General features: G+C 44.9%; 2 long non-coding RNA genes and 1 pseudogene across 2 annotated transcripts; 2 read left to right on the plus strand and 1 right to left on the minus strand.

Moving 5' to 3' along the window:
- Positions 1–21074: 21074 nt before the first annotated feature.
- Positions 21075–27313, minus strand: LOC103655948 (mitochondrial import inner membrane translocase subunit TIM17-1-like; annotated as a pseudogene).
- Positions 27314–30476: 3163 nt separating this feature from the next.
- Positions 30477–31172, plus strand: LOC111591325 (uncharacterized). The gene is made up of 3 exons (XR_002750494.1): positions 30477–30624; positions 30696–30819; positions 30908–31172. It is a non-coding gene; the product is annotated as an uncharacterized lncRNA (long non-coding RNA).
- Positions 31173–31273: 101 nt separating this feature from the next.
- LOC103654705 (uncharacterized) lies at positions 31274–32041 on the plus strand. Its single transcript, XR_002750495.1, has 4 exons — positions 31274–31357; positions 31438–31563; positions 31647–31718; positions 31794–32041. It is a non-coding gene; the product is annotated as an uncharacterized lncRNA (long non-coding RNA).
- Positions 32042–72089: the final 40048 nt, after the last annotated feature.

Here is a 72089-nt window from a genome sequence, read left to right on the forward strand (position 1 = left end):
CTTGTGATCATTTGAGCGTGGAATTTTGACTCCCATTCATTGTAAAGCTAGCAAGAGCCCCTTATCTTTGTGGTTGGCCTTGCGGAGACTTCGGTCTCTTGTTGACAAAGAAGAAGAAGCACTCGCTGGTCTTGGTGATCGGTGGAGAGAGGGAAAGGGTTGAAAAAGACCCGTCCTTAGTGGACTCCTCAATGGGGATTAGGTTCTCGAGAACCGAACCTCGGTAAAACAAATTACCCGTGTCTCTTGTGTTTATTGCTTGTGATTCGTTTGTTTTCTCTCTCTAAGTTCTTTTGCACTATTCTTTGCTAACATTATTTTGTGTTGCTTCAAGTTAAATTCTCATTTAGAGAAGCAACGCCTTTCAAGAAAGAACTTGCGTTATTCCTCTTTTTATCTAAGCCCTCTTTCTCTATACTCCATAAACTTATTAGTTGCATTGATTTGCTAATTCTGCATTCTTTGAAAGCAACACTCTTTACAAGCAAGGGACTTAGTTTTACACTCCGATAATGGGGTCCGGGCATAGTCTTTACAACCAAGGAACTTGAGGTGTAGTTGGCTTCATCGTAGGGTCATCAATGGGGTCCGGGCACAGTACTTGCTCTGCCGAGGCTGGTTGCAGAGGTTCTTTTATTTGGTTTTGTTAGTCACCCTTCCTGTGGGGAGAAGTATTGTGTTTATCAAACTGGAGAAACCTAACGGGCAGCTATGACCTCTGGGGAATCTTTGTAAAGGCTACGTAGTGAGACCCTGCTAGGTCACCTTGGTAGTGATCAATGGGGAGGCTAGAACCTCGGGCAGAATGAGAATCATGACTTGTGAGTAAAGTGTCCAAACCTCTGCAGAGTGTTAGAAACTGGTATATCAGTCGTGCTCATGGTTAAGAGCGGCCTTGGAATCCTCTTTGATTAGAAGAACTTTCATGATGATGGTTATAATTATGATCTCTGGTATTTCCTATTGGAGGGAGTACATTTGGGGTAATAACTGGGTTTATTACTAAAGTTTAGCTCTACTATTAAAAATAAATACTTGACCAACTAAAAGCAACTGCTTAACCTTAACTCCACATATAGCTAGTCCACTTTGGCCAAACAGGACATTTGCTGAGTACGTTGATGTGTACTCACTCTTGCTTTAAAAACCACCCCACCCCAGGTTGTCCCCACTGTATTTAGTGCTCAGGAGGAGATGCAGGCAACATGGAGGACTTTGAGGAGTTACAAGACTACGATGAGTTCTAGTTATGTTAGTGGCAAACCCCCAGTTAGCTGCCTGTGAAGGCCTTATCTACTATGTTTCATATTCCGCACTTAGATGATATTAATGACTAAGTTATAGACTCTATGGATGTCTTGGACATCTTAATGTAATAAAGTACCTTTCCACTATTTACTTTGAGCAATGTGTGATGATGTCTAATTATGTAATCGTTGTTTACATGAGTTTCTGATCCTGGCATGTACATGGTTCGCCTTCGGTTTGCCTTCCAAGACCGGGTGTGACAGAAGGTTAAGTTGGTTCTAGTTGGGTTGGAAAACCTATATCCTTAGCTTTCCATCCATATAAAGTCCAAGCTAATCGGAGTTCGGATGCATCCTAGGCATCCATTTTAGTGCAGACTGATCCTGGACGCCGAGGTGGAGAGAAAGTTGAGTCGGACTTGGCTTTCTCTTGCTGTGAACGTCCTAGCTTCTCCTCCTTGACATATTGGCCTTTCCCAAGTCCTTGCTGGTCCTCTCCAAGGTTCCTAATCATCAAAATATCCATGACACCAAGCATAAGCTCTAAAACACAATTGACTAGGTTAGAACAAACCTGGAGATTTAGTTATCGTGCACGTGCTCATGTTGTCGGTCAATGCATTGTTGTATGGTAGTGATGTCCTCATCACTTATTAAAATATATTTTAACTCAAATCTTTTTGAAGAAGGTTTAAAGATTCCAAAATAGGATTTGGGGGTGCTACACTACATGTTTTGTTCCCATTTATGTTTCTTGTAATATTCAACTCATCATTTGAAGAAAGGGTGGCCAGATCCATGCACGGAGTTGGTTCAAATCATGTGCTCAGTTTTGTATGTGCTGTAGTTTTTTATTTGATTTTGCCTTTACTTCTTCTTGTTCCTTCTCATTGGATTTATGAAAGAACCATTGAGTTCTTGAGTTGAGGTTGCTGTTGGGGATTATTGTGGGGTGAGAAACACTCTTTGGATCATGATCCTAGTTGATCTTGTTTTGAGTTTATTTGAGAAAACCCCAACATAACCCCATTTTTCTTGGGGTTTTTGATATATGCCTGGAGTTATGATTTGTTCACGTTCATACTTCACAAAACAACTCCTTTTAGTTTGTGCTTGTTTCATGTGAAGTTTGAGGAGATTCTGGGCAAATTTGCCTACGCGGCACTGCCACTCCTGGGCACTGCCGCTCTTCTACGCGACATTGTCGCTTGAGTGTTTCTGTGTTTCTGCTTTTGGTTTTCTACATACAGTTGAGCAGTTCCTTCTCTAGTATTTTGGTGCAATCAATCGACACTAGATTGAACTGCACAATGCTTTGCTGTTTTGTGTCCTATGGGGTTCGTGTCGAAGATTGGTATGAAGTCACGGTGCTCACAAGTTGAGGAATTTTTAGTGGTTCCCATTCACCCTCCTTGGATTGCCTCACGAGTCCTTCAGTTTCCTACTCTCCAATAGTGTTCCCATAACTTAGACAAATATTCCTACGACAACCCAAACCAGTCTATATCATGTAACTTCAACTTATTTGAGCTCTCCAGCTTAAATTATGTTTATTTGAATTTAATTCCTATATAATCACACTTAGTAAATGTGTTAGTCCACATTGTCGTGTTGGTCATTAATCACCAAAACTGTCGGAGGTAGTCTCCAGCCGGGTTGCAGATAACACCCGCCCTAATCCTAAGATGAGGAGGGGGCTTGAGGTTAGCCTATAGAGAAGGATGAACACAAGAACACACAAGGATTTAGAATGGTTCGGTCCGCTGGAGCCTAAAACTCTACTCCACTATGAGTGGTACTGCTAATAGCTTGAGAAAGCTTATGTCTTAGGGAGTCTTTGTGTGAATGTCCTATGAGCCGTCTCGGCCTGAACTGCTTCAGGCTGGTCTGCTTTCTACTGAGTGTGCCCTCTCTTTTATATCCCAAGAGAGGAGCGTACATAGAGCATGAGTCCCAACAAGTTGGCCCAGGAAAACAAAGAGATCATGGAGTAAGAGCGTGGCTGGTGGACTAAGATCTTCTCTAGGAAATCTTGTCTTCTGTCTGGTCTTGATGGCATGTGGGCAAAGGCTACGACGTAGGTTGAAGTGTAGGTGAGTGTAGGAGGAATACAGACAGTGTCGTCCTGTCCCATTCGTCTGTTTCCTTTCACCTCGGTAACGCGCGGGGAACAGTAGGAGTCATGATGAAGGGCGCCCATGCACGCATTGAGTCAATGGTATTGCCTTGGTAACGTGTTGGTTTCTGACTCGGCATAGGTCTTGCAGGCTGCACACGCGTCCTGCATTTAATGCGAGGCACGCGCCACCTATCGCTGGTGTGAATAGCGATGCACTCTGTCCGCATTAAATGCAGGTGCCCCCTTGTCATATGATTAATTTAGATTCCAACCGACAACTTACGTCACGCTCCATAGGACACATGGTAGCACCGGGTCTCCACCCTGAGCCGAGGGTCTAGATGGTGCTTAGAGGAGTCTAGGTCCCTCAGGCACAGGCCTGGACACACGACAGCCCTGGACCCCTTTAGGTCGAAGGTTCGGATGCCACATGCGGGTGTCTGGGACCGACACACGAGGGTCCGGCCCTCGGGCGTCGCTACAAAGAGCCCTTATTCTTCGGGACATGCGGCAGCCCTAGACCCCCCCCACCACCACCGGGGATCCAAAGAGCCATTGTGGAGACTAGCCCATCGGACAGGCCTAGACTCTAAGCCAGGGTAGGCCGCCTATGATCATGTGACCAAAGACAACCATAGGGGTCCCACCTTGACCTAGCAGGAGTGGGTACCCCAATCAGGAGGTAACAACAAAAACATATATAAAAATGGCTCAAGGCACATGTACCTTTCAATCTACCATTTTAGTAATTGATGGCAACACAAACAAAACAAATAAAACATAACTAACTTAAAATTGTTTGCTAACAGTATGAGATCAAACAGTGGACGAGTGGTCCCATGAATCAACGGAAGCGGCGTCTAGCGCAGGGGCGTGGCTTGAGGCGCTAACTGTCGGTCCCATAGGCCAGCAAGAAGAGCCTCCTGTTTACTCGAACAGATTCACGAGCCTGGCCCAACAGTCACGTGATGGACGACGGGGCGCGGTGCCCCCGTTGAGCTAGCCAGGTGGAGTCCGACATGGGTTGAGAAAGGACGATTTCAGCCCATCTGTGGTGTTTCTCCTTTCTTTTTTATCTTTCTATTTCTTTTTTCCTTTTCTTTTACCCTTGTTCTCCTATATTTTCCCAATTACGAGTTCAAATTTCAAATATATTTTGAGTATCAAATTTTATATTAAATGCAGCACACAAAATAAGACCCAACATGAGATGCATTTTGTATATTCTTACCTATTAATTAATTTAACATTTTAGATATGGTGGTTTACATATACTAAATATACTAAATGATAAAAATAAATAAGAAGATCCTGATAGTGTACTAGTCTAATACCCGTGCTAACGCTACGGTCCCAGAGAGGAGAGGGTCGGTAGTAGCAGCACGAGTGAGAGGGACGGGGAGTTAGCGGTTGGGTCGCGGTGAGGGGGAAGATAGGGGTCAACATGTATGTAATAGATGAGGGAGGAAGGGTAATCTCGGTTTGAGTTGGAGAGAGGAAGGTTAAGTGATCTGAACTATTAGTTTTAAGAGTGTGTTAATGTGTGGGTGCAGTTCGTTTAGTTGATTTAGGGGAGGTTATGGTGTGGGGGTGATTTGGTTTGGTTGATTTTGCAAAGTTAAAATCGGTGAATTATATAGGAGATAGAAATAACAGTGAGGTGCTCGTGTGTGCTAATGACTTAACAAATATAAAAGGTAATAAAGAGAGTAAACATTAAGTATCGTGGCAAAATCTTGCTAACGCTACGACAAATCGAAATAAAGTTGAGTATCAATGCAAATAACATCACATCTATTATATATCTAAAAACCAGCTAAATCCCGATGTGTTTAATAATTTCTTGTATTTCTGCCGGGATGTTGTCTTTAGCATTGTCCCTATACTTCAATAATTCTATAAAGAATTTGGTCATCATAACATTTCCATTTCAGACAATGAAGTTCCTAGCGGTGCAAATGCATGATTACCTTATACCACTCCAATCGTGAATTGTGCATAATGTTAATAATAAGATAGCTTATTAATTAAATCCCTACAAATTAAAATAACATGTTATATATAGACAAATTTAATTAGTTCATGATAACAAGAATGTAGAGAACAACATGTTAATTAAGATGTATAAGTTTAGTTTGTCGAAGGGGAGCACAAGCAACATTCCAAGTCATATAGTTGACAAATTCTAGCCCTCCCAACCACCTCCATTCATTGATCTATCTCATACACAAGATTTAGGCCACCACAAGCAATACAAGTGCCACAAAAGAGAGATCAAGCAAAAGAGAGCTACTCGTGTGAGTTTAGCAATAGTGCCTTTTGAGATTCATTGAGAGAAAGTGTGTGCTACATCTCGTGATCATTTGAGCGTGGAGTTTTGACTCCCATTCATTGTAAAGCTAGCAAGAGCCCCTTATCTTTGTGGTTGGCCTTGCGGAGACTTCGGTCTCTTGTTGACAAAGAAGAAGAAGCACTCGCCGGTCTTGGTGATCGGTGGAGAGAGGGAAAGGGTTGAAAAAGACCCGTCCTTAGTGGACTCCTCAACGGGGATTAGGTTCTCGAGAACCGAACCTCGGTAAAACAAATTACCCGTGTCTCTTGTGTTTATTGCTTGTGATTCGTTTGTTTTCCCTCTCTAAGTTCTTTTGCACTATTCTTTGCTCATATTGTTTTGTGTTGCTTCAAGTTAAATTCTCATTTAGAGAAGCAACGCCTTGCAAGAAAGAACTTGTGTTATTCCTCTTTTTATCTAAGCCCCCTTGCTCTATACTCCATAAACTTATTAGTTGCATTGATTTGCTAATTCCGCATTCTTTGAAAGCAACACTCTTTACAAGAAAGGGACTTAGTTTTACATTCTGATAATTGAGCATCTTGTTCCAATCACTAATCAAGGGATCTAGTTTGTGTTTAGAGTTATAATTTTCAGGTTTCGCCTATTCACCCCCCTCTAAGCGACTTTCAATAATAGTACAACCATGAGGGTGGAATGGGATGCCCTTAGCTGATTAATTAGAGGAACCTGAGGTGTAGTTGGCTTCGTCGTAGTGTCGTCAATGGGGTCCGGGCACAGTACTTGCTCTGCCGAGGCTGGTTGCAGAGGTTCTTTGATTTGGTTTTGTTAGTCACCCTTCCTGTGGGGAGAAGTATTGTGTTTATCAAACTGGAGAAACCTAACGGGCAGCTATGACCTCTGGGGAATCTTTGTAAAGGCTACGTAGTGAGACCCTGCTAGGTCACCTTGGTAGTGATCAATGGGGAGGCTAGAACCTCGGGCGGAATGAGAATCACGACTTGTGGGTAAAGTGTGAAACCTCTACATAGTGTTAGAAACTGGTATATTAGTCGTGCTCATGGTTAAGAGCGGCCTTGGAATCCTCTTTGATTAGAAGAACTTTCATGATGATGTTTAATGATGATGGTTATAATTATGATCTCTGGTATTTCCTCTTGGAGGGAGTACATTTGGGGTAATAACTGGGTTTATTACTAAACTTTAGCTCTACTATTAGTAATAAATACTTGACCAACTAAAAGCAACTGCTTAACCTTAACTCCACATATAGCTAGTCCACTTTGGCCAAACGGGACATTTGATGAGTACGTTGATGTGTACTCACTCTTGCTTTAAAAACCACCCCACCCCAGGTTGTCCCCACTGTATTTAGTGCTTAGGAGGAGATGCAGGCAACATGGAGGACTTTGAGGAGTTACAGGACTACGACGAGTTCTAGTTATGTTAGTGGCAAACCCCCAGTCAGCTGCCTGTGAAGGACTTATCTACTATGTTTCATATTCCGCACTTGGATGATATTAATGACTAAGTTATAGACTCTATGGATGTCTTGGACATTTTGATGTAATAAAGTACCTTTCCACTATTTACTTTTAGCAATGTGTGATGATGTCTAATTATGTAATCGTTGTGTACGTGAGTTTCTGATCCTAGCACGTACATGGTTCGCCTTCGGTTTGCCTTACACAACCGGGTGTGACAGAAGGTTAAGTTGGTTCTAGTTGGGTTGGAAAATCTATATCCTTAGCTTTTTATCCATATAAAGTCCAAGCTAATCGGAGTTCGGATGCATCCTGGGCATCCATTTTAGTGCAGACTAGTCCTGGACGCCGAGGTGGAGACAAAGTTGAGTCGGACTTGGCTTTCTCTTGTTGTGAACGTCCTAGCTTCTCCTCCTTGACATATTGGCCTTTCCTAAGTCCTTGCTGGTCCTCTCCAAGGTTCCTAATCATCAAAATATCCATGACACCAAGCATAAGCTCTAAAACACAATTGACTAGGTTAGAACAAACCTGGAGATTTAGCTATCGTGCACGTGCTCATGTTGTCGGTCAATGCATTGTTTGTATGGGAGTGATGTCCTCATCACTTATTAAAATATATTTTAACTCAAATCTTTTTGAAGAAGGTTTAAAGATTCCAAAATAGGATTTGGGGGTGCTACACTACATGTTTTGTTCTCATTTATGTTTCTTGTAATCTTCAACTCATCATTTGAAGAAAGGGTGGCCAGATCCATGCACGGAGTTGGTTCAAATCATGTGCTCAGTTTTGTATGTGCTGTAGTTTTTTATTTGAATTTGCCTTTACTCCTTCCCGTTCCTTCTCTTTCAATTTATGAAAGAACCATTGAGTTCTTGAGTTGAGGTTGCTATTGGGGATTATTATGGGGTGAGAAACACTCTTTGGATCACTACATTTACCCAGTTTGAGTAGTTTGTGGTCATGATCCTAGTTGATCTTGTTTTGAGTTTATTTGAGAAAACCCCAACATAACCCCATTTTTCTTGGGGTTTTTGATATATGCATGGAGTTATAATTTGTTCACGTTCATACTTCACAAAACAACTCCTTTTAGTTTGTGCTTGTTTCATGTGAAGTTTGAGGAGATTCTGGGCAAATTTGCCTACGCGGCACTGCCACTCCCTGGCACTGCCGCTCTTCTACGCGACATTGTCCCTTGAGTTTTTCTGTGTTTCTGCTTTTGGTTTTTTCCATACAGTTGAGCAGTTCCTTCTCTAGTATTTTGGTGCAATCAATCGACACTAGATTGAACTGCACAATGCTTTGTTGTTTTGTGTCCTATGGGGTTCGTGTGGAAGATTGGTATGAAGTCACGATGCTCACAAGTTGAGGAATTTTTAGTGGTTCCCATTCACCCCCCTTGGATCGCCTCACAAGTCCTTCAGTTTCGTATTCTCCAATAGTGTTCCCATAACTTAGACAAATATTCCTAGCGACAACCCAAACCAGTCTAAATCATGTAACTTCAACTTATTTGAGCTCTCCAGCTTAAATTATGTTTATTTGAATTTAATTCCTATATAATCACACTTAGTAAACGTGTTAGTCCACATTGCCGTGTTGGTCATTAATCACCAAAACTATCAGAGGTAGTCTCCAGCCGGGTTGCGGATAACACCCGCCCTAATCCTAAGATGAGGAGGGGGCTTGAGGTTAGCCTATAGAGAAGGATGAACACAAGAACACACAAGGATTTAGAATGGTTCAGGCCGCTGGATCCTAAAACTCTACTCCACTATGAGTTGTACTGCTAATAGCTTGAGAAAGCTTATGTCTTAGGGAGTCTTTGTGTGAATGTCCTATGAGCCGTCTCGGCCTAAACTGCTTCAGGCTGGTCTGCTTTCTACTGAGTGTGCCCTCTCTTTTATAGCCCAAGAGAGGAGCGTACATAGAGCATGAGTCCCGACAAGTGGGCCCAGGAAAACAAAGAGATCATGGAGTAAGAGTGTGGCTGGTGGACTAAGATCTTCTCTAGGCAATCTTGTCTTCTGTCTGGTGTTGATGGCATGTGGGCAAAGGCTACGACGTAGGTTGCAGTGTAGGTGAGTGTAGGAGGAATACAGACAGTGTCGTCCTGTCCCATTCGTCTGTTTCCTTTCGCCTCGGCAACGCATGGGGAACAGTAGGAGTCATGATGAAGGGCGCCCATGCACGCATTGAGTCAATGGCATTGCCTTGGTAACACGTGGGTTTCTGACTCGGCATAGACCTTGTAGGCTGCACACGCGTCCTGCATTTAATGTGAGGCGCGCGCCACCTATCGCTGGTGTGAATAGCGATGCACTCTGTCCGCATTAAATGCAGGTGGCCCTTGTCATATGATTAATTTAGATTCCAACCGACAACTTACGTCACGCTCCATAGGACACATGGTAGCACCGGGTCTCCACCCTGAGCCGAGGGTCTAGATGGTGCTTAGAGGAGTCTAGGTCCCTCCCGCACAGGCCTGGACACACGACATCCTTGGACCCCTTTAGGTCGAAGGTTTGGATGCCACATGCGGGTGTCTGGGACTAACACACGAGGGTCCAGCCCTCGGGCGTCGCTACAAAGAGTCCTTATTCTTCGGGACATGCGGCAGCCCCAGACCACCCCCCCCCCCCACACCCACCGGGGATCCAAAGAGCCATTGTGGAGACTAGCCCATCGGATAGGCCTAGACTCTAAGCCAGGGTAGGCCGCCTATGATCATGTGACCAAAGACAACCATAGGGGTCCCACCTTGACCCAGCAGGAGTGGGTACCCCAATCAGGAGGTAACAACAAAAACATTTATAAAAATGGCTCAAGGCACATGTACCTTTCAATCTCCCCTTTTAGTATTTGATGGCAACACAAACAAAACAAATAAAACATAACTAACTTAAAATGGTTTGCTAACAGTATGCGATCAAACAGTGGACGAGTGGTCCCATGAATCAGCGGAAGCGGCGTCTAGCGCAGGGGCGTGTCTTGAGGCGCTAACTGTCGGCCCCATAGGCTAGCAAGAAGAGCCTCCTTTTTACTCGAACAGATTCACGAGCTTGGCCCGACAGTCACGTGATGGACGACGGGGCGCGGTGCCCCCGTTGGGCTGGCCAGGTGGAGTCCGACATGGGTCGAGAAAGAACGATTTCAGCCCAGTTGTGGTGTTTCTCCTTTCTTTTTTATCTTTCTATTTCTTTTCTCCTTTTCTTTTATCCTTGTTCTCCTATATTTTCCCAATTACGAGTTCAAATTTCAAATATATTTTGAGTATCAAATTTTATATTAAATGCACCACACAAAATAAGACCCAACATGAGATGCATTTTGTATATTCTTACCTATTAATTAATTTAACATTTTAGATTTGATGGTTTACATATACTAAATATACTAAATGATAAAAACAAATAAGAAGATCCTGATAGTGTACTAGTCTAATACCCGTGCTAACGCTACGGTCCTAGAGAGGAGAGGGTCAGTAGTAGCAGCACGAGTGAGAGGGACGGGGAGTTAGCGGTTGGGTCGCGGTGAGGGGGAAGGTAGGGGTCAACATGTATGTAATAGATGAGGGAGGAAGGGTAATCTCGGTTTGAGTTGGAGAGAGAAAGGTTAATTGATCTGAACTATTAGTTTTAAGAGTGTGTTAATGTGTGGGTGCAGTTCGTTTAGTTGATTTAGGGGAGGTTATGGTGTGGGGTGATTTGGTTAGGTTGATTTTGCAAAGTTAAAACCGGTGAATTATATAGGAGATAGAAATAACAGTGAGGTGCTCGTGTGTGCTAATGACTTAACAAATATAAAAGGTAATAAAGAGATTAAACATTAAGTATCGTGGCAAAATCTTGCTAACGCTACGACAAATCGAAATAAAGTTGAGTATCAATGCAAATAACATCACATCTATTATATATCTAAAAACTAGCTAAATCCCGATGTGTTTAATAATTTCTTGTATTTCTGATGGGATGTTGTCTTTAGCATTGTCCCTATACTTCAATAATTCTATCAAGAATTTGGTCATCATAACATTTCCATTTCAGACAATGAAGTTACTAACGGTGCAAATGCATGATAACCTTATACCACTCCAATCGTGAATCGTGCATAAAGTTAATAATAATATAGCCTATTAAATCCCTACAAATTAAAATAACATGTTATATATATAGACAAATTTAATTAGTTCATGATAATAAGAATGTAGAGAACAACATGTTAATTAAGATGTATAAGTTTGGTGGGATACTTATAAGTCAAAGTCATTTAGTACTATGCATCGACCACTGGTTTAAATATGGAAGATATGATTGTCAAGAAACAAAATGAATAGGTTCTGTAGCATAAAGAAGATTGAAGAATTGCATGTTGAAGTTGAAGCTCACCCTCTTCCCTTCAAACCCTGAATAGTAAGACAAGGAGACAAGGAACAGACCACAATTCATAGGGATCCAATTTCTTGGGCCTTTAGAATCTATATGTTGACGCCTTTTCGGAGCGCCAAATACTCAAGAAGAACCGGCGGCGGTGCTCTCTGCACAGGGGCGGGCGGTCCGCGCGCGGGGCCGGACGGTCCGCGGCCTGGTGCGAAGGCGCGGTGGTACTCTCTGCGCAGGGGCGGACTGTCCGCGGCCTGGGGCCGGACGGTCCGCGGCCTGGTGCGCGGCTAGGGCTTCTCTGCCTGACGGCCGGACGGTCCGCGCCCTGGGGCCGGATGGTCCGCGCGTACGAAGAGGCGGCGGAAGTCGCCGGCGGCGCCTGGATCTCGCTCCCGGGAGGGACCCCGTCGGGGAGGAGAGATCCTAGGTGGTGTCTAGGCTCGGGCCGGCCGACCTAGACTCCTCTAATCGACGTAGAGCCGAAGAGAGACGAAGAATTTGGGGATTGGGAGGCTAAACCTAAACTAGACTAGAACTACTCCTAGGATAAAATGCGAATAAAAGTTGTATTGATTCGATTGTTGATGATACAAATCGGCCGTAGACCTCTCTATTTATAGAGGAGGGGGGCTGGACCCTTTACACAACTGATTCCGAGCTAATTCCGCGAATATAGCTAACAACCGTAGCACAAAACTCGGAACCCTAATCTGTTCTGCGCACGCGCGGACCGTCCGGCCCACAGGCGCGGACTGTCCGGACCGCGGACCGTCTGGCCTCAGGGCCGGACCGTCCGGCAGCTCTTTTTTTGTTCGAACATATGCCCCCCTGCCTTTTGGTGGAGCTGGGCGAACCAGAAGCAACTAACTCGATGTGATCACATCGATTCTCTTAGGCATCTTGCCACATACTAGGATGGTACTGTTTGAGGAAACGCCCATTCAAAGCCTTTGGTAAATCCTTGCCTTGTAATGTTTGTAGCAAATAGGCGTTACCAGACATTACCTGTTTTACTTTATAAGGACCCTCCCAGCTTGGCGACCATTTCCCAAACTTCCGGTCTTTATTCCTTAGAGGTAAGATGGTCTTCCACACCAGATCCCCTACTTGAAATGACTTTGCTTTGACCTTCTTATTGTAGGCCCTGGCTACCATAATCTTGTCCTTTTCTATTGCTCCCAAAGCTATCACCCTCTTGTCGGTCACCTCATCAATATTATCCATCATTGAATTATAATAATCAGTGACAGTTAGATCATTTTGTCTAGCGAATCTGACAGCATTCAAACTTATTTCCACAGGCAATACTGCTTCCTGCCCATATACAAGCTCAAAAGGAGATACTTTAGTAGCACTATGTTTAGATATTCTATGAGCCCATAAAGCTTCGGACAAAATCTTATACCAATGTTTAGGATTATCAGATATCTTCTTTTTTATTAAATTAATCAATGTCCTATTACTAGACTCGGCCTGTCCATTGGCCTGAGCATAATATGGAGATGAATTAAGTAGTTTAATTCTGTATAATTCAGCAAATTCACGTACCTCTTTTGACATAAAAGAAGTCCCTTGATCTGTAGTCAAGGTCTGGGGAATGCCGAATCTATGAATAATATGCTTAGTTATGAACTCAATTACCTCCTTGTGCGTCATGTTTTTCAGAGCAACGGCTTCAGTCCATTTGGTAAAGTAGTCAGTGGCAACTAACACGAACCGATGCCCCTTTGATGATGAAGGATGAATTTCTCCAATAAAGTCTAATCCCCATCCTCTGAAAGGCCAAGGCTTGATAATAGGATGTAATTCGGCTGCAGGGACCAACTGTAGGTCACCAAATTTTTGACACACTTGGCAACCCTTGTAGTACTTGAAACAATCAGCTATCATGTTAGGCCAATAAAAACCAGACCTTCGCAACAACCACTTCATCTTTGGAGCTGATTGATGAGTACCGCAAATCCCTTCATGTACTTCGGCCATGGCTAATATAACATCATCTAGGCCCAAGCACTTAAGCAGAATGTCATTGACTGTTCGGCGGTAAAGTTCATCACTCATCAAAACATACTTGAAAGTTGTTCGCCGAATGTTCTTATCTGTTTTGATATTAGGATTTCGTAAATAATTAAGTATAGGTGTCCTCCAATCGCTTGCATCGGCTTCATTGTCAGCCGAATTGATTAAGAGAACATTTCTGGTAACCCCGGACGGTCCGGCGCCATCACGCGGACGGTCCGCGACCTGGGAATTTGGCTCTACACTGGTTATCAGATTTTCGGTCTTGTGAAATTTCCCTCTCTTTATCCGATAACCTGATGCATCTTGTGCCAAATCGTTAGCTCTATGATTCTCAACTCTAGAGATATGCCGAATACTGAATTCGTCAAAAGAATGAATTATGCTCCAACATTTCTCAAGGTAACTATTTAGAGTACCATCAAAACATTGATATTCTTCTAACACTTGTTGGACAACTAGCTGAGAATCACCAAATACCTTCACATGTTTTACTCCCATACCATTTAAAAGCTCTAAACCGAATAGGAGGGCCTCATATTCAGCTTGATTATTAGTGCAATAAGTGTTCAATCGGCTAGAGAAGTCAAAGGAGACATTACTTGGTGAAACAAGCACAATGCCAATTCCTTGACCTTCATTGCAAACCGATCCATCAAAATATAAAGTCCAAGGAGTAATAGTGAGGTAAAACATGTCTAGTTCATGAATATCATTAACCCGATGTTCTACAATGAAATCCGCTATGACTTGGCCTTTCATAGATTTCAATGGTTCATAGGCCAAGTCATATTCTATGAGTGCATAAGCCCACTTACCAATTCTACCACTCATAATTGGGTTATGCAACATGTATTTGATCACATCGGCTTGACCAGAAACAGTGCAATGACTAGACAGTAAATAGCATCTACATTTGGTGCATGCATAAAACAAGCATAAGCATAACTTTTCAATAAAAGTGTACCTTGTTTCAGCATCCACCAGCCTTCGGCTTAGATATGTTACCACATGCTCCTTTCCCTCAGTTTCTTGTGTCAGAACAGCCCCAATGACCTTATCCTCAGCTGCAATGTATAATCGGAATGGTACTCCTGCTCGTGGTGCTTTTAATACGGGAGCCGAAGATAAGTATTTTTTGATGAGATCAAATGCTTCCTGCTGCTCTGCCCCCCAAGCGAATTCGGCATCATTCTTAAGCCGAAGAATAGGGGTGAACGCGTCAATCTTCCCGGCTAGGTTAGAAATAAACCTTCGCAAATAATTCACCTTGCCGAGAAACCTATGTACCTCGACCTTGCAGGTCGGAGGTCCTACATTCCAAATAGACTTGATTCGGTCAGGGTCTATCTCTATACCATGTTCATGTATGACAAATCCTAAAAACTTACCAGCCGACACTCCAAAAGCACATTTACGTGGGTTCATTTTCAGACCAAATGTCATGACAACCCACTCAAATAAACCAATGAAGCCTGGACATATAAAGGCCGTTTTAGACGCATCTTCTTCGGCCATGAAAATCTGATTATATCCGGCATTACCATCAAGGAAGCTAATAATTCTATTTCCTGATGCATTATTGATTAATGTGTCGGCTATGGGCATGGGATATTCGTCTTTAGGAGTTGCTCTATTTAAATTGCGAAAATCAATGCATACTCTAAGTTTACCTGACTCCTTCTTCTCCACCGGCACAATATTGGAGACCCATTCTGCGTATCTGCAAGGTATGATAAAATTAGCTTCTAGCAGCCGGTGGATTTCGTCCTTGATGCGTGGGAGAAGATCTGGACGAAATGTTCTAGCTCTTTGCTTGAAAGGTCTGAAACCAGATTTAATAGGCAGCCGATGCTCTACGATCTCTCGGCTCAATCCAGGCATCTCAGTGTAATTCCAAGCAAAGCAATCTGAATATTCCTTCAATAGACCGATCATCTCATCTCTAGGATCGGTCTCCAGGGTCTTGTTCACAAAAGTCGGCCTTGGAGTTTTACCATCCCCTATGTCAATCTCCTCCAAAGGATCGGCCGATGTAAACCCCTGTCCTAGTTTATCAAGATCTCTAAATTCTTCTATCATGTTCCCCACAGAAGAATTAGAAGATCTTTGTGTGACGGCGGAATTTCCGGTCTCGGGGACCGGATCGTCTGTAATACTGTCCTTTTGCTGTGATATATGTTCGGTCTTAAAATCCGAACCCTTTTGTGAAAGACCAGACCATCCGGCCTTGGCGGCCGAACTGTCCGTGACCAAAGACTCATGAACTTTGTGTGTATTCATCATTTAGCTTTATTTAGGATTTAGCCGATTCTCCATCGGCTCTAGCATTACAGGAATGAAACCTTTCTTATCTATACTTATGAATTGATAATCAGAAAAGTCTACTCCTGTGAGACATGTAGCAGTCTCATAAGTCCAGAGTATAGGGGCATCGGCCACAGCGATGCAGGCCAATACATCAGCATGTACTTGTTCTATGTCATCGCCTACCCATTGTATCAGCATTTGATGTAATGTAGAAGGTATACATTGATTGGCGTGAATCCAATCTCTGCCTAGGATTAAACTGTAATTTCCTTCTACATCAGCGACGAAGAATGCAGCAGCAAGGGTCTTAGTCCCGATGGTTAATTCAACGGACGTGACTCCCCTGGCTTTGATCGAACTATCAGTTCCAACACCGCTGAGGGTCATGTTGGTCTTGACAAGTTCGTCATCTTGTTTACCTAATTTTCTGTATAATGAATAAGGCATTAGATTTACAGCCGCCCCTCCATCTACCAACATCTTAGCAATCGGTGTCCCATCAATGTGGCCGCGCACGAAGAGCGGCTTTAAATGATTTACCGATTCTTTTGGTTTAGTAAAGGCGGCTTCTTTAGGACCAAAATCAAACTGGGCAACAACAGGTTCATCGTCGCCGATAATAGTACAATCGGCAGAAAATGTAATAATATTTACATCCATACCTGGGCGTTCTGGAGAAGCCTCGTAGTCGACCAGGTCTTCTCCCAGCAGGTCGTCCTCCTCCATTGATGTTGTCGTGTCGTTGGAGGCCTCCTGGTGAACGGCGGACGGTCCGCGCGCGGAGGCCGGATGGTCCGCGCCTGGTGCAGGTTGTCCAGACACTTCCTGGTGAAAGCCGGACGGTCCGTGCGCAGGGGCCGGACGGTCCGCGCCTGGTGCAGGTTGACTTTCTATTTCCGTGGCCGTTTGTTTTTTCTCGACGGCCTTTGGTCTCCATTTCTTTTGCGGTGGCGGGTATAGTGGATGCGTGTCATTGAATATCTTTTCCGCCTCTTTCTCCTGGCTCTCCTTCACTCTTAGGTGCTGTAATTTTCTCTTTTGGGATCGTGTCAATCCCGCCGGGCACCATCGAGGCATGGAGTATTTTGGATCGGCTGTTTTGACGATAGCCGTATCCTTTTTGGTTGTGTTGGCCGATTCACCAAAAATCATCGGCCCTTTATTATCCCCCTGTATGACAACATCTGCAGTGCCTATTTTGATGATGTCTTTTTTCGTTGTTCTTTGAGTTGCTACAGGCATATGCCCCCCTGCCGGATTGGTCGGCCTAGGAGGCTGAGTAATCCGGCAATCTTGTTGGGCCTGTGCCTGGTGACCAGATCCAGCAGCGCTCAATCGGTCTTGCACTGGCGGCGCCAACCTATCAAAAACGGATGTTTGGGGTGCCCCCCAGGCGGGGTACTGTGGCATCCCAAGTGGATATGGTGGCATGCCCCACATTTGATTTGGGACATATGGTGGAGGTAAGTATGTGTATGGATATGGCATAGATGGATAAGGGGGTGGAGGGGTCCATGTCGGTATGTTAGGTCTCAATTGTACAATAGGACCTTTCATTTCTTCCGATTGGTGAGGTGGTCCAATCGGTTTGACCTGACGTTGCTCATGAATGGTTGAGCGGGGTCGCTTTGGTGGCCGGTTACTGGGACCGGCCTTCTTTTTCACGTATTTAGACAACAATTGATCGAAAGTCGGGCCAGGCTTGATCAGCCGACCAGCTGCTTTAAATGTATTTGTTTTCCACGTACCTATCTCGGGTCGTCGTGGTTTGAAGGTACGTGGTTGCTGCGGGTCCTGAGCACGGCCGGACCGTCCGCTGGAGTTCACTGGACCGTCCGGAGAAGCGTCGGACCGTCCGCGTCTGGATGGCGGACCGTCCGCGATGCGCAAAATGGGTTCTTGCGCCTGTCTCCCTGTCTGTGTTTGCCCCCCAGTGCCAGAGGCTGTGATGGTCACCTTCAAGGTCTCCCCTCCATCAGGAGTCTTCTCTGCCACCACTTTTCTGCAAGAAGTTTTATGATTCCCACCGGCCTCTCTTGCATTGTCGATGACTATTTCTTTGCCTTTGCCTTCATCGGCTGTGTTTGGCCGAGTCGGGACTTTCTTGCCCTCAAAGTCAATCATGTTCATTGGAAAGGGCTCCGTGTCCACCTGCATTTCCTGAAATTTCAATCGTCCTTCGTTAATGGCCGATTGAATCTGTCGACGGAATACATTACAATCATTAGTGGCATGAGAAAATGAGTTATGCCACTTGCAATATGCACGACGTTTTAGCTCGTCGGCGGATGGAACAGTGTGATTTATTTTAATGTTGCCATTTTTGAGTAATTCATCAAATATTCTATCACACTTACCAACATTAAATGTAAACTTAACCTCCTCTTGCCGTTTCTTTTGAACCGGCTGTAAGGAGGCACAAGCCGAAGATTTGGCCTGCTTTGGCCAAACCATTTCAGCAGCATACACCTCTGCTGATTCGTCTTCTGAGCTACTTTGGTCGCATTCTACTACATGTATGTTGTGACGAATTGTTTTAGTAGTTTCTTTGCTTCGGCTTTCACAAGCCAAAGCTCTCTGGTGTAATTGTGCTAGTGTAAAGAATTGGATGCCTTCTAATCTTTCTTTTAAATAATATCGCAGACCATTAAAAGCTAATCCTACTAGCTGTTTCTCTGCTAAATGAATTTGAAAGCATCGGTTTCTTGTATCTCGGAATCTCCGGATGTAATCATTAACCGATTCATCTTTTGTCTGTCGCAACGACGCTAAATCTATCAAATCCAACTCATAGTCACCGGAGAAAAAATGATCATGAAATTTTTGTTCTAAATCCTCCCATGATGAAATGGAATTAGGAGGTAAAGTGGTGTACCATGCAAACGCAGTTCCTGTTAAAGATAATGAAAATAAACGTACGCGAAATGCCTCTGTGTCGGCCAACTCTCCTAATTGTGCTAAAAATTGGCCTATGTGTTCACGTGTGTTCTTTCCTTGATCACCCGAAAATTTTGTGAATTCGGGTATCCTGGTTCCCTGTGGGTATGGGTGGTGATCAAATCGGCTGTCATAAGGTTTCCGATATGATTGCCCCCCAGGGACCATGCTCACTCCGAGCTTATCTCGGAACGCCCCGGCTATTTCTTCCCTTACTATATCAATGGCAGCCGGTGCGAGACCACCAGCTCTCTGGTCAAACATAGGTGGGGTTGGTTGCATGTTGGTATGTTGTCGTTCCCCCCATTGGTTTGAGCTACGTGGTGCATTGCCATTTGCCCTATATGGTTCGTGTGTTTGATCGTTCCTTTCCGACCTTCTAGGTGGGGCCGGAAAGTTTTCCTGGGCTCTAGATCTCGAATTAATAGGTTGATGCATTGTATAGTGCGATGGGAAGTGTTGCTGGGACGGGTGATGATTCAGGTAGCAATCCTCCTCAAAAAGGTCATGCGCGGACTGTCCGGACATTGGCCCGTACCGTCCGTGATTATGTGCAGACCGTCCGTCGTTGTACGCGGATGGTCCGACTGGGTAGTTTAGTTTCTGTGTCGCGTGTGGTGGTTCGGGCGCATATCTAGGTAACTCATTAAAAATAGGCCCGACTGTTGTTGGCCCGGACGGTCCACGCTCACGTGCGGAGGGTCCGGGCATGTGCAGATCGGCTGATTTGCTGCCGATTTGCGGTTGTTCAGGGTATGTGTCCATCGGCATCCCATAAAGGGGTTGTGACTGGTCGTGACAACCTGTAGCCGATGTGTTACGCGTGTTACCTCCTAACTCAACCTCGTGTGAAGGAAAATTTGCGATGTTAGATTTATCGAATGCACGTACTAGTCTCTTAACATCGCTTTGCATACCCCCTATGATGTTCTGCATTTGTTCGCGCTGCTCTTCTACATAATTTCTAAGAGATTGTAGCTCGTTGGTATTACTTACATTGGGGATATCTGGCGTGGGTTGGAGCGAAGCCGGATCCGTCGCCCGATGTCGGACGACCCTGTTGTTCCTGTCCACTTTGAAGTTGGCCAAGAATTTTGCTTTCGCCTCCTGGATCATCCGCTCCTTGTGCTCCTCAAACTGCAGCTGCTCGTCAGCCGGCAAGGTTTCCCAAGTCGGCTCTATGATGTTGCTTGGAGAAATATCAGAGCTCTCCCTTGAACCGGCCATTAAGGGCCGATTTGATGAGCCTAGATGTGTTTTCCCCAGCGGAGTCGCCAAAAAGTATGTTGACGCCTTTTCGGAGCGCCAAATACTCAAGAAGAACCGGCGGCGGTGCTCTCTGCACAGGGGCGGACGGTCCACGCGCGGGGCCAGACGGTCCGCGGCCTGGTGCGAGGCGCGGTGGTACTCTCTGCGCAGGGGCGGACTGTCCGCGGCCTGGGGCCGGACGGTCCGCAGCCTGGTGCGCGGCTAGGGCTTCTCTGCCTGACGGCCGGACGGTCCGCGCGTACGCAGAGACGGCGGAAGTCGCCGGCGACGCCTGGATCTCGCTCCCGGGAGGGACCCCGTCGGGGAGAAGAGATCCTAGGTGGTGTCTAGGCTCGGGCCGGCCGACCTAGACTCCTCTAATCGACGTAGAGCCGAAGAGAGACGAAGAATTTGGGGATTGGGAGGCTAAACCTAAACTAGACTAGAACTACTCCTAGGATAAAATGCGAATAAAAGTTGTATTGATTCGATTGTTGATGATACAAATCGGCCGTAGACCTCTCTATTTATAGAGGAGGGGGGCTGGACCCTTTACACAACTGATTCCGAGCTAATTCCGCGAATATAGCTAACAACCGTAGCACAAAACTCGGAACCCTAATCTGTTCTGCGCACGCGCGGACCGTCCGGCCCACAGGCGCGGACTGTCCGGACCGCGGACCGTCCGGCCTCAGGGCCGGACCGTCCGGCAGCTCTTTTTTGGTTCGAACACTATAATAAACCATGTATTTAACCGAGCTGTTGGATAAGAATCCATACCACTGCCTCACATGAGGTGTTGTGTTATAGCACCCTGTCATGGTATAGGTTCTGAACAAAAATCCTGCATACAAGCAACTTGTAAGCCAATGCATCAAAAGAACTGTGGTACAAGGGCTCCCTTTTCATTAAATTAGTAAAAAATCATCTATTACCTAATGTTACGTACTATTCTGTAAATATTCCAAGTAGCATTACTTTCAAGTGATATGATAACAAAACTGCAATTAACTACACATTGCACATTTTCCTCAATTATACTCGAACGATGGTATCAGACTGCTGGGCGTGTCGAAGCTCTCCAAGATCTCCGACTTGCCCCCGCTTGCACTTGGTTTCTTCTCCTCCTCCTTCCTGCCAAACAGTCCCCGAATAAGCCACCCGCGCCGCTAGAGGTCGTCGCTTCCGGAGGCGCCTGCGGCAGGCCTGGGAAAGGGTTGCCGCATATGGTCGCGGTAAGGTTGGGATCGTTGGCGGGCAGAGGTGGGTTAGCGAGGACGAGGACACGGTTGAGCATGAGGCCGGCGCCCTTAATGAGGGCCAGCAGGATGCCGCCCATGAGCGTGAATCGACCCGCGGCCCCCATGCCCTGGCGCATAGATAGGAACCCGCCCGTGGCTGCGCCCATGACGATGGAGTTCCAAGGGTCTTCCTTCATGCGCGCGTACACCATGGCGCAGTCGCTGGAGTGGATGGTGGCATTTCTCGTGGCCGATTACGTCCGAGGCGAGAGCGTTCGTCGTGATGAAGGACGTGACTCTTGCGGTCTCCTCGACGATCGTTTCAGCGAGGGTGTCGTCGACGGCGGCTGGGCAAGATCCGTGTTCTCGCTGGGAGTTATGACTGGGCGGTTTCTTGTGGCCGATGGATGGGCAGAGAAAGACGCACTGCGGGTGAGCGTGTGCGTGAGAGCAAGTGCGCTGAGGATGGTCCATTGAAGATTGTTCGTCGGATGCGTTTCAGTAAGAGCAAATACGTTGGGAGGCTGATCTGGGACGTTGGTTTATGTAAGTTGGATTTGTCTGGAGATAATCCGTTGGGTGGATTTAGCACTTGTATGAGTGTGTTGGATGTTGGGTGTGGTGTACTTAGCATAGTTTTAACTGGTGGGTTTAAGGGGTAGAGATAATTAATCATCTCCTTATATAGATCTTGAATCAGGTTATCACACAAAGCGAGCATAACTAATTCCGGCGGAGAGCGAGACTACCAGACGAGAGGTCCTGTACTCCTGTTTCCAGCGACAGATACGTACGAATAGTGCAGAGCTGACGAGTTAGTTTTGAAAATAAAATTTAGTAGATTTTTTTACATAAAGATTAAGAACAAAAAAACTTCTTCCATAATGCGTGCCGTGGGCGTGCGCTACGTGGGCCAGGGGTGAAAACGGGCGGATACAGACGGATAGTAGCTCATCCTGTATTCTATCCTAATGTATTTAAAACGGATTCGGGATCGGATACGGATAGCTAGAAACGGGACGGATACGGATACAGGGACCGGATATTTATCCGGACGGATAAGTGACGGATACGGATATTATTTGATCGGATATCGGATACTTGTCGGATAATGCATTAATTGATTATCATAAAATATTCTTGTTCGACCATAAAATTGCAAGTAAATTAATACTAATAAAAATTTAATAGAAGATAATCTCAAGTTCCCACATAAAAATGGTAAAGTGAAGTATTGATTATGTTGAAACTTGGATACTTAGAGTGATTTCACGTGTAACTCACGCAATAAGTGGAAATAAAATAGAAGAAACGTTGTCATCCTGTGGATTTTATGGTCCCATTATTTTTTATGACTATATGTGGCCATATGTTTTACCTTTGTATAATTTCATAGATTCCTGAGGCTATTTGTACATTATTAATTACTTTCTACATAAAATCATCAAAATATAATTAAAATTCATAAAACACTAGTTTTGACCCAAAATCGCAAAAAGCTTACCAAAACAAATAAACATTCTATTCAAATAAAATCTCAAGTCGCCACATGAAAATGATAAGTGAAATATTAATTATGTTGAAACTTCGATACATAAAATGATTTCACATGTAACTCACGCAATAAGTGGGAGTGGAATGGAAGAAACACCAATATCTTGTGGATTTTATAGTCCATATGTTTTGAGAACTATATGTGGATATATGTTGTGTCCCCGTAAAAATTCATGATTTTTTAGGCTATTTGGTGTATTATTAATTTATTGTTGTAGAAAATCATCAAAATACAATTAAATTCATAAAAATATTGTAGCGTCGACCGGAAATTGCAAATAAGTTACCAATATTAATAAATAGTTTATAAAAAGATAATCCTAAGTTCCCACATGGAGATAATCTTAAGTCTCCACATGAAAATGATAAAGTCTATTATTTTGATATAAATTTAGATATTATTTCAATGATTTTGGCCTAAAGATATGTTTAAACAAAAATGTGTTGTACTACAAAGTTATAGATCTTTTCGAGCTCTACAATTTTCATATAAACATTATCTTCATCTGATTTCATATGTAAAAGTTATGATTTTATAACTATATTATTATGCAGAAAAAGAAAAACCCCCGAATTCGACCCGAATATCCGGGTATTTACCGGGTAGTACTCGTTCCGTATCTGATCCGAGTCCGAATTTGTACTATCCGGTTATTAACCGTATCCATTCTGAATATAAAAATACCCGTACCCATATTCGAAAAATGGTTCCAAATCAGCACCCGTATCCGGTACCCGTTTCGGATATCCTGTCTGTTTTCACCCCTATACGCGGCTCAGCTGGGTGGCGGCGGTCGGGGACCCGAGGATGCGTGCCCGCGAATCGTTGCGCACGGCGCAGGCGCACCCGCCATCGCCATCGCCACCGGATCCACCGCGCCGCCGCTGCTGCGCACACCATCGGTGGACGGTGGGTGTGGGTGTGGGTGTGTGGCCGTGTGGGTTGGCACGGAAGAAACATGCGAGAAAATGTTCCGTTCTCCCCGCACCCCGCTGCCGACACGCGACAGTATGCGATTGTGGCCCACCAGTCAGTGATCGCATGACAAGACGGTTCCCACGTGATACACTGATACGCGCCCGAATTTTTTATTTTTTAGCCCCTTTCAAGACAAAAATTTACGTTTGGACCCCCAGAAATTTTATTTGCACGTTTGGACCCGAAGCTCGGCGCCATAGGCTGTGGCGCCGAGGTAACACAGCTCGGCGCCACAGCCTATGGCGCCGAGCTGTGACGTGGCAACAACGGCTACTTGCGCCTAGGGCTGACCTGGCTCTGACGTGGTAGCGGCGCGGCCTCGTAGCTCGGCGCCACAGATCTTGGCGCCGAGCTACGAATTCCTATAAAAACGCCCGCGCGGCTGGCCGAGAGCAGCGCATTTCATCTCATTTCATCATTTCCAAACTTCGTCAAAATTTGCTGGATTCAAAGATTTGAGTTGGTTACTTCGTAGACCAAGGTATGATGTCCAACTGATTCGTTTTGTATATTGGGTTGTTAGTTTAATAATTTGTATACACCTATTATATTATCATTTCGATTATTAGTTTGTGTAAACTTATTATAAAGCATAATAGGTACAAGTGATAATTATAATCGTTTATTAGATGAAAGACATGTACCGAGAGGCGTTGTGGCAGAAGAGAGGTCGTCCTCGGGAGTTATATCCGGACGTATCTAGTAAGGATGCTCCTGTTCCTCCTGAACTCCCCGTGCCTAACTGTGACTGTGACATACTGGCTTGGGTACATCAATCACAACATCCAGACACGGCTGCTCGCTGCTACTACCTTTGTGGCAGTTTGGACGTACGTAGCTTATAACTTGTCACTTAATTTTGTTCGCATTCATTATTTTGTAGATATGTAATAGTGCTTCTTTCCATTATTTTAGGGACATCAGAGGTGTTTCTTTTTCCAGTGGATCGATGGTCCTGATAAATTTGACCCTCAATATCTTCTTTTCGTTAATTGGTTGAGTGGAAAGACCAGTCATGAGCGTTTTAAGCGTTGGGTACCTCCTCCCCTGAATCCTCCACTAATGACGGATGCGGAGAAGGAGGTAGCAACAGAAAGACGGATGGACTCACCGCCTCGATGCGATTGTGGAGACCGTGCTGTCATCGACGAAGACTATGAGAAGCAGTTCTGTTGTCCGAACATTGATTATGTGAGCCCATTGATACGCTAAATGTATGGACTAGTTTTTATTTACAATAAATTACTAATTTTTTCTCCTGCAGCCATACGGGTGGCGTAAGTGTCGTTTCAGAGAGTGGTTGTATGGTCCTTTGTCCCATTGGCCAGAGCCAGAGGTAAAGGAAAAGAGATACAACGGGTGGGCGGAAGAAGAGGTTAAATTTGATCCAGTACTCTGCAAATGTGGTATTGAAGCTAAGTATGGATTAGTTCCTTCGGAGCTTGGTGTTGGATATTTTTGTGGACATATGGTCGATTACGATGAGGTTGGTATTTTTTTGCACCAGCTGTAATGTTATAGCGGTACTTACTATTTTTTTGTAGGAGACGAGGAAATGCAGTTGGGAGAGTTACGACGACAAAGGATAGGTGATGTGCACAATAGAGTCCAAGAGAATAATGGGACAAAAGATGCGTTGTGGATCTCGGCTCGTCGATTCGTACATTAACGATCGCATACGCGACATGCGTAGGGAAGCAAAATCTGCCTTTTATGATAGCCCGAAGCGTGCAGAGTATAGGAGGTTGAAGGCGGCAGATGAGAAGAGAGCACAGGATGCAAGGGAATGGGAAGCGGCTCAAGCCGAGAAACAGATGTTGGATAATCTTGCTGATCGCCTCAAGGGAAGTAAGTGAGATAAATGATATTATAATTTTGTTAGTACAATTTATTTATCTTGACTTTGCTAACTTATTTTTCTCATTATATTTGCAGAAATTGGAAGCGGCGTAAACTATTTGGCCGATGAGGCGCATGCGAGATATGTTCAGGATAAAATGGCAACGGTTGAGCTGATGGAGGAGGAGGAGGACGACACATCTAGATTGAGTGAGCTTATCGCTCTCGCAGAGGCAGGATTACATGAAGAAGAGGAGGACGACACATCAAGGTTGAGTGAGCTCATCGCACTAGCTGAGGCAGGATTACGTGCTCAAGAGGAAGATGATGAGTTTATGTCTCAGGCCGCCGAAGAGGTAGAGGCAGCTTATTACAAGAAGAAGTCTGATGAGGCTGAGGCTGAGGATGAGCTATTCTCCCAAGCTGCTGATGAAGCAGAAGCCAATTATTACAAGAGAACTGGTGACAAGTGTGATGCAGGACAATGCAGCAAGTGGAATGAGGTTGTCGTTGAGGATTGCGCGACGGATGACTCCGAAGATGAGTTACTCATAGATTGTGATTCAGACTGAAGAATTGTAGCCTATTATGTAGTATTTACGTATCAAAAATAATTTAGAACTCTAAAGATGCGTTACTTATTGCTTATTATGTTTTTTACAATTCACAAAAAAAATTTGCAAGAATTCCCCTTGTTTTATTAACAACCACAGTTCAAATAATCACATATTATAAGACATATAAGCATTTCAACATATAATACATCACAAAATAACATCGAATATAAAAACATCCACAGAACATAGTTCTTCATACAATGTCCACAAACAAAGTCCAAAATACAATGTCCACAACACATAGTCCAAAACACATAACATAGTTCATATTACAACGTCTCCAGCATGAGTCCAAATCACACAGTTTTCAGGATAAGACCAACATCACAAAAGTATTCATTTCCTCCTAGTCTTACCCTTGCCCTTGGCCCCAAGAGCGTCGGTGCCTGGAGTGTAAGGGTCTCGTGGACGCCTTCTACGTGGTGTCAGCTGTGATGGCTGAGTTGTAGGAGCATCCTGCAACTGAGATGGTCCAATCTCCACCTGACCTGCTAACAATATACTAAGCAAGAAACTAGCTAACTATTTTAATAAACACTAACAACAAAATATCTAACTATTTACTAAACAATAAATAAGTGGATAGCTAACTAATTACTAAACACTAACAATAGCTAACAGTTTACAAACTAAGAAATTAAAAAAAATACCGGACGGCAGTGGGGGCGGGAGCTGCCGGGGCCGGAGCGGGCGGTGGCCGACCGTAGCGCGGTGGCGAGCGCCGGTCCCTAGCGCGCGGTGGCCGAGTGTTGGCCGGAGCCAAGCGGGTGGCGGCGAGCTCGGCGGCACTCCGGGCGGCAGGGAGCTCGGCGGCACTCCGGCCGGAGCGGGGCGGGCGGGCGGCGGCGAGCCGGGCCGGAGCTGGGCGGGCGGCGGCGATTTGGGAACGACGGCGGCGGGTTTTGCGGTAGAATGACTCGAACAGAGAAGAAACGCGCAGAGAGAAAGGTAGTTTGCGGGTATTTCCTAGCTCGGCGCCAAGATCTATGGCGCCGAGCTAGGTGCCATGCGGACTGCCACGTCACACAGCTCGGCGCCATAGGCTGTGGCGCCTATGACGCCGAGCTTCGAGTCCAAACGTGCAAATAAAATTTCTGGGGGTCTAAACGTAAATTTTTGTCTCGAAAGGGGCTAAAAAACAAAAAATTCGAGATACGCGCTCTGTACGTGGTGCCGGGTGGTTATTATTCGGTATGAAAATTTTCCCATTTCTGGTGGCATGTCTTTTTCGCACGGTCTACCCTATTGGACTGTTGTATCGTGCTATAAATGTTGTTGATTGATGAGGAGAGCACTGCACGTTTGGTCCTCGTGAGAAGGGTCTCGACTTGTCTGGTGGGGCCATGCGAGGAACGTACAATTCACACACCTCTTCAACTTTGCGTCCGTGCGTCTTTTATTGTTGGCGCACTCTACCGAATCTCTTTAAACTCTGTCTATCAATTTCCTCTAAATTTCATTCCCTAAATAAATATTATATGTTCTTTACAGTATCCTTTTAAAGATTAAATCATCTATATCTTCTTCGTCTCTAGTAACATCATCTAAAATTAGCCCTCTATACTTACTGCTGTTCATTTAGGGTTTTCATATATATATATATATATATATATATATATATATATATATATATATATATATATATATATATATATATATATATATATATATACTCCTATTAAGAACGTAAGGAGGGCGTCCACAGCCTCTCGTGCCCCCGTCCGTGATGCCCGCCGCCGCCTCCCCCGCGCGCCCCCGCCCGTGATGCCCGCCGCCGCCTACCCCGCGCGACCACGCCCGTGATGGCCGCCACCGCCTACCCCGCGCGACACCACCAATGGTGCCCTTCCTTCCCCGGCACACGCAACCCGCCAGCTCCGCGCGAGCCGCCGGCGGGATACCCGCCTCCCCCGCGCCCCCGCCAGCTCCGCGCGTCCGCCGCAGTGATGCCGCGCGATGAAGGCCGTGCGGGGGAGACGCTGGGAAAGCCGCACCTCCGCGCCCCCATTAATCCCGCCCACCAAACCCGCCAGCTCCGCGCGAGATCCGCCGCAGTTATGCCGCGCGAGGGAGACGACGGGATAGCCGCCAGGCAGATCCGCTTGCTCGCGAGGGAGAGGAAGGAAGGCCGCGCGGGGCAGACGCCGGGAGAGTCGCTACCTCCGCGCCCCCGCCAATCCCGCCGCCCACCAACCCCGTCCTCGAGCCCGCCCCCCTCCAAGCTCACCCCATTCCATACTCGGCGACAGGATTCACCGCGCTCCCTTCCGCGCCTCAATCGACTGCTATTAAAAGGATGGACACAGGTGATCCCTCCAACCCATCCCCACTCTCCTCAGATCCACCGATTCACAGCCGTTCTTTTCATCTCAGAGGTAGGCCGTTCTTGCATTTCTCAGTTAGACATTCTACACTTTTATTAATAATGATGATATGCTTAGGCTCCTGTCTCTTTAGTTCCATCTTGATTATTTGTTACTCCCAAATGTGGATTAGAATGGGGGTGTCATCGAGTTTTGATAGGCTCTGAACCACCCACATGCATGCTCCTTTTAGTTTTCCATCATGTTCCTGTCTGTTGGAGAGGTGAATCAAAGCTTGTTTTCCATCATGTTTTTGACAAATGTGATTCGTAATGTTAATGAGGAAACAGGAAACTGAACAGATCCTTATTTTGCCAATCTCAGACTCATTTTCCTGTTTGATAATTGTCGTACTGGTACAAATATAGAGCCAACAAATTCTATAGATTTGTTGCATGTCTTTGTTAGTCTGTCTACCTCCATTGTACATTTGTACAAACAACACAGTTTGTCCTGAAGTGTAAGGTATAGTTCATAGTGTTTGTGTTCAACTATGTTTAGTCTCTAGCCATCAGGCAAGCAACACTAAACAATTATGTAAACACTAAACAAAAGTACCTCACTGACACAGTATTAAACCCACATGATTTTTTCTAAGTAAAACCAAAAAACATTTTAGTAAAACTATGTACAATAGAAATACACTTATTTCCATTCTTCAAAGTGAATTCTGTTTTAAGAAAACTGCTATTACCTTTTTTTGTTTTGGTTAAATGGCAAATGATTGTAAATTCTGATTCATATATTTCTTTACTGTGCGTAGGCCATTTGAGTACGGGTATTTGATTTGAGAGCTGGAGGAGACAAGATCATGCATGCTCTATATGCTGGAGGAGCAAGGCCATCCAAGTAGAGGTACTTTTGCTGTGACATTCTTTTATTTTTTTCAGATGTTAATTTAGACTGTATGCCTTGTAGTTATGGTCCAAATCATTACTTGAAGATGACATTGTTAGTTCCTAAGTTCGTATAATGTCGTAGATCTTGGTAGCCAGTTTCATGTTTGTGTTAGTGCTCTATATTTGGACCTGTCATTTACATTTACAGGGTGTGTGTTATTATTGCAAGTGCTCTAGGGTATGCCTTTTGATCTATGTCAGGTTGCTCAACTTTTTTTTCTGGTTTGGTGAAGGATTGTTCCTTCAACTTAATGCATCAGTAATGGTTGCGTTTTCTGTTAGATAGAACAATACCATTCTGTTCTCCATTCCATTTTTTCATAGAAGGCACTGTATATGATAGCTCATAGCAGTACAGTTTAGAAATCAAATGTTGCCGCCATAATAGGTACCACATGTTGTCACTGGTTGTATGATAATTACTTGATCTTACTGACACTGCTACTCGTGCTATGGATTTGGAAAATAGGTTTGGTAATTAGTATGGCTACCTACTAAGTCAATGATGTATTCGGTTATAAAGAATTGCAAGATGTGGAAGCTCTTTTTTACTGCTCTCCTGCTGCTTAAGTTCAGTGTTTTTGTGAAGTTTGAATGTTCGAAATCTGCTTAAATTCAGCTGGTATATGCCCGAGGAGATTCCGAAGGTCTTGGAAATCAGCGGCGAGCGCAGCCTCATCTACAACTTCTTCTCCTACCCCGTGTATTAATCACGGTACACAAGTTTTCCTCAAATTTTTATTCTATGCTTTGTTTTTTGGTTTATTTTTATTTTTGTTTCATACTTCCTGCAAAAGAAAGCTATATATACTTGGTAGGAGAAACATTCACTATACATGGTTTTGATTTATTTCATGATTAAGAAAGCATATTTCATGTTATAAACCTCAAATCTATGTTTTTTTGGTTTATTTTCCTACTTTGTTTCATTCTTCCTTCAAATGTGGAGATTTACATGGCTTTTTTTATGTTTTGATTTATTTCAAACATATTTGTAACTATGATCAATACTATAAGATCAATGGCACCATCTACACTTAACCAACATAGGTCGGTTGCAGCCCTACATCACGTCCCTACAAAGTTTCCGTAAGTACACATTTCACTTGTCGCATATATATATGTGTGGACAAAAGAATCTAAACTCACTTTTAATGTAGTTTCGTGTTATTTGATGACGTTGAGAGCGATGACTTACCAAAATTTAAGAGTATCGTAGCCAGAATCGTTGTTAAGTTCCCTAGACGTCATGACAGCCAACATTTTATTCTACAAGACATCACTGTAAGTCACCGGGTCAAACATTAAAACAAAAATAAATGACGTCAACGTATTTATCTTACTCATACGACGTGCATTCTGAAATTACTAGGGGTCAAAAATAGAAGCAATTTCATACCGCGATAATGTCCAAAGATTTGTCACCTTACTCCAACAAGGATCTACATATACATTATATGGAGTGGCGTTCTATGTAAGCTGGGGGCCGTATCTATTTCGGAATTTTGGACATAGGCTAGAATTGACCTTGGCAACTCGGACTGTTGTGGAACCATTCCACTTGCCAATTCAGTTCCCGCCGTATCCAAAACATCTTATGCCATTTCATGAGGTCCTCCAACAACCTCATAAGAGGTTTATAGGTATGTGCCCGTCTTTCTATATGGAGTATACTTATACCGCACTAAACCATAAAAATATACTCAAAATTTAATCCCTCATATATGAATGTCTCAGATGTAATAGGAATTGTCATTCATTTGGCGTCGTTAGAGCACATCGGTGGAAGGCCGTACAGAGAGGCCATACTAATGGATTCCAGGTCATTAATTTATAACTACAGTCTTTTTTAAACTGCAGACGTGTTATATTTTATTCAAACAATACAAGCTTTATTTATAGGTGGGATATAATCGTCGTGGGTATATGGCCTGAACTGTTGCAAAGAAATGCTTTTACGGTGGGTGTTAGCTAGAGAAAACAAGAGCATAATTATCGGAACTATGCTGCGCCGTAACAAGCTACACAGTAAATTCTATTATACTTAAACTTCTTTGTTGGAGTAATCTCAATGAACTTCTTTAGTAACTAAGTCTACTACATAACAATAGGATGCTTGCAAACCTCGGACCATAGCACTGTTGAATTCGATCCAGATCATCACACCACACAACGGTTGCAGAGTGAGTGTTTCTTGCAATAATTTAGAAATTATAATTAAGTAATCATGTTATTACATATCATTTACTAAATTGCAGCAATTCGGCGCTCCATGATCCAAAATCCGAGGAGTGCTTTAATCAACAATTATCTAGAGAGGAGACGGGCTTATCTGGCAACAGTGGTACCGGATGTGTAGTGTGATAGCTTGTTACATTATAGGATTTGAAGTTATGTGTCAACTAAAGATGGTCACAATTATTTGTATTTCGCCATTTATGTTATCAAACCCTCGCAGTCAGAAATAATGTATGTTATTATTCCTTGTAAGATATCAAAAACAGCAATAAAGAATGAGCATGACCAAGCAACTTTCACTATACAGTCATATTTTGACAGATTAAGAACACATGTGACATGTAGGTGTGAAGGGAAGTGGTTTAGAGTTATGTCCTTGCTTCAGTTTTATGAGAAGTTCTAATTGTATGCATGAGTTGGCTTCGAAATTGTGAGTTATTATTTGTACAATCTATCTGTACATAAGAAATTATTAGCGAGGAAGGAGATGTTGTATTTGCAGTCTTCTTGGTAGCCACAGCTTCATCCTGAGCCATGACAGTATCTGCTGGTTTGTCATGTAAAAGTTCAGATTATCACAACATACAATTTACTCATTTTTTCAATAGTATAGTAAAAATACAACAGAAATATACAATTCAGCCAGCCAAAATAATACTAAATGAACTTAAAAATAAATACATTTTTCACTCGTACAAACCTTTTACCTATGCAGCGAAATCTTATATTCCAGTTGAACACTACAGACCAGATTGTATCCCATAAATCAAAACCAATATCTGAACTTTTTGTTTGAATGTTTGACCCAGTGACTTACTCTAAACATATAAAGATCTAAACTTTCACTATACAGACAAAGAGGATTGATGAAAGTTCTCTGCATTTCCCCTTTTGATTTGTGATAGCAAGTTGCGAAAGTGTTTAAGGGGAAAATATTTGGCCTATTTTGCAATGCACTGTTCACAGAGTTGGAGCTTGAAATGGAAGATGAGTAAGGCTGCTAGAGATAGACTGCGCTAATCCAATTACATGAATAAATCACCATGAATATGATAACCCCAATAATGCCTTTTTTTGTTTTTACTGGCAAGAATCTTCTAACAATGAAAGTCTTTTAAGTCATTGTCTGCTAATTTAAGCTAGGCACAGATTGTGCCAGTAAGCACAAAAGCAACCACCTTCAGTTTATATTAGCTCTAAGACACCAATCATCAATGTGGGGTGACTATTGTAGTTATTCAGTCACCATGAATATGGTGCAACACTTTCTTTTCTTGTCAAATGAATAGGGAAAGATTAGATACTCAATCTGTGTCATTTTGCCAATTTTTTTAGCAAGGGTCATTCTACCAATAAGATCACTGTCCTAGAGTTAATAGGTTGTTTTGGATCCTTGTACTTCATGTACTCTGATTCTGCCATCAAAACAAAACATAGCAGTAGAATGAATATCTGAAAATTTCTTTGGAATAGTTTGGCCTGACGGTCTTGATACCCGAACCGTGAACAGAATTCAAGAGGACCTAAATGAATCATTAGAGATTAGATAAATCAAAAGAAAACAGTTTCCACGTCCAATAAGTAGAGGGATATAAAAATCTTTCCAAGGTTATTTCTACATACATGATTGCATGACCAAATTATCCAAATCCCAATTATCCAAGCAGTATGCCAAAATGACAGAATATCCAGTTTTGAGTCTTGATGGCAATTAGTAAAAATAACATAGAAATATACAATTCAGCCAGCCAAAATAATACTAAATGATTTTTCACTCGTACAAACCTTTTACCTATGCAGCGAAATCTTATATTCCATTTGAACACTACAGACCAGATTGGTCCTGTGCTATCTAAAATAATATCTGAACTTTTTGTTTGAATGTTTGACCCAGTGACTTACTCTAAACATATAAAGATCTGAACTTTCACTATACAGACAAAGAGGATTTATGACAGTTCTCTGCATTTCCCCTTTTGATTTGTGATAGCAAGTTGCGAAAGTGTTTAAGGGGAAAATATTTGGCCTATTTTGCAATGCACTGTTCACAGAGTTGGAGCTTGAAATGGAAGATGAGTAAGGCTGCTAGAGATAGACTGCACTAATCCAATTACATGAATAAATCACCATGAATATGATACCCGAACCGTGAACAGAATTCAAGAGGACCTAAATGAATCATTAGAGATTAGATAAATCAAAAGAAAACAGTTTCCACATCCAATAAGTAGAGGGATATAAAAATCTTTCCAAGGTTATTTCTACATACATGATTGCATGACCAAATTATCCAAATCCCAATTATCCAAGCAGTATGCCAAAATGAATCTGTGTGCAACTGTGCATGTTTGTTTGAATAGTCTGTGAACCTTGACGGGCTTGAAAATTATTAAAAAAGTCCATTGCCCCTATCAGGTTTTCTTTATGGAGAACAGAGAACAAACACAAACAAATCAGATGGGACATAATGTTGCTCGCACACCATGTGCAGACATCTCAAACACCATTAATACAGGTAAAACTTAGTACATGCGTGTATATTAATGAATGCAACGTAGTATATGTAATAGAACAGTAATATACAAAGTTACATTGTAGGTGATCAAAATGGATCAAACTCGTTACGACCAATTGTTGATGCTAAGGAACGTAAGAGGCAAAGAGATAAGGAAAGATATGCCACGATGTCCGATGAACAGAAAAATGAGAAAAACAAAAAGCGTCGAGAAGCACGTCTACGGAATAAAGAGTTGAATAAGAAGCGTCCTGAAGCGCGTCAACTAAACAATTGCCAAAATATGATGCCCAACGCGCCAAGAGGTGATGAAATGCGTCAACTTTAGAGTAATGTTTCTGTGCATAAACCTACTACTGAAAAGTAACGTGTTCATATTTTGTAGGTGGAGACGAAAAAGTAAATGTTGATCAAAATGATGATTCCGACTGTTTGCATATCAATTATACATTACAGTCGAACGACATTGACGCAACGACAGAAGTTCTAACACCAGGTACATGACTGTTCATTAGACTAAACATGCAAAAAAATCAAGTTTCATACGGTTTAACGTAGTATGCCTTATTACAGGCAGTGTGCACGAAACTGTTGGCCACACACCTAAGCATACTACGCAGAGGACCGCCTACTTTAGCGAGCGGTACAAAAACTTAACTCCCGTCGAGAAGGAGTTTAGGCGTGAACGCCTTAGGTTGTATAATAGAACACCAAGGCGAAAAAAGGCAAAGGTAGACCACAACAGGAGATGTAGAGTTATGCAAGCCGACACTTTGAATCCCACATCCATCGCCATGGAGGACCCAACATATACCCCTGAGTTTGTACACCCTACAGCGGATGCAAAGGGATCTGATGGATCCATATTATCTGTCTGCGACTGGGTTATCCCTGAATTCGTCAACGCACCTTTCTTGCCATCTCCAACCCAGACCGAGGATGTCGCTTCGCCCGATATGTCTACCAATACACTAAAGCATAAACATCATGTTCCTCGTGGGGAAAGACAAGCTATATTAGCTCGTCGAAACCAGCTATTTGAATCAGCCATATCAAGGAAGGTGGGAACTTCGATTGAGGATACTAGCGGTGACGTTGTTGAAGGGGACGATTGGACACAGCGCCATACGCCTATGAAGATCACCAACAATGGTAATTACTATCCAAGTTTATATGGATCTTGCAAGACATCGATAGTATGTAGTCTGACTAAACATGTGCTTACATCATCTTGGAACCATTTAGGTGATGACGATGAGGGTGTCATATTCGAAGACGATGATGATGAGAACGAGGGATACCTATTCGCTGCGCAATGTACTCTTTTCACTTTTTATTATCCTAGCAAGGCTTATGTAAATATTCATGTCTTACTCATTGTTTTCAAAAAAATATCAGATGAGGATACCGATGAGGATATCGAGATCGATGGTACTCAAGATGAATCTACTGCCACTTATGTTTCTGACCTGTACGACAAGGTGTACAGCAACATCCCTGAAGAGACACATATGCTAAAGCTTGTTCCCAACTGCAGTTATTGCACCACGAAGAAGTTTGAGTATGAGCCACCTGGGTTTTGTTGTCGTGGTGGGAAGGTTGAGCTAGCTCTAGTGGAGACCCCTCCCCAACTGAAGAGGTTGTGGGATAGTGCAGACTCTGATGCTAGGCACTTTCGTGATAACATTAGGTTTTTCAATGGCCATTTCTCTTTCACTTCCCTATATTGTTGCCTCGATAGTATGACAACTAATGTAAGGGATTCTGGTATATACACGTTTCGAGCACAAGGCATGATGTACCACAATATTAAGTCATTTGGTAGGGAAGATGGGGCAGAGCATAAACACCTTGAGCTTTACTTTTATGATGACGATCCTAGCCTCAAGCATCGGTACCGTAAGTGCCGTGAAGAGCATCAACAGAAAGACAAGGAGGTTATCAAACAGATAGTCGACATACTACGTGGAAACCCGTACTCCGAGCACCTTAGGACCATGGGCCACGTTGACAACCTTGATGACTATCGTATCGCGTTAAACCTTGACCAGACGTTGAACCAGAAGACATATAATGCACCTCTCACTTCGGAGGTGGCCGCTGTCTGGATCGAAGGGAGCGAAGGGCAAGGCCAATTCAACAAGAGTGTTATGCTCCATGGGAAGGACAGTTCAAGACACTGCATCCGCTCATACCATGGATGCTACGATGCACTATCATATCCATTGTTCTTCCCTAGAGGCGAACTTGGATGGCATGCAAATATCCCAAAGGTTGGAGTATCCATGGACGAAGTGGATGCATACCGCGCGACACATAGGGCAAGTAATGCAAATGATGAAGATGCGGGTTAGTTGTTAATTTGATATTTGAGATATTTGCACATTATTAACTATGCTTTCGACATCACTCACTTTTCAATCCTTCCATATGCAGAATCTCCTAGCCATTTATGTGTCTCTGTACGTGACTACTACTGCTACAAATTCCATATTCGTCCCGGGGTATTCAATCCAATACTTCATGGAAAGCGACTTTTCCAGCAGTTCGCGGTTGACACGTACATAAAGATTGAGAGCTCTCATTTAGATTTCATACGTAAGAATCAAGATCGGTTAAGGGCAGACCTATACCAGGGCTTGGTGGATAGCATGCTAGATGGAGATATTAGGGCAGAGAAGATTGGCAAGCGAACTGTGCTGTCAACATCGTTTATTGGCGGTCCTCGTGACATGAGACGTCGGTATATGGATGCTATGGCTCTGGTGCGCAAGTTTGGTAAACCAGACATCTTTCTTACCATGCATGTAACCCTAACTGGGATGAGATAAGGAGGGAGCTTCTCCCTGGGCAGACATCGCAAGATCGTCCGGATCTTGTAGTGCGTGTCTTTCATGCAAAGCTACAGGAGTTAAAGCATAGGCTGACTAAATAGGATATTCTTGGTAAGGTCCGAGCCTACGTCTATGTCGTGGAGTTTCAGAAGCGGGGTTTGCCGCATGCCCATTTTCTACTCATAATGCAGAGGAAGTACAAGCTCACATGCCCTGAGTAGTATGACCTTTTGATCTCAGCTGAGATCCCAAGCAACAAGTACCCTGAACTACGAAAGATGGTTATCAAGCATATGATGCATGGCCCGTGTGGGTCGCTAAACCCTAACTGCCCATGCACTAAGGGTCGTAAATCGTGCAAGAATCATTACCCTCGGGCTTTCAGTGACACAACCTTGCAAGGGAAGGATTCGTACCCTGTTTACAGACGTCGTGACGATGGTCGTACCGAAAAGGTTCGAGGGTGCGAATTGGACAATAGATGGGTTGTCCCTTACAACCCATACCTCCTTCGTCTCTTCAACTGTCACATCAATGTTGAGGCATGTGGGAGCATCAAGGCTGTTAAATACCTGTTCAAGTACATATACAAAGGCCATGATCGTGCTTCTGTTGTTATGAGAGATGCGAGCAAGGCAGATGATGATGTAGATGAGATCAAGCAGTACAGAGATGCAAGGTGGGTGACTCCTCTAGAAGCCTTATGGAGGATATACGGCTTTGAGCTTAGTCAGATATCTCCACCTGTGATGCAGCTGCAACTCCATCTTCCAAACATGCACATGGTGGCGTTTCACGAGCGGCAAATGGTCGAGCGAGTCGTCAACCGTCCAGGTGTTGATAGGTCAATGCTCACAGCATATTTTGAGGCGAATAGTCTACACAAGGAGGCTCGTGGCATCCTGTATCATGACTTCCCTGAATGGTACACTTGGAAGAGTGGTAAGGGAAAAATATGGCAAAAGAGGAAACGAGATATGGGTGGACAAGTCGGTAGAATAGTCTCTGCTCATCCGGCCGAGGGGGAGCGCTACTATCTTCGTGTTCTCCTAAACCATGTGACTGGCGCCACTTCCTATGTGGATCTAAGGACAGTAGATGGTGTCACGCTACCGACTTTTCGTGAGGCAGCAGAGAGAAGGGGACTGCTTGAGTCGGACAACACACTGGATGAGTGTCTCACTGAATGTGCTCTTTTCCAGATGCCATCGGCGCTGCGACGACTTTTTGCCATAATACTTGTGTACTGTGAGCCAAGCGATGTGGTTGTACTCTAGCAGAAACACCTAGATTCTATGTCCGAGGACTATCAACACAGGAATCCGTGCAAAACTCATGTTGAGCAGATGGTATTGATTGACATTAGGAACATGTTGCAGTCAATGGGAAAGGACATAAAGACATTCCCTCTTCCTCCTATCATGGACACGTATGACGATGCTATTGGTACTGCTAGGGAGGTTTACGAGGAGGAAATTATCGAACCAGTAGTAGAAGATGTGGCTCTCAAAGACTGTCTTAACAAGGAACAGAGGGCCACCTATGATAAGATTTTATCTGCCGTTGACACTGATCAGGGCGGATTATTCTTTGTGGATGGACCTGGTGGCACCGGAAAGACTTACCTATATAGAGTGCTTCTCGCGACGCTACGCAGCCAGGGCAAGATTGCAGTGGCAACAGCTACATCTGGCGTTGCGGCTTCCATAATGCCTGGAGGAAGAACCGCCCATTCACGCTTCAAGATACCTCTCACTATTGACGATGGCGCTGTATGTAGCTTCACGAAGCAGAGTGGAACCGCAGAGTTGCTACGGAAAGCATCTCTCATTATCTGGGACGAGGCTTCTATGACTAAGAGACAAGCTGTGGAGGCACTGGACAATAGCATGCGCGATATAATGGGTCGGCCCGGACTGCCATTCAGTGGTAAAACCATTGTCTTCGGTGGGGATTTCAGACAGGTCTTGCCTGTTGTTCGTAAAGGGACAAGGGCTCAAGTGGTCGCTTCTTCGCTACGGATGTCTTACCTATGGGAGTCCATGTCCCACTTAAAGCTTGTTACCAATATGAGGGCAAAAAACGACCCTTGGTTTGCGGAGTATTTGATGCGCGTAGGCGGTGGAACTGAGGACACAAATAGTGACGGCGACATCCTTCTTCCTGACGAGGGTATGTGTGCCTTATAGTGGGAGTGACACCGATCTTGACAACCTAATAGACTTCGTTTTCCCAAATCTCAACAAAAATATGTGCGATTCGACCTACATCACTTCAAGGGCGATACTGTCAACGCGGAATGAATGGGTGGATATGATAAATGTTAAGATGATTGATCGTTTTCAAGGGGAACATATGGTGTACCATAGTTTCGATAGCGCCATGGATGATCCCCATAACTACTACCCACCCGAGTTCCTAAACACACTGACGCCTAATGGGCTGCCACCACATGTTTTGAAGCTCAAGATTGGATGCCTTGTTATATTGCTTCGGAATATAGACCCTGCGAATGGACTTTGCAATGGCACCAGGCTGGTCGTTCGTGGTTTCCAAAGAAATAGCATTGACGCAGAAATTGTACTGGGTCAACACGCTGGAAAACAGATTTTCCTGCCGCGTATACCTCTGTGTCCCTCCGATGAAGAGATGTTCCCTTTCCAGTTCAAAAGAAAAGCAGTTTCCTGTACGACTTAGCTTTGCAATGACGGTTAACAAAGCACAGGGTCAGACCATTCCCAACATTGGTGTATACTTGCCCGAACCAGTGTTCTCTCATGGCCAACTATACGTTGCTCTATCTAGAGCGACAGCCCGATCAAACATAAAGATTCTTGCAATCCCACCCGTCGATGGGAAGAAAACTTTGAGGAAGGGTGTAAGAAAGAACCCCACAGTTGATTGTGGAACATATACTAAGAACATCGTCTACAAGGAGGTCCTAACAAACTAGACCTATAGTAAGTCTGTTAAAACTCAATTGTTTGTTTCAATAAAAATACACCGACACAAAACTAACACTCAATTGATTTTGATTTTTTTTGGGCAGGACTGAGAAGTGGAATGCTGACATCTTTGAGACAGTTTGAAAGCAAACCGAGAGGCATGGGTGTTCATCAACTCCTACTTCGCGCATTGCCAGAGTGAGCTGCAGGACACATGGTTCGCACCAAATTCTCCATCCATAGATAACAAGGTGGTCCATAGATAACAAGGTGGTGCAAACGATGAGGTACTCCCCTTGATCGCTGTTTTTGGCTCTAGCAAGCAGCTCGCCCTCTAAGGTCCTCAGTCAAACACTTGGCAGAGTGGACACGTCTGTGCACAGGCTGGTGGTCGGGCGCTACTGTCCGTGCATAGGCTGTTCCGGCGCGTCGCTTGGCAGAGTGGACACGATGGGGCTTGTGATTTATACATTGTGAACTGATTATTCAATCCTGCTAGCTTTTAGTTGCAGAAATTTACGGTTTACAGATCAACTGATACAAAAAAAATCCTCTACAGCCTTGTACATTTGGTTTTCTATGCATATTTCTTCTTAAGGTTTGTAGCATACAAATTCAAATACTACGAAACCTTTGGAGCAGTCAAGGATAGTTTTAGATTTTCTGTCACCAAAGGATTCAGTATGGGATAAAAAATGAAGAATGTTTACTGAATTTGGTTTGCCTATCTCAACACGTGCTTTCAATTGTATATATAGCATATTTATAAACCTATATATATTACCCATAGTTAGGTTGAGTTTATAAACAAACTATATGTACTTCCTATGATCATAATCTTGTAGTCATAAAACAATGCAATATCATGTATCTCCAAACTCTGCACAACACTGACAACATCAACTACATGTTGCAGGTACCTTGAAAAGGAGTAGCGCTTCTTATCTGTTGCAGAGCTAGCATGGTCGTGTCTTCTAAGTGATATACACAAGTTGTCCAGGTATGTACAATTTAACAGTGCTGCAGAGTCCCCAGCACACCCCCAATGTCTCAGTGTACATTAGATATGTGATATGGCGTGTAGTAAATAACGCTAAAACTTGATTAGTTTTTCTTCCTTAAGCCACAGGAGCATCTTCGTTAAACCTTCAGTCAAGTTTCTCGGGGTATAGCCCAGCTCCGTCTTTGTACACATATATTTTTGCTCTCTGTTAGTTGGTTTTATACCTTGAGAAAGTACTATAATGTTTAGTGAAATACTGAAAGCTTAGTCCTTTGCATATTTTTGCTCTTTGTTAGTTGGTCTTGGAATGTAGGTAGTGAGTGGTTTCTAATTTATTGTTGGTAATTCAGAATTGTTCGAATTTTCATGGGTGCACATATTTACATTTTATAATTGTTGTTTTGGTATACCAACTTAAACTTTAGTTCTTTGCATTTTTTTGCTCTATCGGTTGGTCCTAGATGTAGGTAGTGGGTGGTTTCTAATTGGTTGGTAATTCAAAATTGTTTTAATTTCATGGTGTACATATTTACATTTTAAAATTTTTGTTGTGTTTTAGTATATCAAGGGAAATATTGTGGCCCTATTTGGATCCCTCCATATAATCATTATCTGTTAAACTTTTGTTGCTAGGATCCAAACATACCCAACTAATAGGCTAACTAAAATCAATGACCTTCGTTTATATATTTGTACTTAACTATGAATCCTTTTTCATATTTGTCTACTTAGAATGATGAGATCGAGGAGTAAGACGATATAGAGCTCTTTATCTTCAGTTCATGTTTTGTTCTGCTCGGTGGATGAATCCATGTCTTGCCATGCTATTGTTACAGAAATCGAGAAAATGATTCTTTTTTGGGGGTTTGGATTTAGATTTGTACTGTTTTTCATCTTATTTCAAGCCTGATTAGAACTCTTTATCTGGTTGGTTGGAGATATGGGGTGATTGGGGTAGTGTATTGTAGCATGTCTCCATATTCACAATTCTTCATCAATTCTCGGTGATGGACTCTTACCTATCTGCTCCAGCTCCTTACTTGCGCTAAAACTGAACATGGACCCTGAATTTGGGAATTGAGGCAGCACCAGCTAATACAAATTGTTGCTTAATTATGGAGATGATCACTGATTGATCGCAATAAACCAAACAGATCTGGGTCCGAATGTCCGCCGCTTCATTTTGAAAACACAACATCAAGAAATTTCCAAACGATGAGCATGCAAGGCTGGGCTTACAGATTTTAAAGTGTAGCCACTCACTTACAGGAACAACAATGCTACTTCTTCATCTAGCCTCCCTACAAATTGATTGATTGTGCTGGCCAACACTCAACAGTCAACACTGGCAAATGTTGGATGCATGATTTCAGGAACAACAATGTTGGCTGCAAAGTGGGCACGTCCGTTTAGAAGAAACCATTGATGAAGTGGTACCTCAGAGTAGATAGAGTAGACCAATCATTATACTCCTTCCTTCCTCAGACTTGGAGATAGCTTCAGCTTGGTTTCCTACTTCTAAAGAAACAAGAGAAACATGTTTCAGTTGCTGGTCCTACTTTCTTGTCCTGCCAGAACACCCCAATTCACGCTTCGTCGACACTATCTCCGCCTGCCTCAAGGCTGGCATGTTCACTAATTGTTCATTCCCTGTATCTACGACACGATAATCGCTCATGTTTCCTTCCACTTCAAAAGTTGTTGGCAGGTCGATGCAAGTCGAGGATCCTCGGTCCTGTTACTTGCTTATGTCATTGATTTTTATGAGTTGTGTTGGTTGTAGTGATTTATGCCTGCCATACTTATCTAGGGTCGAATGTCCTTCGTTTATATGTATGTACTGATCTATGGATCATTTCTCATGTTTATTTCTTATGAACAAATTAGAATGAAACATGTGGATTGGATCGCTTGTGTTATTGTGGCCACTAGATATTTGTCACTTCAAGGTTTTGAAGCAGCTCACGTTGTAGCTTGTGGATTACAATAGTATGTTTTTTAAAGGAGGTCAGATGAGCATATGATTGCTTAAAACATTCAAGTTTTTTTATCATTATGTGCTTGCTTAAGATGTTACTTCTGTGTCTAGGTGAATATTTGCTGAAACTGATTTTGGTCCAGTAACATGTTTGCTACGGTTATGTTTTTGCAACTTGTGAATTTGATTAAAATGCTATTGAGCTATGCTTTTTGGCAACTGACTGCTACAAATTGCTTGCAGGTTGGTGATTGACAAAGAGACTGGCAAGCCAAAATGTTATGGCTTTTGCGAGTACAAGGACAAGGAAACTGGTCTAAGTGCATGGCGGAACCTTCAGGGTTACGAGATCAATGGTCGTCAGTTACGGGTTGATTTTGCTGAAAATGGGAGGAACACTTATAGAAATAGAGAAAAGGTGCTGAGAAGTTGTATTGTCTCTCGTTCTGTGAATGATAATAGTTACGATCCTCAAATTTTTACTGTAGAAGAGCCTTTCCTACCACCTTTGGAGTTCTCTGTTAATCTGAGAAGTTGTATTGTCTTCGTTCTGTGAATGATAATGAGTTGCGCCTTCTCCAACCACCCTGTGTCTCCTGTTTCGATATCTTACAAGCGTGTTTGTGTATGTACAGCTGCTTGGTTGTATGTGTCGCAAGACTTTGTTTGGGCCTGTTTGATTCGAAGCAAACTGCTGTGTTGCGCCTTTCATGCTTAATTACCTCACCGATGATGTGCTGGTGATGTGACATGCAACATGTGCATGCTAAGTAGTAATAGATGTTCCTGTACGCCATTATCTTGTTTTTTTCACAGTTGGATTGTGGCAACATGATCCAGAGCTCCTCATGAGCTAACGTGTTTCTAATTCGCAGGTTGGCTGACGCCACTGTTGCTTGCTTGGTGTTGCAATGTGGTGTTGGTGGTCTGGAATTGGTGAATTGCATGTTAGCGATACAATAACACAGACAGGACAGGAGATGGATTGTTTGATAAATTTATTCCTGCGTCGCTCTGCCTCGACGGCTCATATCTATACGCGTGCTTGTGTATGTATAAGCCCTTTTTCAAAACATGGCAGATTGGCTACTTTTTGATGAGATGTAGTAGTATCTGTAGGAGCAACAGCTGTAGTATTATATGCATTCGTGTTTGTGCAATGCAATGCAATGCACATCAAAACCCTTGTGCGGTTGTCCCTGGCCATCTGAAGGGACGACTTATTTGTTCATGTCGCTGGTCTTGAATCTGAACTAATATTTTTTACATATTTTTCCTTTATCATATCATATTTTTTCGGTGTTCATGGATCTGCCCCGGCGGCGGAAATAATTGTGCATACACAATTGACAAAGTATTTGGCTTTGTTCAATTAAACAAATGTCAGATACAGATTATTCTCCGAACTGTTGATATTTCAAAGCAAAACAAACAAGTCTTGGTCCCAATTGTACAGGAAACAAAAGAGCAGTACTTCTGTGCTTTTGAACGAGGTTCGTCAACATCCAGAAAAGTTCGAGGTTGATCAATACCCTGCAGAATTGTGCATCATAATTTCAGTCAGTGATCTTACATTACATTATTGACAATGCTAACAAACAACTACAGTGAACAGTAAGCAACATCCCAAAACTGGTTACAAAGGTAAATAAAATAGAGGAGCTTCACAGGACATCACAAGATTTTACCAACAGAAAACAAATACAATAAATCATAAATTCAAAAATCTTTTGGTGTGGGCTTCATGCAATTCAGCTTACTCAAATACTCAATTGAAACCAACTACAAAAAATGATCCGTCTTCTCTACCAATCCACCCCATTTTGATTACAAACACATCAACATATGGAGAAAATAGTAAACAACTGCAATTTGCAAATCTCAACAGTGATTACGAATTAAAAGTTCTCTGACCAAACTATAGAGTAACGGCCAATGATACTACAAAATGAAAATGAAAATGTACGTACATGGACGTCTTGTGTTGGACGGTAGGCCTAATTTCTGACAGGTAGGCTCGCACACTTCTAAAAATGCTGCTCCCACCATGCGCTTAAGGCCGAAGAGCCGCCCACTGGCCTCCTGAGGCCTGAGCACTGCTCGACTGAGGCTTGACCACCGCCCATCGCGCCGCCGAGCACCAGCTTCTGAAAATGCTGCTCCCACCGTGCGCTTAAGGCCGAAGAGCCGCCCACTGGCCTCCTGAGGCCTGAGCACTGCTCGACTGAGGCTTGACCACCGCCCATCGCGCCGCCGAGCACCAGCTTGACCAAACAAACTCAATTCACTAAGTAAACAAGGGGACAGGCACGGGTGGAGCCTTACCTTAGAGTCATGAATCCTAGCAGGCAATTTAGTGGTGGTGGTTGCCGGAGGGGCGCTTAAGGCGGTTGTAGGCGGCCTCGACGATGAGGTAGATTCCAAAGCCGACAATGGCAATGTCGAGCCCGGGTGTGGTGTGGCGCAGTGGGTTTCCCACCATCGGGTGCCTCCTCCACTCGTCCCTCCACGGACTACTGGTGTATGCGCGGAGGTGGTTGAGCGACAGTCGCGGAGGATCCCTGGGATGCGCGGTCGATGGAAGGCGCATCCTAGCAGTGACCATGACTGATGACTTGGTAAGCTTATTCTCTCTGCTTAGTAAAATGAAGGATGGCCATGGAATTGGTCTTAACCCAGGGATATTGCCTCTGTAGCTTCTTAGTTTTTGTGACTGTGTGCGCCCAATCCAATCAGGAAGTTTAGTAGCAAGAGCATATACCTTAAGCAGGTAACACACACAATGGGCACCAATGCTAGAACACCCACCAAGCAGAGCATCAATCAATGAAGAAGGGCAACAACTCTGGCACCATGTATCTGGTTGTCGTTGGATCCATGTTCGAAACCCTTGCTGCATTTCATCGAACACCACTTGAGCAGCAATCGAATCTGATGTAGGCTTGAGAGCACCTAGAGGGGGGTGAATAGGTGATCCTGTGAAACTTGAAAACTTAAGCCACAAAAACTTGGTTAATCGTTAGCACAATAATTGCCAAGTGGCTAGAGAGGAGTCAAAACACAATAACCACAATAAATCAATCACAGAGATGGCACGGTGGTTATCCCGTGGTTCAGCCAAGACCAGCGCTTGCCTACTCCACGTTGTGGCGTCCCAACGGACGAGGGTTGCAATCAACCCCTCTCAAGCGGTCCAAAGACCCACTTGAATACCACGGTGTTTTGCTTGCTTTTTCTCAATCCCGTTTGCGAGGAATCTCCACAACTTGGAGCCTCTCGCCCTTACACTTGAAATTCACAAAGAAACACGGAGCAAGGGAGGGATTAGCAACACACTCAAGACAAGAAATCACAGCAACACCACGCACACAAGTCGCAATAATAAGAGCTCGCAACACAACTCAATGAGTTCACAACTCCACTAGAGCTCTATATGCTATCATAATGAAACAAATGCGCGAAATCGATGTCTTGGTGCTTAGAGATGTTGTAGGAATGCTTGGTGTTCTCCTCCATGCGCCTAGGGGTCCCTTTTATAGCCCCAAGGCAGCTAGGAGCCGTTGAGAGCAATCTGGGAAGGCAATTCTTGCCTTCTGCCGTCTGGCGCACCGGACAGTCCGGTGCACACCGGACACTGTCCGGTGCCAGATTTCTTTCCTTAACAGACGCAGCCGACCGTTGGCAGACTTGGAGCCGTTGGCGCACCGGACATGTCCGGTGCACACCGGACAGTCCAGTGCCCCTTTCTAGCCATTGGCTCGGCCACGTGTCCCGCGCAGATCGCGCGGCCGACCGTTGGCCCGGCCGACCGTTGGCTCACCGGACAGTCCGGTGAATTATAGCAGTACGTCGCCGGTGAATTCCTGAGAGCAGCCACTTCGCTCGAACCAGCCTGGCGCACCGGACACTGTCCGGTGCACCACCGGACAGTCCGGTGCTCCCAGACTGAGCAGAGTCTTGGCTGCTCGAGCCAAGACAATTCTAATTCGATTTTTCCTGTTTCCAGCACTTAGACACAATACATTAGTCCATAAAACAATGTACTAAGTCTGAGAAACATACCTTTATCCTTGGTTTGTACTTTGTCCACCATTTTACATTTAAGCACTTGTGTTAGACACTAAATCACCAAAATACTTAGAAATGGCCCAAGGGCACATTTCCCTTTCAATCTCCCCCTTTTTGGTGATTTATGCCAACACAACATAAAACAAGTAGAACAAATACAAACTTACTTCAAATAAGAACTCAAATTGTTTTGATTCAAATTTGACATATATGGATCACTCTTTGCCACCACTTGGTTTGTTTGTTTTTTTTTGAAAATCAAACTCAATTTTCTATCTCTAAGTCAAACACACATGTTAAGAAATAAAGAGAGTGATTCCAAGAGAAATTGATTCAAGATTTCAAAAACTCCCCTTTTTCCCATAATCAACACTTCTCCCCACAAGAAGCCAACTTTTGACAAGAGAGACAATAAAAGAGTTTTGACAAACCAAAAACCAAAAACTCTATTCTACTATTTTCAAAATATCTCAAGTGGTAGACTATTTTCAAAATCCCTCAAGTGGTAGCTGATCCATTTATCGCTTTGGCCTTTATTTTCTCCCCCTTTGGCATCAAGCACCAAAACGGGATAAATCTTGGCCCCTGAACCCCATTGCCTCACCAAAATCTTCAATAAGAATACAAAGGCAATAAGAGTACATGAGATGAACTTGGAATAAGTTACCCTCTTATCGGAGTGCAGTGGAAGACTTTCATGGTCCAAGTCCACCTTTTCCCTTTCAAACCTCCTTTGAGACAAAAACAAGCAAACTCAAGCTCATGGTTAGTCTCAAAGGGTCAAGTTGTAACACATCTCCCCCTAAACATGTGCACCACTTTGCAACGGACTTGTGAGGTCCAGGGAGTGTTTGTACAACTTGAGCACCATTATTATGCAACAAAATGCAGAAGGAACATGATCAAAAGGCATAAATACATGTATGCTGCAAATCAATCCAAGTTCCGCGAATCTAGGACATTTAGCTCACTACGCAACCTGCAAAAGGTCTTCTCATCTAGAGGCTTGGTAAAGATATCGGCTAGCTGGTTCTCGGTGCTAACATGAAACACTTCGATATCTCCCTTTTGCTGGTGGTCTCTCAAAAAGTGATGCCGGATGTCTATGTGCTTTGTGCGGCTGTGTTCAACAGGATTTTCCGCCATGCGGATAGCACTCTCATTATCACATAGGAGTGGGACTTTGCTCAGATTGTAGCCAAAGTCCCTGAGGGTTTGCCTCATCCAAAGTAGTTGTGCGCAACACTGTCCTGCGGCAACATACTCGGCCTCAGCGGTGGATAGGGCAACGGAAGTTTGTTTCTTAGAGTTCCATGACACCAGGGACCTTCCTAAGAATTGGCACGTCCCCGATGTACTCTTCCTATCGACCTTACATCCAGCATAGTCGGAATCTGAATATCCAATTAAGTCAAAGGTAGACCCCTTTGGATACCAGAGCCCGAAGCAAGGCGTAGCAACTAAATATCTAAGGATTCGCTTCAATGCTACTAAGTGACACTCCTTAGGATTGGATTGAAATCTAGCACACATGCATACGCTAAGCATAATATTCGGTCTACTAGCACATAAGTAAAGTAACGACCCTATCATTGACCGGTATGCCTTTTGATCAACGGACTTACCTCCTTTGTTGAGGTCAGTGTGTCCGTCGGTCCCCATCGAAGTCTTTGCGGGCTTGGCGTCCTTCATCCCAAACCGCTTTAGCAAGTCTTGCGTATACTTCGTTTGGGAGATGAAGGTGCCATCCTTGAGTTGCTTTACTTGGAACCCAAGGAAGTAGTTCAACTTGCCCATCATTGACATCTCGAATTTCTGCGTCATCACCCTGCTAAACTCTTCACAAGACTTTTTATTAGTAGAACCAAATATTATGTCATCGACATAAATTTGGCACACAAAAAGATTACCGTCACAAGTCTTAGTGAAAAGAGTTGGATCGGCTTTCCCAACCTTGAAAGCATTAGCCATTAAAAAGTTTCTAAGGCATTCATACCATGCTCTTGGGGCTTGCTTAAGTCCATAGAGCGCCTTAGAGAGCTTACACACGTGGTCGGGGTACCGTTCATCCTCGAAGCCAGGGGGTTGCTCCACGTACACCTCCTCCTTGATCGGCCCATTGAGGAAAGCGCTCTTCACATCCATTTGGTACAACCTGAAAGAATGGTGAGCGACATATGCTAGCAAGATACGAATTGATTCTAGCCTAGCCACAGGAGCAAACGTCTCCTCAAAGTCCAAACCTGCGACTTGGGCATAACCTTTTGCCACAAGTCGAGCCTTGTTCCTCGTCACCACCCCGTGCTCGTCCTGTTTGTTGCGGAACACCCACTTGGTTCCCACAACATTTTGCTTGGGACGAGGCACCAGTGTCCAAACTTCATTGCGCTTGAAGTTGTTGAGTTCCTCCTGCATGGCCAACACCCAGTCCGGATCTAGCAAGGCCTCTTCTACCCTGAAAGGCTCAATAGAAGAGACAAAGGAGTAATGCTCACAAAAATCAACTAATCGAGATCGAGTAGTTACTCCCTTGCTAATATCACCCAGAATTTGATCGACGGGATGATCCCTTTGAATTATCGCTCGAACTTGGGTTGGAGGTGCCGGTTGCGCTTCTTCCTCCATCACATGATCATCTTGTGCTCCCCCTTGATCATGCTCCTCCACTTGAGGTACCTGTTCGTCATCTTGGGTTGGGGGATGCACCATAGTTGAGGAAGACAGTTGATCTTGCTCCAATTGTTCCCGAGGCCGTACATCTCCAATCGTCATGGTGCGTATTGCGGCTGTCGGAACATCTTCTTCATCTACATCATCAAGATTAACAACTTGATCTCTTGGAGAGCCATTAGTCTCATCAAATACAACGTCGCTAGAGACTTCAACCAAACCTGATGATTTGTTGAAGACCCTATACGCCTTTGTATTTGAATCATAACCTAACAAAAACCCTTCTACCGCTTTGGGAGCAAACTTAGAATTTCTACCTTTCTTTACTAGAATGTAGCATTTGCTCCCAAATACACGAAAGTAAGATACATTGGGTTTGTTACCGGTTAGAAGCTCATACGACGTCTTCTTGAGGAGGCGATGAAGGTAGACCCTGTTGATGGCGTGGCAAGCCGTATTCACGGCTTCCGACCAAAAGCACTCGGGGGTCTTGAACTCTCCTAGCATCATCCTCGCCATATCGATGAGCGTCCTGTTCTTCCTCTCTACCACACCATTTTGTTGTGGTGTGTAGGGAGCGGAGAACTCGTGCTTGATCCCTTCCTCCTCAAGGTACTCCTCCACTTGAAGGTTCTTGAACTCGGACCCGTTGTCGCTCCTTATCTTCTTCACCTTGAGCTCAAACTCATTTTGAGCTCTCCTGAGGAAGCGCTTGAGGGTCCCTTGGGTTTCAGACTTATCCTGCAAAAAGAACACCCAAGTGAAGCGGGAAAAGTCATCAACAATAACTAGACCATACTTACTTCCTCCTATGCTCAGATAGGCGACAGGTCCGAAGAGGTCCATATGCAACAGCTCCAGAGGTCTTGAAGTGGTCATCACATTCTTGCTGTGATGTGCTCCTCCCACTTGTTTACCTGCTTGACAAGCTACACAAGGTCTATCTTTCTCGAATTGCACGTTAGTCAAACCTATCACGTGTACTCCCTTTAGAAGCTTGTGAAGGTTCTTCATCCCCACATGTGCTAAGCGGCGATGCCACAACCAGCCCATGCTAGTCTTAGAGATTAAGCATGCATCTAGACCGGCCTCCTCTTTTGCAAAATCAACTAAATAAAGTTTGCCGTCTAGTACACCCTTAAATGCTAGTGAACCATCACTTCTTCTAAAGATAGACACATCTACATTTGTAAATAGACAATTATATCCCATATTACATAATTGACTGACAGATAGTAAATTATATCCAAGAGACTCAACTAAAAACACATTAGAGATAGAGTGCTCATTGGATATTGCAATCTTGCCTAAACCTTTCACCTTGCCTTGGTTCCCATCACCGAATATGATTGAATCTTGGGAATCCTTATTCTTGACGTAGGAGGTGAACATCTTCTTCTCCCCCGTCATATGGTTTGTGCATCCGCTGTCGATAATCCAACTTGAGCCCCCGGATGCATAAACCTGCAAGACAAATTTAGGCTTGGGACTTAGGTACCCAACTCTTGTTGGGTCCTACAAGGTTAGTCACAATTGTCTTAGGGACCCAAATGCAAGTTTTATCGCCCTTGCATTTTGCCCCTAATTTCCTAGCAACTATCTTCCTATCCTTTCTACAAATAGCAAAGGAAGCATTTAAAGCATGATAAATTGTAGAGGGACCATTCATAACTTTTCTAGGAACATGAACAATATTCTTCCTAGGCACATGATGAATATTTTTCATAGGCATATCTCTACCATGCATATAGGAAGAATTGGAAGCATACATAGCATAAGATTCATAGGCATGTGAATCAAAAGTATTACAACTCCTGTGAGACTGTCTTCTATCATTGTACATAAAAGCATGGTTCTTTTTAGTACTACTTGCCATAGGGGCCTTCCCTTTCTCCTTGGCGGAGATGGGAGCCTTATGGCTTGTTAAGTTCTTGGCTTCCCTCTTGAAGCCAAGCCCATCCTTAATTGAGGGGTGTCTACCAATCGTGTAGGCATCCCTAGCAAATTTTAGTTTATCAAAATCACTTTTGCTAGCCTTAAGTTGGGCATTAAGACTAGCCATTTCATCATTTAACTTTGCAATAGAAGCTATGTGTTCACTACAAGCATCAATATCAAAATCTTTACATCTATTGCAAATAACAACATTTTCTACACAATTTGTTGATTTACTAGCTATTTCTAACTTAGCACTCAAATCATCATTAATGCTCCTTAAGCTAGAAATTGTCTCATGGCAAGAAGATAATTCACAAGAAAGCACTTCATTTCTCTTAACTTCTAAGGCATGAGATTTTTGTGCTTCTACAAATTTGTCATGTTCTTCATACAACAAGTCCTCTTGTTTTTCTAAAAGCCTATTCTTATCATTCAAAGCATCAATTAATTCATTAATTTTATCTACCTTGGTTCTATCTAGGCCCTTAAATAAACATGAATAATCTATTTCATCCTCATCACTAGATTCGTCCTCACTTGAAGAAGCATAAGTAGAGTTTCGAGTACATACCTTCTTCTCTCTTGCCATAAGGCATGTGTGACGCTCGTTGGGGAAGAGGGATGACTTGTTGAAGGCGGTGGCGGCGAGTCCTTCATTGTCGGAGTCGGAAGAGGAGCAATCCGAATCCCACTCCTTGCCTAGATGCGCCTCGCCCTTTGCCTTCTTATAGTTCTTCTTCTTTTCCCTCTTGTTCCCTTGATCCTGATCACTATCATTGTCGGGACAGTTAGCAATAAAATGACCAATCTTACCGCATTTGAAGCATGAGCGCTTCCCCTTGGCTTTGGTCTTGCTTGGCTGTCCCTTGCGACCCTTAAGCGTCATCTTGAATCTCTTGATGATCAGGGCCATCTCTTCATCATTAAGTCCGGCGGCCTCAATTTGTGCTACCTTGCTGGGTAACACCTCCTTGCTCCTTGTTGCCTTGAGAGCAACGGGTTGAGGCTCATTGATTGGACCGTTTAGAGCGTCGTCCACGTACCTCGCTTCCTTGATCATCATTCGCCCGCTTACAAATTTTCCAAGGATTTCTTCGGGCGACATTTTGGTGTACCTGGGATTCTCACGAATGTTATTCACCAAATGAGGATCAAGAACGGTAAAGGACCTTAGCATCAATCGGACGACGTCGTGATCCGTCCATCGCGTGCTTCCGTAGCTCCTTATTTTGTTGATAAGGGTCTTGAGCCGGTTGTACGTTTGAGTTGGCTCCTCGCCCCTTATCATCGCGAATCGTCCAAGCTCGCCTTCCACCAACTCCATCTTGGTGAGCAAGGTGACGTCGTTCCCCTCATGTGAAATCTTGAGGGTGTCCCAGATCTGCTTGGCGTTATCCAAGCCACTCACTTTGTGATATTCATCCCTGCACAATGAAGCTAGAAGAACAGTAGTAGCTTGTGCATTCTTATGAATTTGCTCATTAATGAACATGGGACTATCCGAACTATCAAAGTGCATTCCACTCTCTACAATCTCCCATATACTAGGATGGAGAGAGAACAAGTGACTACGCATTTTGTGACTCCAAAATCCGTAGTCCTCTCCATCAAAATGAGGAGGTTTACCAAGTGGAATAGATAATAAATGAGCATTTGTACTTTGAGGAATACGAGAGTAATCAAAAGAAAAGTTCGAATTGACCGTTTTCTTTTTCTCGTAGTCGTCGTCATCCTTTTGGGAAGAGGAAGATTCGTCGCTGTCGTAGTAGACGATCTCCTTGATGCGCCTTGTCTTCTTCTTCTTCCCGTCCTTGCGCTTGTGGCTCGAGCCCGAGTCGTTAGGCTTGTCATCCTTCGGCTCATTGAAGATAGACTCCTTCTCGTTGTTGTTGATCACCATCCCCTTTCCCTTAGGATCCATCTCTTCGGGCGATTAGTCCCTTCTTGAAGAGAACGACTCCGATACCAATTGAGAGCACCTAGAGGGGGGGGGGTGAATAGGTGATCCTGTGAAACTTGAAAACTTAAGCCACAAAAACTTGGTTAATCGTTAGCACAATAATTGCCAAGTGGCTAGAGAGGAGTCAAAACACAATAACCACAATAAATCAATCACAGAGATGGCACGGTGGTTATCCCGTGGTTCGGCCAAGACCAACGCTTGCCTACTCCACGTTGTGGCGTCCCAACGGACGAGGGTTGCAATCAACCCCTCTCAAGCGGTCCAAAGACACACTTGAATACCACGGTGTTTTGCTTGCTTTTTCTCAATCCCGTTTGCGAGGAATCTCCACAACTTGGAGCCTCTCGCCCTTACACTTGAAATTCACAAAGAAACACGGAGCAAGGGAGGGATTAGCAACACACTCAAGACAAGAAATCACAGCAACACCACGCACACAAGTCGCAATAATAAGAGCTCGCAACACAACTCAATGAGTTCACAACTCCACTAGAGCTCTATATGCTATCACAATGAAACAAATGCGCGGAATCGATGTCTTGGTGCTTAGAGATGTTGTAGGAATGCTTGGTGTTCTCCTCCATGTGCCTAGGGTCCTTTTTATAGCCCCAAGGCAGCTAGGAGCCGTTGAGAGCAATCTGGGAAGGCAATTCTTGCCTTCTGCCGTCTGGCGCACCGGACAGTCCGGTGCACACCAGACACTGTCCGGTGCCAGATTTCTTTCCTTAACAAACGCAGCCGACCGTTGGCAGACTTGGAGCCGTTGGCGCACCGGACATGTCCGGTGCACACCGGACAGTCCGGTGCCCCTTTCTAGCCGTTGGCTCGGCCACGTGTCCCGCGCAGATCGCGCGGCCGACCGTTGGCCCGGCCGACCGTTGTCACACCCGGTTTTAGAAGGCAAACCGAATGCGAACCATGTACGTGCCAGGATCAGTTATTGACGTACACAGCAGTTACATAACATGGACATCATCACACAGTGCTCAAAATAGTATTAATAAGGGAAATAGTCGATTACATCATACGTCTGAGACGTCCATATAGTCCTTACAATAAATCAAAGTGCGGAAAAGAAACATAGATAACCGCGGCCTTCACAGGCAGCCGACTGGGGGTTGCCGCTAACCCACACCTAGAACTCGTCGTAGTCTTGGAACTCCTGGAAGTCTCCTTCCACAGCTTCATCTTCGCCTGAGCAGTGGTTGCAATGCTCACAACCTAGGGATGGGGGGGTTTGGTGTGTAGAGCAAGGGTGAGTACACATCAACATACTCAGCAAGTATCCTGTTTGGCTGTAGTGGACTAGCTTTATGTGGAGATAAGTCAAGCAGTTGCTTTTAGTTGGTCACATTATTACTTACTAGTAGAAAGCCAAGTTTTAGCATTAACCCAAGTTATTAACCCAAACGTACTCCTTTCCAAACGGAAAGAGTACCACTTACCAGCACCATAGCCATAACCAAAACCATCGATCTCATCGCCACCTGTACCAAAGTATCTCTGATCAAGTACCACTAATCACTGGAGCTCCCTTGGCCGCTCATAACCGCGAGCACGGCTGATATATCAGTTTTCAAACACTCTGCAGAGGTTGTGCACTTTACCCACAAGCCGTGATTCCCATTCTGCCCGGAGATCATGACTCTCCATTGATCACTACCAAGGTGACCCAGCAGGGCATCACTACGTAGCCTATACAAAGATTCCCCGGAGCTGTAGCCACCCGTTAGGTTTCCTAAATGCACCGCACTCCTCCCCAAGGGGCGAACCCAAACTTGGCAGAGCGAGCCGCATACACCGAGCCCCATTGACGGCACGACGGCTAAGCGAACTACACCCCGGTTCCTCTAATTATTCAGCTAAGGGCACCCCATTCCACCCTCATGGTTGCACTGTTTTCCCGGGCGGTCATCCATAGAACAGGTCCTTACGGAGAGGCACTCGAGAAATCGCTCGAGCCCCCTTGAAAACCACAAGTACAACATCATAATAAGAGAAGGGAAAACAGCGTATCATAGATAATCTCATCATGTTCATTGATTAGAGTTTGAGCAATAGCATAAAGCTAAACAGTAATAATCCAACCCAAATAGGTAAGCAAGGATAGGGATAACAAAAGCTAGTCAATCCTTAGGCATAAATGTGTAAAGCGGGAGGTGAATTAAATAATGAATAGGACATAGATAGGTCAAGGGACACTTGCCTCCACCAACCGACTGCTGCTCAGGGGCTTCTCCAGCGAGTTCCTCGGGCTCTTCAACCGGATCGTTCTCTATGCGAGCGCAAACATACATACATCCACATATTTAATACAAAAGAACAGTACACCATACAATAGAATGCAATAAGTAAACAGACGTTCCACGCGGGCTCGCGAGTACGGTTAAGAGAGAAAGAGGAAAAGACAGTCGAGAAACGATCACGTTACATGATTATAAATTAACCACTCGCTTAATGGAAGGAAATTTAATGTAGACACTATGTTCAGCGTAAAGTAAAGTCATGTTTCATGTCTAATTATTATAAGCAGGTGGAGATAAATAAAAAGAATGGTCGCGCGGTGAGACGCGCGACAAAGCACTCTAAAACAAATTAAAAGCTAGCGACTCGTCGCGCGACCGAGCACGCAATGAGGCACTTCGCCTTAGTTATGAGGAGACGTTAAACGTCGCGCGACGAAGCGCACGACGGCATACGTCGACTAAACTGAGTCCAAAGTGGAACGTCGCGTGAATACACACGCGGCGTTACACCTTAAACAACCTGAAACAAAATGGATCGTCGCGCGACGAAGCGCACGACGCAACACACAGATAGAATCTGAAATTAGACAAACCGTCGCGCGGCGAAGCGCGCGACGCAGCACGTTAACTAACGAATAATCACCGCGAGCGCGGGCGAACGGGGACACGGTCGGGCGAGGCCGGGACGGGAACGGGCGGCCGAACGGGGGGAAGGGCGGTTGAACCGGCCCAGGGGCGGTTGAGCCGGCCAGGAGCGGCCGAGTCGGCCGGGGCCGCGCCGGGGGGCCGCGCCGGGGCCGGGGGCCGGGCGGGGGCGGGCGAGGTCGCCGGGGTCGGGGGGAGGGGAGGGGGAGGCCGGCCGCGGGCCGGGGAGGGGCGGGCGAGGCTGCCGGGGTAGGGGAAGGGGCGGGCGAGGCCGGCCGCGGGCCGGGGGAGGGCGAGCGCCGCCGCGCGCGCGAGGGGAGGGGCGGGGAGGGCCGCCGCGGCCGGGCAGGGGCGGGGGCGCCGCGCCACCAGCGAGCAGGGGCGGGGATGGGGCGCGCACGAGCAGGGGAAGAAGGGGGCGCGCGTGGGGAGAAGAAGGGGGAGGGAGAGGGAGAGAGAGGAGAAAGGGAGGGGAGGGGAGCTCACCTCGAGGTCCAAAATCCGGTGATCGCCGTCTCCAAACCCTAGGGCACCACGGGGAGAGAGAGGTGGGAGAGGGAGAGGGAAGTTGTTGCGCGGGAGATCCAAATGAGAGAGAGAGGAGAGGTGGGGGCGCATGGGGGGGGTTGGGCGCCAGGGGCGCGCAGGCCGGGGCGGGCCAGGCCGGCTGAGCTGGGCTGGACTAAGCTGGGCTGGGCCGAACCACTTCGCGGATCAAAAACCCACGACGTGCGCGACCACTAAACGGAATTGAATCGCGAACCGAAATCCGGAACGGAACGAGACGAACACTCAACATCAGACAAAGAAATGTGCTCGGCATGATGCAACACCCATGACACTTAGGTTTTGGTTTATACATGACACGAACACTTGTCACTATACTGGTTTGAAATTGGGAAGAGGGAGCAAACGGGGAAAGAGAAAAGAGAGTAACACCCGAATTTGGTGAGAGAAAAGAAGAAGAAAAAAAAATCTACCCCCAAATTCAGGGCGTTACAAACCTATCCCCCTTAAAAGAATCTCGCCCTCGAGATTCAGGGTTGGCTAGCAAAGAGCTCAGGGTATTTAGCCATCAGATCATCTTCACGCTCCCAGGTTGCTTCTTCCTCAGAGTGATGATTCCATCTGACTTTGCACATTCTGATGGTCTTCCTTCGGGTGACTCTGTCTGCAACCTCAAGGATTTGCACTGGTTTCTCAACGTAGGTCAAGTCCTCCTGGACTTCAAGACCTTCCACTGGCAACTGCTCTTCTGGCACACGCAAGCACTTCTTCAACTGAGACACATGAAAGACATTATGCACAGCGGACAAATTCTCTGGCAAACTGAGCTGATAGGCCACTTTTCCACGTCTTGCAAGAATCTGATACGGACCAATGTAGCGGGGTGCTAGCTTGCCTTTGACTCCGAACCTCTTGATTCCTCTGATCGGTGACACTTTCAGATAGACAAAGTCTCCAACTTCGAAACTCAGCTCTCTTCTTCTTGTGTCTGCATAGCTTCGCTGCCTCGATTGCGCTATCTTCAGATTCTCTCGGACCATCTTGATGTTCTCTTCGGCTTCAAGCAAAATGTCTGGCCCAAACACTTGCTTTTCTCTAGGCTGATCCCATTGCAACGGAGTTCTACAACTCCTTCCATAAAGCGCCTGAAATGGTGACATCTTCAAACTGGCCTGGTAACTGTTGTTATAGGAAAACTCTGCATAAGGCAATCTCTTGTCCCATCCGGACTGATCTTGCAACGCACAGGCTCTCAACATGTCTTCAAGAATTTGGTTGGTCCTCTCGGTCTGGCCATCTGTCTGCGGATGATAAGCTGAACTGAAATTCAGATGCGTGCCCAAAGCTTCATGCAACTGCTGCCAGAAATGAGAGGTGAACTGCGTTCCTCTGTCTGACACTATCTTCTTCGGCACACCATGAAGACAAACGATCCGAGACATATACAGTTCTGCCAACACTGCACTGCTGTAGTTGGTCTTGACAGGTATAAAGTGGGCTGACTTGGTCAAGCGGTCCATTACTACCCAAATGGAATCGTAGCCGGCTCGAGTGCGAGGCAATCCGACTATGAAATCCATACCGATTTCATCCCATTTCCACTGAGGGATCTGCAATGGTTGCAACAATCCAGCGGGTCTCTGGTGCTCTGCCTTAATTCTTCGACAACTATCACACATGGCCACATGCTCTGCGATTTCCCTCTTCATTCCATACCACCTGTTGGGGACTCGTTCTCAAATGCTATGAGTTAAGAACAAGGCAACATAGAAAATGTTAATTGTTAAAGTCCTTCGTCCTTCGAAGCATTATTTCTCTTAGGATATAATGGCTTTCGGACGAAGGTTATGAAAGGCGTACCTTCATAACTTCATTATACAATGACGAAGGATGAAATGTAAAGAATATGAAAGATAACATAAACAATTATGTATTATTATCAGGCATAAACAGAAATATCGTAGAATTACAAGTGTACCTTCAACTGGAAGGAAATGATAGTACAAGCGTGACGCAAAAAGCAAATGCCAAGTCAGCGTGAACAGTACGGGGGTACTGTTCACCTATTTATAGGCACGGGACACAACCCATACAAAATTACATTCATGCCCTTTACACTTGATAATAATTCTATAGTAATCTATCGAGGTCTAAATAGCCTTTTCATCTTTAAGTCGGTTTCACTTTTTGCTGCCACGCCGAAGCTTTCCTGCTCACACCTTCGGCGATGTATCAACCTTCGTATTATTCTGGTCCACTGTGATGCCGACTTGAGTCCGAAGATACCTGTTCACACATTATACTCCAGAAATACTGTTAAATCCTGTTTTTGAGGACCTTCGGAAGCCGAAGGTCCCCAACAGTAGCCCCTCGCAATATTAATTTGTTTAAAATAATAAATTTAGATTGCGACATGGACGAAGGCTTTACGCCGAAGGTTCGAAAAAACACCTTCCCTTTGCTAGAATAGCAACATTCACTGACAAGCGGGGTCTTTCAATTTTCAACGCGCTTGGCGTATAAATACGGTCATACCGCAAACTCATTTGACACACTCTCTGGCCAACTGCTCCCGCTCACTCAATTTTTAGCTCTTGTGCACTAAGATTTGCTGAGTTTTTAGGTTTTGAAGCTTCGGCTTTGAAAACAGTTTTTAGTGTCTCCGAAGATGTCTGAAGATAAGAAGACTGCTGCTGAGATGAAGCTGAGCCTCGACGAAGAGAAAAACTTGGGGTTTCTTATAGCGATGTCAAAGACCAATACAGAAAAAATCACGAAGGAGATTCTGGAAGGTTTGTCTGAAGATACTGGTGACAGTGACAGTTATGATGTGGACAGTGGTGGTGAAGACTCCGAAGATCGTCCCTGGCGACCAAGCCATTCAGTTTATGGTAAATCAACAATCAAAGAGAATCATCTTGTCAACATGAGAGGAAGGTGTTTCTGGGATTTGTCCATTGTGAGGGCCGACGAAGGGGAAAAAACTTGTCCACACCCTGAAGAGAATGAAGTCGTAGTGTACCGAAGCTTTTTGAAAGCTGGACTGCGATTTCCCTTGAGCAGCTTCGTTGTGGAGGTGCTGAAAATCTTCGAAGTCTATCTTCACCAACTTACCCCTGAGGCAATCATAAGGCTGAATATCTTCGTGTGGGCCGTGAGAAGCCAAGGTCTGAAGCCTGATGCAAAAAGCTTCTGCAATATACACGAATTATCATATGAAACAAAACCTTGGGGTAAGGAACAGTACCACAATAATTTTGGCTGCTACAGTTTCGTTTCTCGGTCCGGGTCAAGCTGTCCCATGCCAACCTTTCGGAAGAGATGGCCTGGAGACTGGATGACAGAATGGTTTTATGTGAAGAATGACCTGTCAGTACGAGAAGATATCAAGGGTGTAATTATGCGCCCTATTTGGCAAAGCTTCGGCCTTAGGAGGCCGAAGGTTGAAATGAATGAAGCTGCCGAAGAATGCCAGAGGGCCTTCGGCGTTATCTGTTCTTTTATTGGAACAAGAGATTTAGTACAAGAGCATATTGCCTTCAGGGTATGGCCACTCGCGGAGAAATGGGAAATGCCACAAGAAACCATAAAGGAGGCCGACGAAGGTGGACTTATCAGGCTGAAGTATACTTTTAAGTTCGGAGATAAATTCGTTGAGCCAGATGATGACTGGTTAAAAAGTATTGAAAATTTAAGTGATGAACTGCTTGGGGCTTATTCGAAGGCCGAAGATACTGCAATGTCAGCAGCCTTCGAAGGCCGAAAAAAGAAAAGGCTGAATCGGGTATTTGATGCAATCGGGTTTGTATACCCTAACTATTGCTATCCCATTCGAAGACAGAAGAGAAAAAACACAACCTCAAAAGAAGAAGCTGCAACTGCTCCTAGCAAGCCAGAACCGAAAAGAAAGAAGATAAAGGTCCTCACACATCAGCCGCGCTATATTGAACCAGCTTCGGTGCCTGAGTTTACCGGAGAAACTTCTTCGGCCACCGAGGCTAAAAAGCCAACCAAACCAACCTTGCTACCAGAATTTGCAGAAATGGCTGAAGCGCCAAAGAGGATAGAATTGGGAGAACCAAAGATTTCGCTACCAGAAATCGAAGAAATGGCCGAAGCGCCATCCACAGAAAAAATGGAAAAAGTGAAAAAACGAGCTGAAGAAGAAACATCAGTAGTTGTGAGTCCTGCAGCAAATGTTGAGATAGTAAAAAATCAAAAAGTGCCAGCAGTGACTCCGAAAAGGAAGAGAATGGCTAATGTGCTAGATGTACTAGAAACAATCAAATCTTCAAGCACACCTCCGAAGAAGGCTGTTGTCATTCCTGAAACAACAACTGAAATTTCTGGTGCTAAAGCTCCAGAGCAAGAAACTGAAGCCGAAGCTGGGTCCTCAGAGCCCGCAAAGATAAAATCCTTGGAAAGTGAGGCAGAAAAAATAACAAAGCCAACTTTTGTTGAAGAAATCGGTGTTATTGCCCCCGAAGCATCCCCCAAAGTTCGTGATTATATTGTTCGTCATGCTTCGGGGAAAAAACTATCAGAAAAAGAAGAGCAAGAGGCCCAGCGCTACGCCCAAAAACTGAAGTATCCAAAGGGGGCGTTAATATTCAATGGCAGTGGAGAAGAAGACTTTTTGTATTGTCTCCCTGACAACAAGGAGATTTCTGTCTATCGGGAGATGAGCAAGAGCTTCGGATTCCCAACTTTAGAAGACGGGCTCTCGGTGCTGTCGAAGAACGATCTGGCCGACAGCCTGGCTTACAATAGCTTAAAGGTGCGAAAAATGAGATACTTAGCAAAATTTTTCGTTTGTTTAAACCTTTTGACGCACACATATTTCTCTTTGCAGGGCCTGATACTTAGCAATGCCCTTAGGGCACAGAAAAATGCTGAAGACGAAGGGTGTTCTATAGCCCTGAGCAACCTTCGTTCCGAAGTAATTGAACTGAGGAACGAAGGTCTCGAAAAAGATAAAATATTACACTCATTGATCAATAAAATAAAGGAAGACGAAGCTGCTTTTAAAGGTCAAGCTGAAGCTCAGAAACGCGAAATTGAAGATCTTCGGAAACAACTGGCCAGAGCCAAGGAAGAACGCATACTTGAAGAAACAAAGCGAGAACTCAGCGACCAATGGGCAGATCACTTAGAAGGAACTGTTGAAGAGCTTCGGTCGTCCAAGAAGAGATGCTATAACAAATCTATAGAATGTGTTAAGAAGTTAAAGGCTAGCTTCGCCAGAGTCGGCGCATTCTCAAGCGAGGAAAACTTTACGAGAGGCAATCCCGAAGGTCCCATCGAATGGATCGACCACGAAGCTGAAGCCTTCGAAGAAATTTTAAATAGCCGTGGAGATATATGTGCTTTCTCGGGCGCCAGAGGGATTGCCACCATTTTAGAGAAAAAGGGTTGCGAACATATAAAAATTTTAGCACAATCCGAAGCTGCTTTGTCCGTCGAAGATGCAAGAGATCCTTCGGCCGAAGCTAGTATGATTGGTGGAAAATTTTTTACCGATATCTGGGATAATGGTGGCCGAGAAATGGCCGGAGAAATTATTCGAAAAAGTGAAAAGGGCATTCACGATGCTAGAGAAGTAGCTGAGGCTGCTGAAAAGAGCGCAGAGCCCGAAGGTCAATTAGGTATTAACTAATAGTTTTTATTGTGTTGTAATCTTAAGCTTTAAGATTTGTTTGCGATTTGTAATAGCAATGTAGGTGTATCCTGTCCTACTTCAGATCCTGCTAAAGCGTCTTCGGGCCCTCAGCCGAAAGGAGACGACGAAATTAAAAAGATGGCTGAAGGTATTATGGACGAAGTCGTCAAACGGCTCCTGAACGAGGCTGCAGAAGTCGTTTTGAGAGAAGATTAAGTATTTTTGTAAAAACTTCTGAAATGTAATATACTGTAACATTTTGTAACTCCAAATGTAATATACCTATTTTTGTTACTCAATTCTTTACGATGCATGAAACTTTACACGTACCGCTTTTGAGTCTTTGACGAAAAAACACCTTCCCTTCTTTTCATGCTTCGTGAAGAAGAATTTTATCCAGTGTTCTGATGAATAATATCCAGGCTTCGTGAAGATATTTTCCGAAGCTACACTTCCGAAGATCAATAATGTATCTTTTTTGTGACAATATGATTCTTCTCTTTTTTCAAAGCGTTCTTCTGTAGATTGATAACGTGTCCACCTCTTGTGCCATATGCAAAATGATGTATGATGCTTATGCTATGCGAAATGATGCGATGATGTTATGTTATGTGAGATGATGTTTATTCCGAAGATACATACGCATCCCTGCAATAAAACACATAATCTTTTATAAGCCTCCCTTAGGAGCTTCTTCGCCTTTTACTTCAGCGGAATCAGCGTTTATTTTTCGCTGTAAGCCTCCCTTAGGAGCTTCTTCGCCTTTTACTTTCAGCGGTATTCACGTTGACTTTTCGCGCTTCGCCTTTTACTTAGGCGGTATCAGCGTTGACTTTTCGCTGTATGCTCTGCATTCCCTTTGGAACGACTTTGGAGCAGAAAACTTACACTGCGCTCCCTTTGGAACGACTTTTTTGGTACTTCGGCAAACTTACTCTGCGTTCCTTAGAACGACTTTTTGTTGTTTCGAAGAATTTTCGATAGTTCGAAGGTCCTCTTTGTTATCACAAGTCTTTAAACTTCAACAATTTAAGCCTGTGAAGAAAATATATTTTCCTTGTGGGAATCAACGAAACTATTTACATAAAACCTAAACAATGTCCTTTATTACAAAAAAAAATAAAACTGAATGAAAAAGATTGCTATTAAGGTAGGATATTTGTCAATAGATGTGCTTTGACTCTGGCACAGTGCTGTTGACTGTGCGAGCTTCGGAATGCTCTCTGAAGTCCCTTTGATATGGAGCATATTGGCTCCCTTCTGGCTGCTGACCTTGTTGCAGCGGTGGTGGAGGCAGAGGTTGTTGCCAGGAAGCCTGAGGTTGACTCGCCGAAGCAACAGAAACTGCAGGGTGATTGCCTACATACTCTGGGATGTAAGGCGAATGATACGAAGCAGTGTGCATGACCTGCTTCGGCTGAGCCTGTTGTGCTGCTGCTTCGGCTATTTCTTTTTGCTTCTGGATGGTAACATGGCACATCCTGGTGGTATGACCTTTGTTCTCACCACAGAATAAGCAAAAGATTCTTCTCGGTTGATCGCCAAATCTTCCTCCGAAGCCCCTGACGCCTCTGCCTCTTGGAGCTGGTGGTCGGAAGGAGCCTTGCTGTTGCCCCGAAGCCTGTGAGGAACATTGTGGCCTTTGGTGTTGGCTCCCTCTATCATCATTTTGTGTAGAGTTATGAATTGATCTGACATGCCTCGGGTAAAACCTCCCTCCGAAGCCCCTGGTCATTCCAGAAAACCTGAAAGCCTCCTCCCTTCTTTGGCGAAAATCATTATCGGCCCGAATGTACTCGTCCATCTTCTGGAGCAGCTTCTCCAAAGTTTGAGGAGGCTTCCTAGCGAAGTACTGAGCTGACGGTCCTGGCCGAAGCCCCTTGATCATGGCCTCAATGACAATTTCATTGGGCACCGTTGGTGCCTGTGCCCTCAAACGCAAGAACCTTCGGACATACGCCTGAAGGTATTCTTCGTGATCCTGGGTGCACTGGAACAGAGCTTGAGCAGTAACCGGCTTCGTCTGAAACCCTTGGAAGCTAGTTAACAACAAGTCCTTCAGCTTCTGCCATGAAGTGATTGTTCCTGGTCGAAGGGAGGAATACCAAGTTTGAGCGACACTCCTGACAGCCATAACAAAAGATTTGGCCATGACTGCAGCATTGCCACCATACGAAGATACTGTTGCTTCGTAGCTCATCAAAAACTGCTTCGGGTCTGAGTGGCCATCGAATACGGGAAGCTGAGGCGGCTTGTAAGACGGAGGCCAAGGTGTAGCCTGCAGCTCAGCGGACAGAGGAGAAGCATCATCAAAAACAAAATTCCCATGATGGAAATTGTCATACCAGTCATCTTCGTTGGGAAAACCCTCCTGATGAAGGTCTTGGTGCTGAGGCCTTCGGTGCTGCTCATCCTGAGCAAGATGACGAACTTCTTCAGAGGCTTCGTCTATCTGCCTCTGCAGTTCAGCTAGCCTGGCCATCTTTTCTTTCTTCCTCTGTACTTGTTGATGAAGCATCTCCATATCTCTGATTTCTTGATCTATCTCGTCCTCTGGTGGTGTCGGGCTAACAGCTTTCCTTTTCTGGCTTCGGGCCTCCCGAAGGGAGACTGTCTCCTGATTGTGGTCCAGCGGTTGCAGAGCTGCAGCCCCAGTTGCTGAAGCTTTCTTCGGCGCCATAACGAAGGTTTATGATCGCCGAAGGTGTTCAAAAAACTCAAAGAGTGGAAGTGAGTTCACCGGAGGTGGGCGCCAATGTTGGGGACTCGTTCTCAAATGCTATTAGTTAAGAACAAGGCAACATAGAAAATGTTAATTGTTAAAGTCCTTCGTCCTTCGAAGCATTATTTCCCTTAGGATATAATGGCTTTCGGACGAAGGTTATGAAAGGCGTACCTTCATAACTTCATTATACAATGACGAAGGATGAAATGTAAAGAATATGAAAGATAACATAAACAATTATGTATTATTATCAGGCATAAACAGAAATATCGTTGAATTACAAGTGTACCTTCAACTGGAAGGAAATGATAGTACAAGCGTGACGCAAAAAGCAAATGCCAAGTCAGCGTGAACAGTACGGGGGTACTGTTCACCTATTTATAGGCACAGGACACAACCCATACAAAATTACATTCATGCCCTTTACACTTGATAATAATTCTATAGTAATCTATCGAGGTCTAAATATCCTTTTCATCTTTAAGTCGGTTTCACTTTTTGCTGCCACGCCGAAGCTTTCCTGCTCACACCTTCGGCGATGTATCAACATTCGTATTATTCTGGTCCACTGTGATGCCGACTTGAGTCCGAAGATACCTGTTCACACATTATACTCCAGAAATACTGTTAAATCCTGTTTTTGAGGACCTTCGGAAGCCGAAGGTCCCCAACACCACCAGAATTTCTTCTTCAGATCCTGATACATCTTCTCACTGCCAGGGTGAATTGAATAGGCTTTCTCATGAGCTTCTTTGAGAATCAACTCCCGAATGGACTGGACATTGGGAACACACAAGCGGTCTTTGAACCATATCACGCCTTCTGCATCTTCTCGAAAATCTTTGCCTCTGCCATCTAGAATCAGTCGCCGGATCTCACTGATTTTCTCATCATTCTTCTGTGCTTCTTTGATTTCGCGCTCCAAAGTAGGTTCCAACTCAACTGTGACTCCTCGCGAATTATTCAGAAATCCGAGACTCAACCTGTCGAACTCCTTGGCCAACTCATAAGGCATCGGACGAGCGACCATCAGATTGACTTGACTCTTTCTGCTCAAAGCATCTGCCACTATGTTTGCTTTGCCTGGATGATAATGAATCTCCAACTCATAATCTTTGATCAACTCTAACCATCTTCGTTGCCTCATGTTCAACTCTGACTGGGTGAATATGTACTTCAGACTCTTGTGGTCTGTGTAAACATCGCATTTCTGTCCATACAAATAGTGCCTCCATGTCTTCAGTGCGTGAACCACTGCTGCCAACTCTAGATCATGGATTGGGTAGTTCTTCTCATGAACCTTCAGCTGTCGGGACGAGTAAGCCACAACTCTTCCCTTTTGCATCAACACGCATCCCAAACCTGTGTAACAAGCATCGCAATACACCGAGAAGGGCTTGTGCACATCAGGCAAGACTAGGACAGGCGCTGTAGTCAACTTCTCTTTCAGCGCTTCAAAGGCCTCTTGACATTTCTGGGTCCACTTGAACTCAACTTTGTTGCCTAGCAACGCTGTCATTGGTTTCGCAATCTTCGAAAACCCTTCAATGAATCGCCGATAGTATCCGGCCATTCCAATGAAACTCTTGATTCCTCGAGCATCTGTTGGCGCTTTCCAGTTCAAAATGTCTGCCACTTTCTTCGGATCCACAACCAATCCTTCTTTGTTGATTATGTGACCCAAGAACAGGACTTCATTGATCCAGAATTCACACTTGCTCAACTTTGCATACAACTGGTGCTCTCGCAATCTTTGCAATACCATCTTCAAATGATCTGCATGCTCTTCTTCGCTTTGAGAATAAATCAGAATGTCATCAATGAATACCACCACAAACTTATCAAGGTAATCCATGAATACACTATTCATCAAGTTCATGAAGAACGCTGGCGCATTGGTCAAACCAAAAGACATCACTGTGAACTCATACAAACCATACTTGGAAATGAATGCCTTCTTCGGAATGTCCGAAGGTCGGATCCTGAGCTGATGATAACCTGACCTCAGATCAATCTTGGAGAACACACTGGCTCCTCTCAACTGGTCGAACAGATCTTCTATTCTGGGCAAGGGATACTTGTTCTTGATCGTGACCTCATTCAAAGCTCGGTAATCGATACACATCCTCTTGGTGCCATCTTTCTTCTCCACAAATAAGACAGGGGCGGCCCAAGGCGAGGTGCTTGGTCGGATGTAACCTTTCTCTGATAGTTCATCAATTTGCTTCTTAAGTTCAACCAACTCTGGTCCGGATATTCTGTAAGCTCTCTTGGAGATAGGGGCGGTTCCAGGAAGAAGCTCTATGGCAAACTCAACTTTCCGCTCTGGTGGCATACCCGGTAAGTCCTTTGGAAACACATCTGGGAACTCGGACACAACCTTGATACTCTCAATTGGGTCTGCTTCACTGCTATCAATGGCCATCTGATAACAACTTCCTTTCTTTGGCTCAGGCGGGACTAGCTCGGTCACCACTTCCTTTCCTACTGGAGACACCAACTTGATTGTCCTTTTATCACAACTGATAACTGCCTGATACTTATCTAGCCAATTCATCCCTAGGATGACATCTATTCCCTGAGTACCCATTACTATAAGGTTGGCGGGAAACGCTATCCCCCTTATTTCCACACTTACATTCAAACATATGCTATCGGCTCGAATTCTACCACCGGCTGAGTCAATTTGAATGGGGGTTGACATGGTAGTAATTGGAAGATTATGTGCTTCTACCCATGATGCAGTAATGAAAGAATGTGTTGCTCCAGTATCAAATAACACTTCTGCAATATGGGAGTCGACTGGGAACATACCTACTATCATGCCGGGGGTCTCCTGAACTGCTTCAGCCTCCAAGTGATTCAGCCTTCCATGATTATAGCGCGGCTGAGAGCGATTGCCTGCTCCAGGCTGAGGCACATTCTGCTTTGCTGGGGCATTGGGGCCTGACTGCTGCTGGGCTGCCTTCTTCGGACATTGCATCACCCAGTGGCCTTGCTCTCCACAGTGGAAACATGCCCTGTTTCCAACCTGAGCTGGTGCTGCCTGATTGTTCTGCTGGTTTGCTGGGGCAGGAAGGCGAGGTGCCTGCTGATTCTGCCTCTGGAACTGACCTCCTGACTGATTGCTCTGACGGTTCTGGTACTGATGCTGAGGATACTGCCTTTGAAACTGCTGATGCTGCTGAGGTGGACGCTGATTCTGCCTGAACTGCTGAGGTTGATTGCCCGAGAAACGAGGACGACTGCTGCTTCCAGGCTGGGGTCCACTGATCTTGCGCTTACGATCTTCCATCTCCTTACGCTTCCTTTCTGTCATGATTGCTCTGTCAATCAGGTGCTGGAATGTCGGGAAGGTGTGATTCATCAGTTGATACTGCAGAGGGTCAACCAAGCCTCTCAGGAAACGGTACTGTCGCTTGGCGTCGGTGTTGACATCTTCAGGAGCATAGCGAGACAATTGCAGAAACCTGTCCCGGTACTCACTGACAGACAATGGCCCTTGCTTGAGAGCCAGGAACTCCTCCTTCTTCACTGTCATCAGACCTGCAGGAACATGGTACTGACGGAAGCTTCCTCTAAACTCTTCCCAGGTGATGGCGTCAGGGTGGGCATGGGTGGCGAGGTAAGACTCCCACCATGACTGGGCTGCTCCTCTCAACAGACGGGGACCATACAGGACTTTCTCCCTATCATCGCACTGAGCGGTATGCAACTCCCGCTCCACAGTGCGCAGCCAGTCTTCAGCATCCATGGGGTCAGAAGAATGAGCGAACGTTGGTGGACGACCTCTCATGAATTCAGCACGCTTGTCTCTGGGCATCTGAGACTGAGGCTGAGGTGGGGCCTGCTGCTGCTGCTGCTGCTGAATGGCGGCCAAAGTCTGACCGATGGCTTGAACTGCCTGAGTCTGCATCAGAAACATCTGCTCGATGGACATCGGGGGCGGGGGCGGCAGGTGCTGCTGCTGGGGCACCTCATCCTGTTGAGCGGCTCGCTCCTGCTGAGCACGCCTTCCTCCTCTGCGCCTGTTCTCTGACATCTGCAGAATGCGACCACACATCAGAACTGATCTGACAAATCTTGCAGCATAAGAAAAGAGTATAGAATCCTTCAACAGCACTGAACAGATGAGCATCTTCACTGATCTCCAACACAGACCACACAGCTTCTCAAATAAAGAGGAAAGTGGAATAAAGGGTTTCCCAACTATATAACTAACTCCATTAACATAATAGGTAAACCAAAATGCAGGGGATACCCACACTCTGGTGACAGTCATTACAAAGATCCGAACCAAACATAGTTCATCATGACAAACATAAATGCACAGGATATAGCAAACTACCCTGTCTAACTAAGACTAACTAAGACCGAGACTAACGCTAAGACTGAAGCTTCTATGTATATATATTTTGTATTAATTACAAGATCCAACTCTAACGAGCTATGGTTCTAGAGTTATCTTGGTCTTGCAGTCGGGGTTGCCATAAGACTGGTGTCCACGCTGAGGTGAGCGGTACGGGTGCTGAGTCCCGACGGGAGCGGGGGAACCACCACCCAAGTGACGACGTTCCGCGCGCTCAGCCCGCAGCAGGGCGATCTCAGCACGAGCCCTACTCAGCTCGTCTAATGCATGGTCCAGCTCCGTGTTTAGCACGGCGGCTAGGTTGACTGTGCTGCTCAACCTAGGATTGCCCTCACCGACAGGTGAGACAATCACGCCTCCTGTGCTGCCAGATGGACGGCGGGGGTAATACTTCAGGTCAAGACCATCGGCTGCCCCACCGAAAACCGAGCAGTAGTGCGAAAGCGCACGCCGTGCAGCATCTTGCATGGCTGCCTCAGCTGAGTCCCGTTCAGAGATAGAATAGTGCTCTGAGCAGGCCTCCGCACCCTGGAGACTGTTCTCCGGGCAGCGCACCAAGCAGGTTGCCTCCCAGCGGTCCGGGTAAACCCCGCGACTATGCTGGTAGACCACACAGCGATACTCGACGGACCAAGTATGCCGGTTAAATGCCCGACGTAGCAGGGTGTCGAGCGCATCGTTGAAGTGACACCCGCGAGCAGCGTCCCGAGTGATGGGTCGAGCAACCCATCCTTCCGGCTCAAGGTTAGCAGAGAAGTCGGTGTCGTGGCTCGAGCTGTCGTCGCCACCTCCGTCGTCTGGGTCTCCTCCGACAGCTACTCCAGAAGCTGGGACGCCCAGTGGTGGTGCAGGGGGCGGCTCCAGAGGAAGCACAGGAGAGCAGCTCCTCACAGACTCTATCTCCTGGTGGAGCGAGAAGGAAGAGCCCTGCTGCTCCTGTCGTCGACGTTCCTGCTCCTCATGCAGGCGGTGGTGCAGTCTCTCCAAGTGGCTGGACTGTCCGGCCACGGGACGGCGAAGCGGACGCTCAGCAAGGCGGGAGGGTAAGAAGGGGATGACTGACTTTCGTGCAGTGTGTCTAAGTCGAGCCATCTACAAAAGACATCGCAAGCAAAAGGGTAAGAACAGAATTAATATGACCAGCGAATAATGAATCATAAGTAAATGAAGGATTAGAATAAAACATGATTTTCAGCAAGGTATAATATATAGTAGAACATAGGTTTGGTCGGTATGACCAACTTTTGAAGGGATATCAAAGTCAAGGCAGAGACAGAGGTCTATAGTCCTTAGAACGACCATTCTATTCTAGGTTAGCGGTCCTACAGTCAGCACGGCTTTGATACCACTTATGTCACACCCGGTTTTAGAAGGCAAACCGAATGCGAACCATGTACGTGCCAGGATTAGTTATTCACGTATACAGCAGTTACATAACATGGACATCATCACACAGTGCTCAAAATAGTATTAATAAGGGAAATAGTCGATTACATCATACGTCTGAGACGTCCATATAGTCCTTACAATAAATCAAAGTGCGGAAAAGAAACGTAGATAACCGCGGCCTTCACAGGCAGCCGACTGGGGGTTGCTGCTAACCCACACCTAGAACTCGTCGTAGTCTTGGAACTTCTGGAAGTCTCCTTCCACAGCTTCATCTTCGCCTGAGCAGTGGTTGCAATGCTGACAACCTGGGGATGGGGGGGGGGTTTGGTGTGTAGAGCAAGGGTGAGTACACATCAACATACTCAGCAAGTATCCTGTTTGGCTGTAGTGGACTAGCTTTATGTGGAGATAAGTCAAGCAGTTGCTTTTAGTTGGTCACATTATTACTTACTAGTAGAAAGCCAAGTTTTAGCATTAACCCAAGTTATTAACCCAAACGTACTCCTTTCCAAACGGAAAGAGTACCACTTACCAGCACCATAGCCATAACCAAAACCATCGATCTCATCGCCACCTGTACCAAAGTATCTCTGATCAAGTACCACTAATCACTGGAGCTCCCTTGGCCGCTCATAACCGCGAGCACGGCTGATATATCAGTTTTCAAACACTCTGCACAGGTTGTGCACTTTACCCACAAGCCGTGATTCCCATTCTGCCCGAAGATCATGACTCTCCATTGATCACTACCAAGGTGACCCAGCAGGGCATCACTATGTAGCCTTTACAAAGATTCCCCGGAGCTGTAGCCACCCGTTAGGTTTCCTAAATGCACCGCACTCCTCTCCAAGGGGCAAACCCA

The sequence above is a fragment of the Zea mays genome, chromosome 4 (assembly GCF_902167145.1).
Source record: "Zea mays cultivar B73 chromosome 4, Zm-B73-REFERENCE-NAM-5.0, whole genome shotgun sequence".
NCBI lineage: Eukaryota > Viridiplantae > Streptophyta > Magnoliopsida > Poales > Poaceae > Zea > Zea mays.